We start from the raw sequence: 70,171 nt of genomic DNA, 5'->3' as shown, positions 1-70,171 counted from the left end.
GTCGGGGCATGTGTGGGAGGCAACCAATTGATGTGTCTCTCTCATGTCAATGTTTCTTTCTCTCTCTCTCCCCTTTTCCTCCCTCCCTTCTACTCTCTCTAAAAATCAATGGAAAAAATATCCTTGGGTGAGGATTAAAAAAAAAAAAAAAGACTGCATAGACATTTTGGGGCAAGGAGGGTTATAACAGAGACCCCCTACTGACCAGCTGAGAGTGATTTTCTTGGTGAGAAAACTGCTCCAGGGTTCAGAGTAGCGAGGCAGAGAGCTGTGGCGGAGCAGTCTGTTTTGCTCTGTTGGGCACTGTCATTGAGATGCCTGCCCCCGACCCCTGGACCAGGTTAGTCAGTAGTGTTGTTGGCCAACTTGGGGGAAAGAAACCACCTGGAGATATGAGTAGGAGAGACATTTTAGTCCCACCCATATCCGTAGGCAGGAAATGTTTCTTGAAGTCCGATTACCATGAGGAAAGGGGAGAACATGCCGGTGACAAAAAAACCACAGGTACAATAAGAGCTGCTGGCAGAAACCCCCAGACCCAGCCTTCCCATGTGCTTTGGGAAGCAATGCCTGATCGTCAATCAGCACAGGAACTCGAAGAGCAGAACTTGTTTCCCAGCGCAGAGAGCATGGCCTGGCTTCATAGCAGGGCCCAGCAGCTTGATGGAGAAGGATTATCCGAGGAATTGTGCAGACTGGCCTCACCATCAGCTCCTAGAGCGAATAGAAGCAACTGCGAAAGAGGCTGCTGTTGTCTGTCCCCCAGTTCAGGAGAGCAGAACTGAAACCCAGACCCCACTGACCTGAGTGAACCCGTGGCTCAAGAAGGAGATACAAGACTTCCTCCTAACAGGGGATGCAGGAGCATGAGCAACTAGTGAGGAAAATCAGAAACATATGACCGCAACTGGTTAGCCAAATCACACCTATTGCATTTGAGGGTTCCTTGGAAGACTCCCATCCGTCCCACAGATCTGTTGATTCCCCTGACCTGGGGCCAGCTGCCTTCAAGACAGTAGCTGTGATTGTGTCAAAGATTGACTTATAGAGCTCTGGCCAGTTAGGCTCAGAGGTTACAGCGTCAGCCCGTGGACTGAAGGGTACTGGGTTCAATTCCCAGTCAAGAGCAAGGTTCGATCCCCAGCTCTGGTTGGGGTTGCACAGGAGGCAACCAATTGATGTGTCTCTCTCATATTGATGTTTCTCTCTCTCTCCCTCCTTCCCTTCCATTCTATTTAAAAATCAATGGAAAAATGTCCTCGGGTGAGGATTAACCAAAAAATAAAAAGTTTGACTTATGGAGATGGATGTTGACTATCAGATGTCAGTGCTGGGATGGACTGGGCTTAAAGGAGTCCTTCTGGATACCCCCAAATCCTTGGACAGCACAGAGCAGCTGGCAGAATATTCTGGAGGAAAAAGAAGGCAAATAAATAATTTTTAAATTTGTTGAAACATTATCTCTCTGTGAGACCCAGAATGGATATCAGAAAAGAGAAGTGCATGAGAAATGATTCTTGAGGTCCCTACCTCAGACTGTAAATTTCTAAATTTATGACTCTTGTCCTTGAGGAGGGGACTCAGCGTAGCTGATGTCTCCAACCAAGTCTGAGCGTATGACAGCATCTTTCCTGCTGCCAGCCCAGGTGTCCAGACGCAGGTTATGCAAAAGGTCTCGCAGCCCACAGAGAAAATAAGAGATACCAGCTAGTGTGTTTTTTAGTAATGACATTAATAGCCTCATAGGAAGAATTACGTCCAATTTGGCTGGGGCACATTTCTTAAAAATATGTAAGAATAGCTGTTATTTACAAGGGAGAAATGAAGGAGGCAATAACATGCAGAAATGGGAGTGCCCTGCAGGGTATTCAATTACTTCATGTGGCCAGAGCCTCCAGAGCTCCCAATACTTCTTATTTATTTGTTCTTGTCATATTACACTAGCTAGTGCCTCTAATACAAACATTAAATAGAAGTGGTAAGGGGAGCATCCTTGTCTTCTTCCTGTTATTAAAGAGAAATGTCTATCATGTCTTCATTAAGTGTGATATTTACAGTTAGGTCTTCATAGATATACCTTATGAAAGGTCTAGGACAAAAGTAGGAAAGGAATGCAGAGCATCTATTTTGGTTAAATATTTTGCTCTAGAAAGTACAGGAGGGAAATGTGCTATAGTTAAAGCAGATGCTGAACAAGCTGAGCTGGATGGAGCCCTTGCTGGGCTGAGCTGATGCAGAGCTTCTGGATGGGCTTTGGCTGTAGTCGCTCCATGCTTTCTGCTGCTAGTTAGGCCTAGTCAACAGGAAGAGGGGGAGGCTCCTCTGAAAGAGGAGTGGGTCTGGTCGTTTGAAAGAGTTGCTAAAGGTCTATATCCTGCCCTTAGCAGCCAGTTCAAACCAGAATTTTGCAAGTCAGACAATTCTTTACATGGAAACCTCTCCAGCTCCTAAGACTGACAGGAAGGATCCCCAGCCCAGAAGGGAGGGGAAATTATTACTGGAACAACACTTAAGTGGTTAGGGAAATCCAAATGCCAATCTTCTTGTTCTATTGTCTAGAGGATTGCTCACACCCAGAAAAAACCCACAGTAGCTCAGGCCCTGAGCTGTGCCTGGTGAGGCCTGGACAGAGAGAGGCCCAAGGAAAGTTTATTGTGGCACCTGCTGTGCTTTGTTTTATACCCTTGGGTGAAGGACCAAGAGGCCAGGGGGGAAGGGCAGGCCCTCCGCGCACACAGGATGGAAGCCAGCGAGAGGAGAGGGCTTGTGTGTCTGGTCTGAACTGGGGTGTTCCACCTGGAGAGTCAGGGATCTGACCCTCCCTCTGCCACTTGCCAGATCAGTAAATTGTATCAAGGTTCTTAATCTCTGAATCTCTTCATATACAAAACAGAAACAGTAATTATCTCTTTCAGGGTTGTTACAAAAATACATGAGATAAACTGTCACAAAGTCTAGTGCTGAGAAGCAAAATTATCAACAAATAGAGTGGGCCCACGTCAAAATTCTTATTTTAAGTCATCAATGAGAGAATCAGCAAACACTTCTTTTTGTTGTTGTTGTTTAAAGCTGGTTTTGAAGACTGTTTGAGAATACATAAAGACAGCCAGGAAAGGAATGTCTAAGCAAGACTCTTAAGTGAGATATAAGAGTCTTTTAACATTAAACAGAGTGACAAAAAAACCTAACAGGGATTAACCATCTCTACCAGGCTACTGATAATCATAGTATTCCACCAGGCAGATAAACTGATTTTATTCATTGGGACTCGTTAGTCAAATGTACTGTGCCGACTGTTGACATTTCCCCAAAGTGTCAAATGATGGAAGATTAACAAGTAGCGGGATTTGCTTCTAGTCAGGCGGACTGTAGCATGAGGTCAAAAATGTAAGCGATCACCATTGTGTCTTTTTCCAGGTTTGAGATTGTCCGTTCCCTTCACACTGACACCCAGCAGGAGCCCAGTAAGTACTGGTAGCCTTCTCTCCCCTCTTCAGCCCATATGAATTTAGGCTGAATCCCCCAGGTCAGGAGGCCAGCAGATAGGCTGGTGTCTGAACCCCAACAGCATGGTTCTGGCCCCAGGTGGAGGAATGTATGGGCAAGTCCTTTCCAAGGGAATAAGCTCATTCATTCAGCATCTGGACACCAATTGCCCAATTCCAGATGCTCTCCATGGCTTTAGGATCTTTGTTTTGTTTTGTTTTTTGTGGTACGTGCCCCTAGCAGGAACCAAACCCGGGACTCTCTGGTCCACAGGCCGACGCTCACCCGCTGAGCCAAACTGGCCAGGGCTAGGATCTTTGTTCCAGCCCTGAGGAAGCTGGGTGAAGTCAGGAGCCTGCGGTGGAGACCCAGGTGAAGAAGCAGGAGTTCAGACAACTCATCCTTACAGGTCCCGGAAATCTCAGCGGCCGGATCTGCCTCAATTGGTTAGCCAAGGTCTCCTCTATGGCCCAAATGTTGCATGAGGTTTCCTGCCAAACAACTTGTTTCTTCACTTCCCACCACCTTGTTCTTCTTTTGTAGCTGGGGAAACGGGAAACCACATCAGCTTGCTCTGTCTGACTCTGCCCAGCGGTTTCTGTAATGAGCACAGTGCTGTTTGTAAACCACAGTCTCCAAGCCTGCCTCCTCCCTGAACCTTCCAGTGATGCCCCCTCACGTCCACCTCTGTCTCCAGGTAGCCAGTGCCTGTGGGGTCACCTCCCCACCCACCCATGAGCTCAGGTATCAAGTGTTGATAGCTCAAGGTCAATGCAATTCTTCACAACCAGTGCTTATCACTTACAGTGACACTCCAAAGGGCACTCTGGGTCACCTTCCCATCGTCCCTCGGAGTGGGCTCAGAGTCAGCAGACTCATTGGCAAACAGAACTGATCATGGTAAATCTCCCCCTCCCACATCTCACCCCCCACTTCCCACAGAGTGGGTTCCTCTTCAACCCAGGCTCCCGGGGTCAGAGGCACCCCGCCATCCCAGAGGGGACTGAAGGGTCCTGAGGGTGCTTATGCAGAGGTTCAGAGCCTCCTGCACACAGAAGGACCCCAAGCCATCCTTTCCCTGCCCAGCACAGTGCACCCCCAGCTTCACAGGGCAAGGGGGTGGGGTGTGAGCAGCAGGAGAGAAACTGACGGGCCCTTAGCAACATGTCCCTGCAAAGTCCAACTACCCACAAAACAACAAACAATAATAAATTTTTGCACCTCTCATTACTAGAGTCCAGGAGCAGGACAAGTGTTCTTAACCTCTTAGGGGTCTTTGGACCCTCGAGAATCTGATGGAAGCCACGGAGGAATGTACTTATGCAAACACTCAGAATGATAGGTCCACTTCAGTTCCATTCAGAGGTGCATAATCAACCAAGTTAAAAACCCTGGTTTAACCCTGGCCGGTTTGGCTCAGCGGTTAGAGCGTCGGCCTGCGGTCCTGAGAGACACGGGTTCGGTTCCCGCTAAGGGCGCGTACCTCGGTTGCAGTTTGTCCCCGGCCCTGGTCGGTTGTGCGGGTGGCAGTCACTCGATGTGTCCCTTTCACATCGATGTTTCTCTCTCTCTCTGTTCCTCTCTCTCCCTCCCACTCTACCTGAACAAAAAAATGGAAGAATGTCCTCGGGTGAGGATAGAAAACAAAACAAAACAAAACAAAACCCTGGTTCAGATTCTGGTGACAGTTCCCTGCCCCCTTCTTTATCACCAGCACCACTGCCTCATCACCCAAGGGGGGACAACAGAACATTTCCCAAGGCACAATCGGAAACTCAGCTCGGCCCTTCAACAGGCCCTTCGGTGTGTCATTGATCACGAGGGATTCTCCGCACAGGCAGCACTGACTCACCTGTTCTTTGAGTTGAGTTTTATTAACATACTGGCCTATCTGCCTATTCTTTTATTTTTTAATTGAGTTGGGAGATTAGAAGTCAAGAGAAAAGGAAAGCTTCCAAAATCTGGGCCAAGCGTTATTAGTGTTGGCTACTGTGAGGTTCTAAACACCGCCGCCCTCCCCCCACCCCAGCCCCTGTCACACCACACACACTTCTACAGTCATCTCCCTCATTTCCCAAGAGTCTCATCTAAGACATTTTAGCTGGAAATTAAAATTCAGTGTAGAGAGCGGTAGTTTTCCTCACATCACCCATTTGGAAGATGATTATGGACTTTTTAGAATCCTTAAATCCTACAACCAGTGACTCGGGGCTGGGGCTAGAAGAGACTCATAAATAGTTTAGGGGGACGCAGAGAGGAAACTGGTCAAGTGTAAAAACTGACAGTTCATGAGACATAGGGAGTGGGGGACAACAGAGGTTTGGTTTTTTCCTGTGGGTTTTACAGCCCTCCCTCCACACCCCCCCCCCGGCACCTCATTCCACAAGAGGAAAGCAAGAGACTAAGAGGTATCAACCAGTTTATTATTGTTCAGGGACCAGTCCAGGGGCCCAGCCCCAGGCCCAGCAGCCCTGCTACTCCTTGTGGAAGTCTTCATGGGAAGCCACGCCCACTTTTATCACCAGTACCAGGAATTCCTCGAAGTTGATCGCATTATCTTTATTGATATCCAACTCTTTGAACCAGGTGTCTGCATCCTTTTTCTGTCAAAATTGAAGAGAGAAGCAGAGTGTAAAAATCTCAGGAAGAGTGAAGAATGGCCATTTACCTGGGGCAGGAGGGGGACCGCCGGCCCCGGGGCATCCTCAGAGCCAGGCAGAGAACCAGACCACAACCAGCCCTCCTCACCTTTATGTACTGAGGACACTCGGCCTCCAGCAATCTCTTCAGTTCGTCCCTGTAGAGGGCGTGGACATTTCCTCTGTCCTGGGAGTACTTGTGGTAGATGTCGATGAAGTTGTTCAGGGCGCTCTCCAGTTCCGTCAGCATGATGCCCAAGGATTTGCCCACCTGGAACGGGGAGCACGTGTGGCGTGGTGCCTCTGCCCACGGCTGAGTGAAGACTAAGGGGACACTCAGAAGGGTCCTACCTAACCCAAGTCATGGCTTTGTCTTGGCACCATCCGAATAACTAAACCCAGAGGACAGCTACAGCTAAGATGAGAGGAAATGGAATGATCCGGATAGGAGTGTGGGAGAGGGAGGCGCGTGCACACACGCACGCACACACACACGCACACACGCACACAGTGCCTGGCAATCTCTTCATGCCCTCACCCTCTACCCAAGAAAAGCCCAGCTTAGGAAATGAATGTGCCCTCACCCAAAAGGGCTAGAGGACTGGCACTCTTTTGTCCTGCCTCAGTCTCCTCCCCAGGGGGTCCAGATCTAGGTCCAGACCTCGATGAGCTTCCTCTCCCCTCCCTCGGAGGCTGCTGCGCTCCCCAGCGCCCCTGGGGAAGCCCAGAGTGCAGGGCAGACCCGGGCAGACACACTTACCAGGTCTTCCTGAAACCGTGCTGACAGTTGACAGAGTTCACAGGATGTTGGGGCTGAGTGGCGCTCCCTTTTATAGTGGCTGGGCTTGGCCGGCTGCCCAGGCCTCAGGCCACTCAGAGGCAGCTGCTCCCTCCCAGCATTGCTACAGCCTCAGGTTTCCTAACCAGGTGAATGGGGCAATCACAGCAGAATGAATATTTCTGATGGGAGTGAGGGGAGGAAGGCTTTTTCCGGGCAGTAGTGCCCTGCAGGAGAAAACAGGAAGAGGCCATAGTGAGAACTCCTTCTCCGGGCTGCTGGCCTCCCCCAGCTTGGTGCCCAGGACACCCCTTCTGTTGCAGTTGCTAATCTCATACATGTGGTCGTCTGTGCATCTCTGAATGGAACTGAAGTGAATGCATCAGTTTTTTTTTTTTTTTTATCCTCACCCGAGGACATTTTTCCATTTTTTGTTCAGGTAAAGTGGGAGGGAGAGAGAGGAACAGAGAGAGAGAGAGAAACATCGATGTGAAGGGACACATCGAGTGGCTGCCACCCGCACGACCGACCAGAGCTGGGGACAAACTGCAACCAAGGTACATGCCCTTAGCGGACACCGAACCCGGGTCTCTCAGGACCGCAGGTTGGCGCTCTAACCGCTGAACCAAACCGGCCAGGGCTGCATCAAATTTTTTTTTTTTGATATTAGAGAGAGAAAAGAAGGGAGAGGCAGAGAAGATGGAAATATTGATGAGAGAGAACATTGATTGGCTGCCTTCTGCATGCCTCCCCCTGGGGATCGGGCCCACAACCTGGGCATGTGTCCTGACTGGGAATCAAACCGGCGACATGGGTTGATGGTCAACCACTGAGCCACACCGGCCGGGCAGGATCCACCACTTTGAGTGTTCACATAAGTACATTCCTTCGTGGCTTTCATCAGATTCTCAAGAGGGTCCAAAGACCCGTTAAAGGTTAAGAACACTTGTCCTGCACACTGCTGGTGGGAATGCAGACTGGTGCAGCCACTGCGGAAAACAATATGGTGTTTCCTCAAAAAATTGAAAATGAAACTGCCATTTGACCCAGTGATCCCACTTCTAGGAATATATCCTAAGAAACCTGAAACACTAATCAGGAAGAAGATATGCACCCCTATGTTCATAGCAGCACTATTTACACTAGCTAAGATCTGGAAACAGTCCAAGTGTCCATCAATAAAGGAGTGGATAAAAAAAAGCTGTGGTACATGTACACAATGGAGTACTATGCAGCTATAAGAAACAGAGATCTCTTACCCTTTGAGACGACATGGAGGGACCTGGAGAGTATTATACTAAGTGAAATAAGTCACTCAGAGAAAGAGAAGTACCACATTATCTCACTTGTTTATGGACCATAATGAATAAAATAAGCTGTCGACTAAAAGAGACGCAGAATCATGCAAGTAGAGAACAGACTGACAAACCTTAGACTCTAAGGCTTAGAGGGATGGGAGGGGGGCAGGGAGGGAAGAGAGACACCGAAGAACGTACATGCACATATGCGCAACCAATCGACATGGACACTAGGCTGGGGAAGGCAGGAGGGAGTGGAAGCGGGAGGGAGGGGTCAGTCGGGAAAAAAGGACATCTGTAATACTTTTAACAACAACAATAATAAAAAAAGAACACTTGTCCTGCTGTTGGATTTTAGTGGTGAAAGGTGCAGTAATTCCATTATTGTTTGTTGTTTTGTGAGTGGTTGGACTTGCAGGGACGTGTTGCTAAGGGCCCATCAGTTTCTCTTCTGCTGCTCACACCCCACCCCCTTGCCCTGTGAAGCTGGGGTACACTGTGCCGGGGAGGCAAAGGTTGACTTGGGGTCCCTCTGCGTGCAGGGGGCTCTGAACCTCTGCATGAGCACCCTAGGGACCCTTCAGTCCCCTCGGATGGCGGTGCGCCTCTGACCCCAGGAGCCTGGGCTGACGAGGAGCCCTCTCTGAGGGTGGGATGGGGTCCTTCGAAGAAGCTAGACGTGCTTCCTGTCCAAGAGGAGAGCAGGTGGCCCGCTGCCCGGGACTTCAGGAGGAACAAGCCGCTCCCGAACCCAACAAAATGCCACTCAGGTGAACTGACCTCCAGTGCTCAGATTTGTCACACATATTTCTCTTGCTACAAAGCAGTCACATCCATCTAATCTATTTAGAGCCTCAGAACATGCCTGTCAGGAAGGCGGGGCACAGAACCCACCCAGCGCGGACCAGGAAGCTGAGGGCAGGACGGTGAAGCGGTTCACCCAGAGTTTCCCAGGATAATGACATGTCAGCGGCCAGACCAGATCCCGGAGCCTGACCTGACAAGAATATGACTCTGCTGGGAAAACCCCGCTCCCCTCTCCTTCCTTCACGCACTCGACAGGTGTCTGCCCTGCGCTTCGAGGCTCAGGCCGTCACTGCCTCCTGGGGGAAGCAGATGGGATTAGCCTTGGGCTTCATTATATCAGCAACTTCCTTGCTGTGGAGCCTCTGGCCAACTGCTTACCTCTTTGTGACTTCGGTATCTCAAGTATTAAGAGATTAAAAATAGAGTCTACCTTTAAGCAGACCATAACAGGAAAAGATATTGACAAATCCTGTATCTGACAGGAGTTAATATCCAGTGCTGGTGGGAATGTGAAATGATGCAGTCACTGTGGAAAATAGCATGGCGGTTCCTCAAAAAATTAAAAACACGCCCAGGCCACCATCCCATGCACCAAAGGTCACCGGTTCGATTTCCGGTCAGGGCACAGGCCCGGGTTGGAGGTCCCAGCCCTGGTCAGGGTGCGCATAGGAGGCAACCGGTTTATGTTTCTCTCTCACCTCAATGTTTCTCTGTCCCTCTCTTTCCCTCTCTCTTCCTCTCTCTCTAAAATCAATAAAAACATATTTAAAAATTAAAAACAGAATTATCATATGATCCAGCAATTCCATTTCTGGGTTCATACCCAAAATAAGTGAAAACAGGGTTTCAATCCAGCTGGTGTGGCTCAGTGGTTGCGCACTGACCCATGAACCAAGAGGTCACCAGTTCGATTCCCGGTCACGGCACATGCCCAGGTTGTGGGCCTGATCCCCAATGGGGGACATGCAGGAGGTGGCCCATTTAATTCTCGCAATAATCCTATGAGGTCTGTGCTATCAGATGGGGAAACTGAGGCCCACAGAGAGACACAAGGTTCAGTGCTTCAAATGATTTAGTTGACTTATGACATCTTGTGACATCATCTACTTTCTACCCCTGTCTGGAATGCCTCTTTGCCAGCCGAGTCCTCCTGATCCAGCCCAGGCTCCACCTGCTGGCCACCCCTGTGCACCCCTGAGCTCCTTCCCCACCCCTGTTGACACAGAGTTCATTCTTCTCTCCTCTGAGCTACCCAAATCCCTCTGCATCACAGATTTGCGACACTGATTCATCTGTTTATTGTCTGTCTTTTCTTTGAGACCAGGGGCCCCTTTAGAGCAGAAACCACATCACAATCCCAGGGCCTGGTACATACTAGGTGTTCAGTTAATACTCACTGGGGGTCTAAATGAATGCGAATTGAACACTTGACCTATCCCTTACCCAATGCAGAAATCCCCTCTATCACACCCAGCCACCTTAAATCATTTTTAAAACAGTCAGGATATAAATCCAGTCTAAGTTCCTGGGCAGGAGGTCAGTCAACCTCCTCACAGGAAAATAGGACTCTTTCTGACATATGACACATTCTCGACCAAGGGTCAAGCACTCAGTGCACAGCTTTTATGCACCAGGTCCTCTCCTGCACGACCTGCATGATAGCACCTTACCCCACATGGCACGTCCTATTTTTAGTCCAGTAGCTCACCTGATAACCTTGCAAAGTGGGTGTTACAGGTACAGCTACCCCTCTGTGACAGATGAGGAAACTGAGGCACAGGGAGTTACTCAAGCTCCTTCTTATGGGCAGGTGTTCTGCTCTGTTCGGGTGCTCAGGTGCAAAGAGCAGACATTAGAACAAGCACGCTGGCTTCTCTGAGCTTCTCTTTCGCATTTGCTCACCGGCCCGGGGTGGAGCTCATGCTGAGCTCTCTCTGGGGTGATGGCGAGGCTGATGGAGAAGATACCTTTCTAGACCCTGACCTTCAGGAGATGTCTTTTCTGAAGCCACCCCCTGAGAATGGTCCTTGTGGGACAGCTTCTTCATCCAGAGAGTAGGGAAAACAGTCTCCAGATCCAGTGCCGGAGGCTGAAGGCAGACACGACCCCTGACCCCCTCCCAGGATCGTGTGCTCGTCAGGGGAGCATGCCGACCAGCAAGGCCACGAACTGTCCCCCCAGAGATGCTCCTCCAGACAGACAGGCAGACGGACAGCCTTGGGGTTCAGGGAGAGTGGGAGCCAGGCTGAGCTGCCCTGGTAGAAGAGGGTGTCAGGAGTTGGGTAAACATGTCAGGGGAAGGGCAGACCCTGTAATCAGACTTTGGGACGTGGGGCAACCTAGGGGAGCGGAACCTGGCCCTGTTTACAGGAAAGCGCTCCTGTGTGTGTCCCAATAGACCCGAGAGGCCCGGCGAGGCTGACGAAACCAGGACCATGCAGGCCGGGCTCTGCAGAACCCCCCAGGAAGGGGCAGGAGGAAGAGCGGAGGGCTGGGCTGAGATGCCCATTACCACCGAAAGGCCTCAGGAAGATTCCTCTCTTGTGCCCGGGGAAGGGTGGCCCAGATCTTTGGATATGAGGAAAAGGCCCAAGGGGGCTCCATTCAGGTTCCTGGATTCCTTCCTCCAACACGCTTGACCACCCACTGTGTGCTGACACTGGGCCCCATGGGGAGTCCCGGAGGTGACCAGACACGGTCCCTGGCTTGGTGGAAGACAGGACAGCACCCCACCACGGTGCAGCAGGACACGCACCCACAGGGGAGTTCAGGCCCCTAGAAGGGCAGGGAGGTCCAGAGGGAAACGGGCGGGGGCCAGCTGAGTCCCAAAAGGCAAGTGTTGGCAGACGGGCAAGGGCGAAAGAGATGGCAATGGGGTCCCATAGGAAACAGCAAGGCAGAGTCCCCTCAGAGCCTGACTGATGGGAGAAGAAGGCCCCGCTCAGCCGCAGGTGCCGCTGTCCTGTGGCATGCGACCCAGCAGACCCAGCGGGGAGAGAGCCAACCAGGTCTCTTAAAGGACCCCCCGCAGGTATTTGCACGGCGGGCGGAGGGCATCGTTCTTTTAAAACTCATTGTTTCCACCACATTAAGTTCCCAGGTGAGTCTCAGGAAGGAGCCCACCAGGATGAGCCCTAGCAGGGCCTGTGGCAGAGGAGACCCTCCCAGAGAGAGTCTGCATCAGATTCCCGAGCTGGGGGGGAAAGGGGGGGTAGTCAACACAGACACAGGGCAGGGCAGGTCTCAGCTGGGAGGGGTCAGGGCCCAGGAGAGGGCTCGGGCCCGTGAGTCATGAGCAGCCCTAAGTCGGAAGAACACCCACGTCTATCGTCATTTCTCATTGGTAAAGCCAGGCCAGCCCTTCTTCCCTCCAGGAAGTCTTCCCTGACAGTCACTCAAGTCCCTCTCATCCTCCCCCAGCAGGCCGGCCTGTTGGCTTCACCCTTGTCCTGTCTCTGACTCAGCCTGCACCCACCGCACAGTCTACCCTCCCTGACACCACCCCCCCCACGTCAATTCCAGCATCACTGGCCCAGGCGCTCGGCCTCTGTCCACTAGTTCCTAAGGGCTCTCGTCCCGAGACAGACCTTCCAAACCAGGGTCCACGTCGAGTGTGTCTCTGCCCTGCTGCCCCGTCCCTTTGTGTATGTGCAGTGACGAGGGATCAAAACATCATGCAGAGGGTCAGCTCCCCAAGAGAGAAGACTCCCCCCAGACAGAAGGCTGAAAGCAGAGGCTGTCTCCCCTCAGATGGGGCTCCTGGGGGCAGGGGCCGTGTCTCCCCTCAGATGGGGCTCCTGGGGGCAGGGGCCGTGTCTCCCCCTTAGATGGGGCTCCTGGGGGCAGGGGCCGTGTCTCCCCTCAGATGGTGCTCCTGGGGGCAGGGGCCGTGTCTCCCCTCAGATGGTGCTCCTGGGGGCAGGGGCCATGTCTCCCCTCAGATGGGGCTCCTGGGGGCAGGGGCCGTGTCTCCCCTCAGATGGTGCTCCTGGGGGCAGGAGCCGTGTCTCCCCTCAGATGGGGCTCCTGGGGGCAGGGGCCGTGTCTCCCCCTCAGATGGGGTTCCTGGGGGCAGGGGCCGTGTTGCCCCCTCAGATGGGGCTCCTGGGGGCAGGGGCCGTGTCTCCCCTCAGATGGGGCTCCTGGGGGCAGGGGCTGTGTCTCCCCCTCAGATGGGGCTCCTGGGGGCAGGGGCTCTGTCTCTCACCCAAAAAGATGATCCCTTACTTGGGGATCCTCCTGGACCCATTGCTGACACCCTAACCATGAACAGAGCAACACCAGAAACAGCTGTGAAGTAGCTTTATTCTCTCCCTCTGGTGTCCTTCGCACACACGGCAAACGCGTGGGCACACAGAGCGGGCACACAGACAGCTGTCCCGTGTCCTCGGCGGGCGGGGCCCTGTGGGAGGCCGCTGGGCGCCCCCTAGTAGAGGCTGTGCTGGCTGCAGTAGTGGGCGCACAGCCGCCGGTGGTACTGCAGGTGGTAGTCCCTCAGCAGCCTGCCCAGGATGTACAGGAACTCGTCAAAGCTGATCTGGTTGTCCTTGTCCTTGTCCGCTGCCCGGAACAGCTCGGTGAGGAAGTACGGCTCCTTCCGGCCCTGGGGAGTGGGCAGAGGGTCAGCCAGCACCCGGGCACTGGGCCCTGGGCCCTGAGCAGATGTGAGGCTGTCTGCCTCCCGCTGGAGCTGAGGGTGGGCCGCCTCCAGGGCTGGCAGGAAACAGCTCCTCACTCACTCAGGGCCAGGACCGTGGGCTGCAGAATCAGGCAGAAGCGGCAGAGGGGTGCCGGGCACCTGGGCCTGGGCTGCAGACAGCTGTGCAGGCGGGTCACTGCTTGCTGGCTGGCTGAGGGCTCCAGAACCTGAGCAGGGCTGGCACCCCGCCCTCTGCTGGTGGCTTTGTAAGTCTCTCTCCAGCTGAACTAGAAGCTCGGCTGCACGGACAGCCCAGCCTGGGGTCTTCACACAGGGAGCTGCCCAAGGCAGAGCCCACCTGCCCCTGAGCACCCAGCGGTGTCAGATTTCTGCATGGTGTGCCACCTGCCCAGAAGTGTTTATGACAATTGACCTGTGTCCTAAGGAAAGCGCAGAATGAGGGAAAGGCCCATGCCACGGCCCTGGAACTGTCTGGATGTCCCAGAGCAGGTGGCCCTGAGGGCTAAGGACTGGGGGTGGCATGGGGGGGCATTTGAGGCGGAAGGCACAGCAGGAAGGGAGTCAGCTGTCAGCGTGCGTGGAGGAGACAGGACAGGCGGAGACGAGGTGAGCCCGCAGCAAGGGCAGGGGAGCAGGCGTCAGCGGGCCTGGACTGAGGTGGGGCCCAGTGTGCAGAACCTCAAAAAGCCTGGGGAAGGAAGTCCTTGTAACTGTAAGCCTGTGGGCCTGGAGGGCAGCCCCAGCCCTGGGGGCAAATCGACACCCTCTGTCTTCATGTAACCGACTCCTCCACAGAGCTGGCTGACCGAGAACCTGGAGGCGTCCGGCCCTGGGCAGACTCTTCCAGGCTTCCCTCACTCAGCCACCTGGCCCAGGTGTGCCCAGGTGTCTGCCCCGGGGGGCCCCATACCCAGGCGAGTGGCAGGGCCTGGCAGTCCGTACACAGCCCCATGATATAGGCAAGTGGCCCTGGAAGGGAAAAGGTCCCTGGAAACAGGGGGCCAATCGCAATGACCCCAGTTCCCCTCAGGGCCCCCTGTGCCTGCACTCCAACAAACCCAGGGCGAGACTCTTCTGATGTTCCCCACGTGTAGGCACGGGAGACAGGCGGGACCCTGGGGTGTTTCTCCCCGAATGCAAAGGCCTGAGTCAGGGCCCTGCAGTCCCCTGCAGTCGACTGTCCAGAGAGCCCCGGGCGTGGCACCCAGGGCAGACAACGGCTGGATTTGCCGTCCCCAGGGAGCCCGCGATCACGCGGCTGGACCGATGGCCGAGGGGAATTGCAGACCTGAGCAGGGTGTCCGGGCCGCCTAGATCCTAGCCTGGGCCCCCAGGCTGGTCTGAGACTGTCAGCCTGGGGACAAAATGGGGACAGGAAGCTACCTTTACTACCCTGCCCATACCTACTCCCTCCCGGGTTCCCTTAACACAACTGTCCCCCCAAGCATAGGGGTGGGGGCAGGAGGCGGGTGCTGGACACCAGGAGAAGGGGCTGGGTTCAAAGGGCAGGCGGGGGCAGTTTCGATGACTAAAAGGCCCACAGGCAGAGGGAAGGTTTCGGACCTGTTCTCACAGGAAGCGAAACAAGCAGAGCAACAGAGGCTTGGGGTCAGGATGCAGTTCAGGGACGAGGATGCCTGGGCTGCAGCGGCGCCAGGCAGGGAAACTCCGGAGACAAAGCTGGCCAAGGCCCAGCCCCCTCTGGCCACCATCGGTCTCGGCACTCCCCTCCCCTACGTTTACATGCTCCCGGGAGATGGCTCCCAGGACCCGAGCCCTCGCTCGAACCCCAAAGCCACCCTCGCCTGCACCCCACCTGACCCGGGCCCCACGCACCAGGCTCTCCATGAAGCGGGGCACACTGTCCAGGAGCAGGGCCTTCAGCTGCTCCAGGGTCAGGGTCTCCGCGTCCCCTCCGCGGGCCGCGTACTGGTGGTAGCTGCGGATGATTTGGAGGAGGGACTCCTCCACCGGCGTGTTCGACATGGCAGCCGGGCCTCTGCTGGCAGAGGGACAGGAGCCAACTCTGGAGATGTGGAGATGCAGCAGCTGGGGGCCGAGGAGAATCTGGGAGAAGAGAGCAGCACCCCCTCTGGGCCAGCCCCCGGCAGGGGCCCTTCCTCCAAGCATCTTCTGCCGCTTCTTGTCTACCCACCTTGTCTCGGGGCCCCTCCCTGCACCCCCTGTGGTCCCTGCAAAATTCACTCCGCATCCTTGCCCTGCTAGAGGCTTTGCTGTGAACTCTCAAGACAGGTCTCCGTCCCTTCCCTGTCCCTTCCCTGAAACTAGGGGCTTCTGAGGGCAGGGGCTGTGTGCCCCCCACCAACCCTGCCCTCAGCTTAGCAGTCACCAGAAGTCAAGAATGAATAGAAACTAGATTCTTCAAAGCAAGACAGTGTTTCCAATGAGGGGAAAAAAGTTAAACCCCTTGAGAAGGCAAGATTCCCACTACCATAGACTATTTTATTAAATGGTTGATTTATTATAATAATGATACCGCCCAGAGCCTGTGATGTGGTTTCCCGGCCCGGCTAACCCCGCAGACGGCACAGGGATTTCCGCGCGAGCCTCCAAAGGGGTCCCCGAGCCGGCTTCCCGGCCCTCCTGGCCCTGTGCGCTGTGTTGGCCAGAGCTGGGGCAGCAGGGGCACCCAGCGCCTCTCCGGGTCACCCCGCAACACCATCCCGGCGCTCTGCCAGCCGTGAAGGACTGATGAGCGACCCCCGCTCCCCACCTGCTGTGGAGATGAGGTCCCCATTTTCAGGGGCAGGACTGTCAGGGTAGCATCCTGTGCAGAGTCTCACGACAACTGCTGTTCCCACCACTGTGGAACCGCCAGGCGCTGGGCGAAGCCCTTTACACACAGTATCCCGTGTGATCAATGACAGGAGGAAGGCGTCATTACCCTCACTTTCCTGAGGAGGAAATGAAACCCAGAGAGGTTAAGTAAATTCCCCAGGATCACACAGCTGATCCATGTGGACCCGGATTCAGACCAATGTCTTTGGAAATGACCCCAAAGATGTGCTTTTAATTTGGGCTCTAAATCCCTTTGGGCCACAGCCAGCTGTTGGGACATCCATCTACACTGCACACACTCTCCAAGACAGGTGAGCAGCCCACCTCTGCTTTCGTGGCTCTGCACAGACCCGACACAGCCCGCCCACCCTCACAACGCTCTTGGAAGAGGTGCTGACCTGCTGCTGTTGGCAAGGGCCACTCCCGATGCAATCCTGGCCTCTGGGTCAGCCCAGAGCCTCCCCAGCACGCAGGCAGGAGGCAGGGTGTGAGCAGGTCCCGGCCACCAAGTCCCACATCCTGCCCATCCTCGGTGCCTCCAATTATGGCAGCTCCTCACGGGTCCCTCCGCAGCACAACTGAACCTTAACTGCATTCCTGAGATGACATCACATGGCACCTGCTTCCTAAAATTAACTCTTCCGGTGTCAGGGACCCACCTTCCCTCAGAGCCTGATCGGAAGCACCCCAGATCCACACAAGGTCACAGGTTCTCCGTCTCCCTGCCTCCCAGCTCATCCTCCTGGCTCCGGGGCCTGGGTGGGGTCAGACAAACAACTTCAACATCATCCTTGGATATCCTCCCCCAGTGAGTGAACCCCCAAATCCATTCATCAAACAAATACGTCTTTAAATTTTTTTTATAATCCTCACCTGAGGATATTTTCCCATTTATCTTCAGATGGAGTGGGAGGGAGGAGAGAGAGAGAGAGGGAGAGAGAGAGAGAAATATCAATGTGAGAGAGACACATCGACTGGTTGCCTCCTGCACGACTCTGCCCAGGGTCGGGGACCAAACCGCAACCAAAGTCTGTGCCCTTGACTGGGAATCAAACCCACGAATCTTTGATCCGTAGGCTGACATTCTAACCTCTGAGCCAAATCTACCAGGGCGACAAATATGTTTTGAGGACCTACAGTCTGCCAGGACTCTGCAGGCAATATGAGTAAGACACGCGGCCAGCTCACAGGGTGGGGACGAGCAGAGGGGACAGTCACACACTGTGAACACTACTTAGTGGCACGAACAGGGTGCCCGGGGCACCCAGGGAGGAATCCTGCCTGGAGAGCTGAGGAAGACTTCCTCAGGGCAGCGTTTTAGGGGGGTCTTGAAGAAAAGCTGTGGTTGCAGGGAGAAGCATGGAGGACCAGCACTCCAGGCAGGGAGCAGCGTGGTCAAAGGCTGGGTGGTATGAAAGTGGGTGGCCTGCCAGGGGGAAGGTGCCCACGGGGCTGAGGAGGCCAGGAGAAATGGGCTGGAGAGGAGGGTGGAGACAAATGCAAAGGGTCCCGTGTGCCGAGCTAGCGCTGCAACTTTCTCCTAGCACAGGATTTTGAATGGTTTGGGTGATGGGTGGGAGGTGAGAGGCAAGTCGTAGGAACAGCTTTAGTATGAGGAAAAATCGACTGCCCCGTGGAAGTGACCCTACTCTAAAAGAAGCCAAGTGTGTAGGCTTGGCCTCCATACAGGTACCACCTCGGCCTCTGAGTGGCAGGTGAACTGCCTTCCCCCATCTCCAGCTTTCTGTTAGCCTGCTCCTTCCGCCTCTTCCCGGCATCTCTCTCGGGAGGGGCCACAAGGCAGGTGAGTAACTCCCCCAGAAGGGGGCGCCAAAGGACAGGTTATGGAACCAGAGATTGTCTCCACATCCCCAAAGGTTTGCAAGAAATAGGTAAATACGGAAGCCAAACTTTGCCTAGTTTACAGGGTGAGCCTTTATCTAACCAACATAATGATTTCCTCAGTGAATAAGTGGTTTATCAGTACACTAAAAAAAATGGCTCAAGTTTCTGAAAGGTAAAACAACTTGGCACAGCCAAGCTAGAATCACAGAGAATGTATTGACAAGACCAGTGCCTTCAGGGTGGTATGGCCGTGGACTTGAACACCTTAGAGTCAGCCGTCATTCCCCTGGGAAATTATCCCAAGAAAGCAATTAAACAGCAGTAAATCTGGTGAAAAGATAATAAATAAGTAAATGTCTACCACAGCAGTATACATAGCCAAATAATAGAAATAAAAACCTAGAAACTACTTAGTTAAGGAATTTGGTATGCCAATATAACCTCAGACAATTGCTAGATAATAATCTGTCACTCAAAAAAAATTCCAATTTTGATGCATAGCTTGTTGGGGGAGTGGGTCATATTGCACCCTTCATCCTGCCTTTTTTTTTTTTTTTTTTTTTAATCTGGGACAAAAACGATCCCCACACACCATCCCAAGACATGACGATGATCTATCTCCTTTCACAACTGTGTTGTAACTAGTCTTTAATTAATACTACGCTGCGGAGATCTACTCACGTACTAAATCAATGCTAGCCTGACTTTTAATGAGTGCATAGTGATCATTTATTTGCATATGTCAACATTTGTTTTACTAATCCGTTGCTAATAGCCATTTAAATCACTTGGGGTTCATAGAACTGAAGATCGACTCTTTTTAATACTGACACGGTTTCCAAGTGCTGCCCTATGTGCTACATGCTGAGGAAACGATAGAAATGAATCCACCCCCCCCCCCACCCCGCCTGGGCCACAGCTGTTCGCTGCCAACCCCTTTCCCCCACCCCCCAGCCAGTTAACTGCAGCTGCAACACCTCCCACAACCACTTGAGAATGTTCTGGAACTAGAGAGGGGTCGTGATGTGGTGTGATGGTTGTAAAGAATTGGGAACGTCCTTAATGCTGCTGGCATGTACATTTGGAAGAATCATAGACTTAAATTATATTTTATTTAAATGGAACTGTATTAACATTTTATTGGATTTTATTTAAAATACATTTTATTTTAACTGAATATTACAAAAACGTCAGTAAAATGCTAAGTATATGTAAGATGAAAGCGGCACCTCCACGGGGCGCCCTCTCTGCCGGGGCGCCCTCCCCCGCCGCGGCGCCCACGCAGCTCCGGCCTGGTCCACAGGCCCGCAGGAGCGCGGGCAGCCGTTCTGCCCTTGAGGTCCCGAGCCAGCTGTGCCCGGAGCCTGCTCTGGCTCTGGAGAGGCTGCTGGGGTTGGCCTCGCCTCCGGAGGTCTTGTCCTTTTGCCCTGACACCCTCTAGTGGATGTCCTGGAACCCTCCTGCCTTCTCCCCTCCGCGGACTGCCTTCTGAGGCCAGGGGTGCAGCAGCCACCGCAACCCTAACTGACCAGTAGGGAGCCCTGCCCTGATTTCCTACCTGCCCCCCAGGGGCGCCCGTGACAACAAATCCTGTGTGTGGCCTGGGCTTTGACTGGCAGGTGCAAGGACATCGGTGGCGATGGCTCTGCCCTGAGACGGCTTCACAGAAGTGACCACTGAGCTGCCAGAGGGCTGGGAGCGGTGGACAGGGTGCCCACGGACACAGGCTCCTCCTCAGACAAGGACTGGCCAAATGCCCTTCGAGGCTGCCAAGTGCTCACCCTCTCCCCTGTGCCATCTCTGTCTGTAGTGGTTACACCGGCACAGCCTTTTCCGGAGCCCCTGAGAAGGCCTGGGTGCAGCAGGACCCCAACATCGAGGACACGGAGCTGGGTCATCCCTGGCTCTGCATTCTGACCAGTCTGTGATTCTGGGCAGAACATGGACCTTTCAGCACCTCCCACTTCTCCACTCAGTGGCTCCCCATGATCCTCACCTCCTGATGGACACATCCTCATGTAGTGTGGGTGTGTGACCTTCCCTTAAGTGTGGATTCCATTAGTCACTCCACAGAAGACGGCAAAGTGATCCAAGGTCACTTCCAAGATTTGGTTACAAAAGTCAGTGCCACCCTGGCCAGTTTGGCTCAGCAGTTAGAGCATTGGCCCACGGACCAAAGAGTCCCAGGTTCGATTCTGGAAAAGAGCATGTAGCTCGGTGGCAGTTCGGTCCCCAGCCACAGTTGGGGTCATGTGGGAGGCAACCAATCAATGTGCCTCTTGATGTGTCTCTCTCACATTGATGTCTCTCTCTCTCTTACTCTATCTGAAAAATCAATGGAAAAATATCCTTGGATGAGGATTAAAAAGTACTTGCTCACTCTGACCTGTGTTTTCTGTCTCTGTCTCTCTCCCAGACCCTTCACTCTGGGGACTCAGCCCCACGTGAACTCAGGGAGAAAAACAGGCATGGAGTGAGGCCTTCAGTCCAAGCTGAACCTGCCAAGACCCCCAAGGGCTCGGCTCCTGCCTCAGCTGAGACCACAGCCCCAGTCCTGAGATTCACCGTGGAAGTACTCAGCTGCGCCCTGCTGAATTTCTGGTCCAAGAAACTGACATAATAAATGCTTGCTGGTTGTCACTAAGTGTGTGGTAATGTTGTCACACAGCAATAGGTCACTGATACAGTTGTCCCTGCCCCAGGCCCGGCCCTAACCCACTCCCTCCCTCCCCATCTCCACCAGGCTGCCTCCAGCCACACCGACCTCCTTTCTAACCTCCTCTCTGTCCAGACTCCTCCTGCCTTCAAGTGTCTGCAGTTGTGCCTTCTACCAGGAAAAATGTACCTGAGTATTAGGGAGCGAAGAGAGGAGTCATCCACGTGGACAGACACCTCACCCTACGAGCTTCCTGCAGGTGGGAAGAGGGGATTTTGGAGACAGTTGCCTGATTCCTTTCTGAAGAACGCGGCCTGACTGAGGAGCTACAGGAGACTGAGGAGGTAGGGGTGACACAGCTGGGTGACGGAACCTCACCGAGGGGTGCTGCCCTGGGTATACCGGGGTGCTGAGCGGCCTCCTGGCACCATGGGGAGACCCTCTGCGGGGAGAGCCAGCGTGTGCTCAGGCAGCCCCGTGCCCTGCTCGGTTCGGAAATGCTCAGCTCCCACCACCTTTTGTGATCTCCAAGAGCCTAAGGGTAATGCCAGCCCCTTCCATGACAGACACAGGGAACTGTCACTACCACACTCAGAATGAGCTCTCCACTCACCCCTTAGTGCCCGCTCCTCCCTGCTCCTTCCGTCCTGTCTTCTCACCTGGGGCCAAGAGGTTGCTGGGCTCCAGGACCAGCTGGAGCTCCTCATACCTGGAACACCCACCGCACATGGGGTTCCCCCGACACCCAGCTCCCAGCATCCAGCAAACCATTATGAGGACCAGCTCAGCAGACAGGGGGGCTCTCTCTCACCTCAACAGGACACCACACAGGCTAAAACACACCAGATGCACAGGGACAGGACACAGCCCAAAAGCCCAGGACACAGAACAAGCGATCAGCCCTCTGGGCACTACTGAGTGTCCCGTTCATAGTGACAAGGGCCCTTGATCCCCAACACCCTCCATAGAACCCCTATTTCAGTGGTGCCATCTCCCCTATGCCCTCGGGGTCAGGCTGGGCAGGAGCAGTGGGCGAGAGGCTCGTGTCCACACCTCGGCTCCTGCTCACTGCAGGTCCTCGCTCCCCAGATGCTGACCCACGCTTGAGGAGGACAGCACGGCTGGCCCAGCAGAATGCTGTGTGCTGCTCCCCTCTGGGACCCGGCGTGGGCTGCACCAGGGAGCAGGGGCAGTGGGGACAAAGGCCCTGCTGAGAGAGGGGCTCGGGTATGCTGCAGGCCAGAGGGAGGGCACCCCTGGCACATCCTGGGTGACTCCCCTGTGGAGAGGTCACCATCACAGTCACCACCGAGTGACAGTTTTAACACCATAGGTAGCCAAAGAAAAGCAGGAAATAAGCTGTATCTGGGAGAAAAAGACACTTTATTGTTTGAGGGTTTTCTGGAGAATCCGGGCTGGGCTGGGCTCACTGGCTTCCCCCGGAACAGGGAGGTGCCCCGTGGCTCTGGTTGTGGTAGTCCGTGGCTATGTCCCCCAACAAGGACAGGAACTCGGAAAACTCAATCTTCTTATCCATATTCTTGTCTTTTTTCTCAAAGATATGGGACAAGTAATCTTTGCCCTTTTTATCCTGTGGGAAAGGACACGAAACAAGACACATTCAGTCTCAAAAGTGTTGTGGGTGGAAGAGGAGGGGGAGGAGGCAGAGAGGGAGAGAACACCTGGGGCGCAGGGGCTTGGCCGGCGGGGGTCAGTGGAGGGCACGTGGGGGGTGGGGCACTAGCATCACCCTGCAGGTCCCTGAGGGAATTCCTGGGCCACATGTCTCCATGACGGGGAGCCCTGGCCGTGCTGAGTGGGCTCCGCGTGGAACAGAACGGAGCAGTGGGCTGGTCCGGGTGGCAGCCCAGACCTCACCGCCCACCCCCGTCAAGGGCCCCAGCCCCTCAGTCCTACTCAGGGCCTCCAAATACTGCGACTCTGACCCTTCACCGAACCCTCCTCTCTGTCTGCTGCTCGGCTTCCCGAGTCTCCCGTGCTCAGGGGCCTCCTTGCTCACCCAGCCTCTGTCACCCAGTGACCTGTCTTTTTGTCGTCAGTTCAGTACATCCTAATCTCAGATTAAATCAGGCCTGCGAATGACGTTCTCATTGTAAGGAAAGGCGGTAAATTTTATCAGAGACAGAATTTCTGTCACCTTCCTTTGGATCTCAGAGACCCTCATGGAGGCTTCTAGAGGCAGGGCCTGCCCCTGTGGGCTTCAGCCTCCTGGACGGAGTGTGACAAGTGGGAGGGACCCATTCTTTGCTCTCCTGTTGGACCCCTAATAACTACCACGGGCTCCATGCGTCGTCACACACTCCGCCACTGTGAGCATCTCCCACGTCCTGTATGAGCCAGGACAGAGCGTCCTCCTAGGCCCTCACGCAGATGAGAACACTGAGGACGAGCGAACGGCAGAGACTCCCCCGGGGTCCCGCAAAGGGTCCTCAGCCAGGCCAGGGCCCACACAGCCCTGAGAGGCCACCCGACTCACACAGGCCGCGAGGAAGGTGGGGAAATTCTCCTTCAGCATCTTCAGCAGGCCCGGCTTGTCAATGGTGTCATCGGGTTTGGTGTATCTGTGGAACAGGTCGATCATGCCCATCACGGACTTCTCAACTTCAGTGTGGCTCATCTTGGTTTTCGAAGAATCTGCCAGAGAGAAAGAAGGGACCTGTGTTAGCCTTGCCCCCAGCGGAGGGTCTCTAGATCAGGACAAGGGGCTGCGGACTGAGGATCCAGGAAATGAGGCTCAGGAGGAGCAGAGGGAGCTGTGTCACCCCTGGGAGGTGGGAGGAGATGCTCACAGGAGGCTGTGGCCAAGGCTGGGACCTGGGCCCATGCAGCTGAGGGTCCAGAGGAGAGGCAGGAAAACACAGAAGCCCACTGTGGACAGGACACCAGGAGGTGAAGCAGAGAGGGTAGGAGTCAACCGCATGGAAAAGGACTGAAGTCTTAGCTGGGACCCGAGCCAAACACAGCATTTGGACAGCACCACTCTTCAAAGACCATCAGAGCCATCTCCTCTAGTGTCCATGTCAGGGTTAGAGTCACAGGGACAAACTAACTTCCCTGCTAGTCTGGTCTGTGCACGGGGAACAAGACCCCCAGGGACCATCATGAGTGAAAACAAGCTCTAAATGCAATGGGCCCTGGAGGCTCCCTGAGGTGAGTCTGAGCCGAGACACAGCCCTGTCCTGAGCCCCGGCAGAGGTTTCCCTGGACCATTCCCACCAGTGGGAAAGGGGCCTGGGGACCGGCCTTGGCATCATATTTGACATAAACAGAAATACCCAAAGCTGATACCTCCACCGACAGCCTGGATCCCAAACACAGAATGGGGACAGTGCCGCCCGCACATCGCACACTGTCCAAAGCCCCAGTCAGTGTGCAAGGCTCACACGTGTGGGCATCTAACACAAGCTACCATTGCTCCTGATCTGGGAGAAAGGTCCTTGCTGTCATGCCGCTAAGTGGAACCACGCAAGGCCTCTGTCCACTGGCCAAGGCCAGAGCTGAGCCCTGTGCGCAGAATATCAGCGTCATTCCCTCAGCTCGGGGGGACTGAAACCTTTGGGCGGCGCGTCCCCGATCCACGCAGGGCAGGTCTCCCCACAGAGCACGGGGAGCGGGCATCCCAGGCCTGGGTTTAGGAGAACCTTTAAGATTTGGGTAGGGACCCCCACTCTCCCCAAGCCTGGGGTGCACAGTGGGTGTTCACCAACCCAGGGCCTGAGTCGGTGAGTCCAGATCTAAGAAGACAAGGAGCAGAGGAGGGTCGTGAACTCAGCTCCCACCAGGGATGTTTCCACAGAGTAGACACAGCGGAGACAGAGGCGCAATGGGGAGCATCCGTCCAGACATCCTGTAGCAGATGAGGACCTCAGGACCTCAGTGGGGTGAAGTCACAGCCCCATTACAGGCTGAGCCCCACTAATCTGCACCCAGGCTCCTGCATCCTCTCCCACCACGGGTTCCCTGCTCCTGCAGACACAGAACACGCTGGCCCTGAGCACCCTTCCTGGCCAAGGGTCAGGGGCAGACTCACCGGAGCTGACGAAGTGTCACTGAGAAGGATGCGTGTGCTGTGTGTGCATCTAGGCAAAGCCTGGTCCCTTTATAAGGCTCAGCCTGGCTCCTCCCAGGGCTTGGAGCCCTGAGGCCATGTTTCTGTCTGCTTCCTGGAACATTGTGGCACTCAGGTGGGTGGGACACACCTATGAGTGTGTGCTCAGCACTTCCCTGTGAGATCCCAGGTGACTCTCAAGGGACAGCACCTAGAGCCTTCTTCTGTCCCTAGGTTCATCTGGGGCTGGGTTGTGGGGCACAGTGTGGTGTGTCATAACAAAACAGGCCCTTTGGAAGAGAAAACTGAGTTTCTGAACATAAAGAGGATGGGGCAGGATGATCTGTGTTCATTCATCACCCAGTCCATCCACGAGTTTGTTCTGACATCGAATAAAACTCTCTCAGCCATTAGTAAGTCCTTACCTGTGCCAGGCTCTCCATACCCGCCGTACTGACACTCCTGCCAAACCTCAGAACCTTATGAGACAGTGCTGTTAGCCTCACGTGGGGGACAGGGAATTGAGGGATTACGAGGTAAGAAGTTCCCATGTGTCCGAGGCTAATGGAAAGTAAGGTCAAGATATGATCCCTGAAAAGCCTGATTCAAAACCTCACTCCCAACCCCACTAGTAAACACCTGGGGTCACTGCAGGGCCTGGGCCTTGGGGAGGGAGGCAGGGTCCCCTCACTCCCATCTTCACAGTGGGTCCCACTGGAGCGCTAAGAAGCAGGGAGGTGACAGACCAGGGAGCACAGAGAGAGTCGGGGCTCAGCAGGTCACCTGCAGGTGAGGGGGACAGCAGCTCAGGGCGCCGAGACCTGACTTCAGCCCACAGTCTTGACTTCACTTTGCAGCTCCAGGGGCCGCCTGGGCCCACCATGACAACCACTCTAGACTCAGGGATGGTGACCGCCATGTAGTGAGCCACAGGTGGTTGGGCAAAGTTGCCTCCACACCCATGATGATGACTTCTTGTAAGTTACTCAGGGATGTTCCTTCTTCCTCTATGCAAAACAGGTTGCTTAGGAGTCAGTGGCCATGCCCTGGGGTCTGCTGTGTCCCAACTTGCTGTGGAAAATGTCATTCAGGTGCAGGAACCAGGAGCTTGCCGGGTAGGATGAGGCCAGGGGGCCTCTGGGGAACTGCCCTGCTGACTCACTGATAAGATCTTGTTCCTGTTCTCTGCTCCCCTCGGAACATCCTCCCACAGATTGAGCGGAGGGGTCAGGCATCGGGCATCTGGGAGCAGACCCCCAGCTGAGCCCCGATCTGGCCCTGCCAGTGCATTGGGCCCCCGTGCTGCAGCCTGGCCTTCCTGTCCCCACACCAGAGCCCTCTGACTCACTCATTCACTTCATTCTCTGCCCCACTAAAGCCTCCCGGGAGGGCCCACAGGAAACCTGAGTGGGGTGTGCCTTCAGGCAGGGGAACTGAGACATCAGTCCCACCGAAGCCCTGGGGGAGCTTTTGAAGTTGAACATTGTCAAAATACTTATAATTAGTTTTTAATTGTTATATTAAGTTTTCTTTGTTCAATCTTGGCCCCAGTTTCAGAGTCTGAGCTATTTAAAATCCTCAGCTTCCTGAATCTAAACATCATGGATCTGTGGCAAGGACTCTGTGTTATTTTATTTATTACTTATATTCCTGAAATCTCCATTACCGTTCAAGTCACTCCAAAAAGCAATATATATTTTCAATTAATTTTTATGCATGCTCACAAATATAAGCAATTATTTTGGTTCATGTTCCATCTTTGTTCTTTTTTTACTAAAGTCAATCAGTCAGAAAAGCACAATGAACTACAATGTATAATCCAATGAATTATCTCTAACACCTGTGACTGTCGCCCAGGGTGATGAACAGAACTTGCTGCCACTGCCACCGGCCACTGCCCCTGCCACCGGCCACTGCCCCCTGTCTTCTCTACGACCATCTCTGGACGTCATAACAAGGCTCGCTCTCTGCTTCATTTTACCACCTAAGTGTATATTCTTGAACACTGCAGTTTGGCTGGCTTTTAAGTTTTACTTGATGGGAAACATATTCTATATATTTTTCTGTGTCTACCTTATTTTGCTCAGTATTGAATTTATAAACTATCTCCATGTTGTACTGTGTTTATTGTTGTATAGCATTTCTTTGTATGCATGTGATATAATTTTCTATAATTCTGCCTCAGATATTACATACTCTTCATTTTCTTATCTTCCTTTTGGATAGTTTCCAGTTCAGGGGACCGGGGATTTTGACCTCTGACCTCGTGTTCCTCCAGGGATCAGCCACAGTATCCGGTGAGGTATGAGGAAAGGGTCCATGGCAGGCCTAGTTGTGTAAGTTTTGGGTGTTTATGAAATGAGAAGGTGATGAACCCAGGTACCAGAAACCAACTTTGAACAGCCGTTTGTTGTCAGAGACATCAGTGTTTACAACTATTGTGACTAACACCCAAGTCACACCCAGCATCTCCTTTATCGCTCACCATCTCCTGAAAGGTTATGGAAATCTTCCATCCCTGAACCAAAAGTCCTTTGACAACTTGGACTGTACATCCAGGTCAGTGGCTTGGAACTGTCTCTCAAACATTTACTGTTTATCCTGAGCCACTCTTTCATTTATCCCAGTGGACTCTGGACCTCAGCTGACCTTGGCTGTTTTGAGCTGAGACCTGGGCCATTTATTTAATGTACACAATTTATTTATTTATTTTCTTTATGGAGGTTAGAGAGAGAGGGAGACAAAAACATTGATTGGCCACTTCCTGCATGTCCCCCACTGGGGACCAGGTCTACACCCTGGGCATGTGACCTGACTGGGAATCGAACCGGCGACCTCTTGGTGCATGCCCAGCTGAGCCCAGATCTGGCCCTGCCAGTGCATTGCCCCCCGGTGCTGCAGCCTGGCCTTTCTGTCCCCAGCACCAGACTCCTCTGACTCACTCATTCACTTCATTCTCAGCCCTACTAAAGCCTCCCGGGAGGGCCCACAGGAAACCTGAGTGGGGTGTGCCTTCAGGCAGGGGAACTGAGACATCATTGCCACCGAAGCCCTGGAGGCTTTGAATTTTTAACTATGTCAAAATACTCAGAATTATTTTTAAGTTTTCCTTAAAATTACATTTAAGTTTTCGTTTGTTCAGTATTGGCCTCCGTGACATAATCTTAGTTATTTTTAACCCTCTGCTTGTGGAATATAAACATCATAGATCTGTTGCAAGTTCTCTCTGTTATTTTATTTATTTACTTATTTTCCTGAAATCTCCATTACCATTCAAGTCCCCTCAAAATGTAATATATGTTTTCTGTTTATTTTTATGCATGCTCACAAATGTAAAAATTATTTTGCCTCATGTTCTATGTTCTTTATTTGCTATAGATCAGTCATACAGAAAAGTACAATAAACTACAATGTGCAATCCAATGAATTCTCTCTAACACCTGTGACTGTCGCCCAGGGTGATGAACAAAACATTGCTGCCAATCCCACCCGCCACTGCCCCCTGTCTCTCATCTCTATAACCATCTTCTGAACTTTACGATATGGCTCTCTCTCTGTTTCATTTTACCACCTAAGTATATGTTCCTGAACACTGCAGTTTTGCTGGCTTTCAAATTTCACTTGATGGGAAACATATTTCATATATTCTTCTGTGTCTGCCTATTTTGCTCAGTATTAAGGGTATAAACTCTTTTGATTACAATGGTTTTGTAGTATAGTTTGATATTCAGTATTGTGATATCTCCAACTTTGTTCTTCTTCTTCAAGGTTACTGCAGCTATTCAGGGTCTTTTTTGGTTCCATATAAGAAGGTTCCATATAAATTTTTGGAATATTTGTTCCAGATCTGTAAAATATGCCATTGGTATTTTAATAAGGATTGCGTTAAATATATAGATTGCTTCGGGTGGACATTTTAATGATGCTAATTATTCCAATCCTTTAACACGGTATATCCTTCCACTCATTTGTATCTTCCTGTATTTCTTTTTTCAATGTCCTATAGTTTTTTGAGTACAGATCTTTTACCTCCTGGTTAAGTTTATTCCTAAGTATCTTATTTTCTGTTGTTGCAATAGTAAATGAACTCTTTCTGAGACTTCATTATTCGTGTCTGAAAATGCAATAGATTCTGGATGTTAATTTTGTATCCTACTACTTTGCCGAATACATTTGTTAGGTCTAGTAGTTTTGAGTGGAGTCTATGTACAATATCATGTTACTTGCGAATAATGACAGTTTTACTTCTTCCTTTCCAATTTGGATGCTTTTTATTTTTACTTCTTGTCTGATTACTGTGGCTAGGACTTCCAGCATTATGTTGATTACGGTGGTGCAAGTGGGCATCACATCCTGTTCCTGATCTTAAGGGAAACACTTTTAGTTTTCACCCATTGAATATGATGTTGGCTGTAGGTGTGTCACACATGGGCTTTATTATGTTGAGGTATGTTTCTTCTATTCCCACTTTGCTGAGAGTTTTTATTTTAAATGGATGCTGGATTTTGTCAAATACTTTTTCTGTGTCTATAGGTGTGATCATGTAATATGTATTTTTCTTTTGTTTATGTAACGTATCACACATTGATTTGCTGATATTGTACTAGCCTTGCATCCCCAAAATAAATCCCTCACGTGGTCATGGTGTATTGCTGGGTGCAATTTGCTAATATTTTGTTGAAGATTTTAGCGTCCATGTTCATCAGGGATATTGCCCTGTAAATTTTCTTTCTTTGTAGTGTCTTTATCTGGTTTAGGAATTAGGATAATGCTGGCCTCATGAAAAGAGGTTGGAAGTGTTCCTTACTCTTGAATTTTTTGGAATAGTTTGAGGGGGATAGGTGTTCTTCTTTGAATGTTTGGTAAAAATCCCCTGTGAATCCAACCAGTCCAAGACTTTTGTTTGCTGGGAGTTTTTGTTTGTTTGTATTTTACTGGTTCAGTTTTATTAGTTTCTGTTGGTCTATTCAGATTTTCTGATTCTACCTGATTGAGTTTTGGAAGATTATAAGTTTCTAGGAAGATTATAAGTGTCCAATTTGTTGGTAGAGTGTTGTTCATAGTATTTTCTTACAATCCTTTGTATTTCTGTGGTGTCAGTTGTTACTTCACCTCTTTTGTTTCTGATTTTATCTGAGTTCTCTCTCTTTGTTTCTTGATGAGTCTGGCTAAAGCTTCATTAATCTTATTTACCTTTTCAAAGAACCTGTTCTTGGTTTCATTGATCTTTTTGTATTGTTTTTTAAGTTTTGATGCCATTTATTTTCCACTCTGATCTTTATTATTATCTTCCTTCTACTTACTCTAGACTTTTTTTGTTTTCTCTCTTTAGTGCATTTAGTTGTTGGGTTAGATAGTTTATTAGAGATTTTTCTCATTTCTTGAGGTAGGCCTGCAATGCTATGAACCTCCCTCTTGGGACTGCTTTCATGGTGTCCCATAGATTTTGGTTTGTTTTGTGTTCATTTTCATTTATTTTTAGGAAGTTTTTTATTTCTTCCCTGATCTCATTGGTAACTCATTCATTGTTTAATGTCATGCTATTTAGCCTCCATAATTTTTAATGTTTTTGAGTGTTTTTATTATAATTTATTTCTTGTTTCATGCCACTGTGATCTGAGAAGATGCTTAACATGATTTAAATCTTCCTAAATCAGGAAGATTGGTTTAGTGGATTGAACGTCCTTCCATGGACTGAGAAGTCTTGGTTCTATTCCCATCAGGGCACATGCCCATGTTCCTGGCTCGATTCCTAGTAGGGGGCATGCAGGATGTAGCCAATTGATGAATCTCTCTCACATTGATGTGTCTATCATTCTTCCTACCTTCCTCTCTATCCAAAAAAAAAAAAATCAATAAAAACATATTAAAAATAAAATAGTGGCTTTTAACCTTGTACTAGTAAATGGTTCCTTTCAAAAAAAATAAAAATGAAAAAATAAATCTTTCTAAACTTGTAGAGATTTCCCTTGTGTCCTAACAGGTGGTCTATCTTTGAGAATGTCCCACGTGCATTTGAGAAAATTGTATGTTCTGCAACTTTGGGGTGAAATGTTCTGCAAATGTCAAGTCCATCTGATCTAGTGTGTCATTTAAGGTTGCTGTTTCCTAGCTGAATTTTTTGTCTGAAAGATCTATCCAGGGATGTCAGGGGGTGTTAAAGTCCCCTACTATAATTGTATTGCTGTCTATGTCTCCCTTAAAGTCCTCCGAGAGTTTTTTTGTCTTTGTTTTGATATATTTGAGTGCTCCTAGATTGGGTACATATATATTTACCATGGTTATATTCTCTTGTTGGAACGATCCCTTTAGTATTATGTAACAACCTTCTTTGTCTCTTGTTATGGCCTGTTTTGAAGTCTATTTTTTCATATATAAGTATTGCTACCTTGCTTTTTGTTTGTTTGTTTCAATTTGCATGAAAATTTTTGGGGGGATGGAAGTTCTCTTAAATAAATTCTTCAAAATAAATCAATGACTGCTTTTCAAAGATATCCTGGAATTTCAAGAGGTACTAAAGAATTCTGAGTTCACAGGAGCTGCCATATCTCTTACTCAGATATCAAAGTGAACTGCTGGGAATTTGTTTGAGGCACTGGCCTTGGATTTCTCATACCATCCTCCTCCTTGTGCCCTTTTGGCCCAAACCAGTTGACTGTCCTCTAAAGGAGTCTCTTCTTTTTGCCCTGAAGTAGTGAGACTTGAAGTTCTTTTCTGCTTATAGCATGTCCCCTTTTCATAAAGCCACTGTTCCAGTAATTCCTCTTGTGTTTGGCCTCTTGCTCAGCTCTGCAGTTAGAGAAAGGACACTCCCATACTGAGGCTGAGTAAGGAGTCCTCAGGCTGGTGGCACAAAAAAACAGAAACAAAGGATTTCTATGAATCAAATGAGAAAGAAGGTAGACACAGGCCGCATGAATGCTATTTTTTTTTTGGCTAGGAATTAGAGGAGGTTCCTTTGACTTGTGGGGCTTGATAGTAACATTGAGAGAAGGGACACTTTTTTAAAAATCCTCACCCAAGGATATTCTTCCATTAATTTCTAGACAGAGTGGGAATAAGGAAGAAAGAGAGAGAGAGAGAGAGAGAGAGAGAGAGAGAGAGAGAAACATTGATGTGAGAAAGACACATTAATTGGCTGCCTCCCTCATGACCCTGAGCAGGGAAAAAAACTGCAACCCAGGTATGTACCTCCCTCCTGGAATCAAAACCTTGACCCTTTGGTCTGGGGGCTGATGCTCCAACCACTGAGCCAAACCAGCCAGGGCAAGGGAAGGGACACTTCTTGAAGACCATCTGTGCCCAGTACCAGGATCCCAGGCATGGGTTGAAGCATGGCAAGGCCAGCTCTCCCTGTACCCTTCTGTCAGAAAATCAGAGTCCCAGAAGCCTGGCCCAGCCTTACTCAGTTTCACTGGGCAGAACTGGTGGGACATATGTTTACTCTTGGTTGCAAGAGACACAGGGAAAGCAGGGACAGGACTCTCAGAGTGGCTTAGACCCAACACGACACACGTGCTGGCACTGAGCACTCTAACTCCCAAGTAAAACTGGTTTCTGTTAATTCAGAAGATGGGTTGGGGACTCGGTCAGACATAGTTGGTGCCTGTCTTCTTTGGTTATACAGTGTGTCATTGTACATCTCCATCACCTACAGTTTCTATTTTATTCATTGTTGTCTTTACTTCTAATGTGTGAGCATTGAGAGGAGATAAATATTTAATCAAATTTTCCTGCCATATGTTCATCATCAAGCACAGTGAGTGGTGCTCAGTAGATTCTCCTTAGAGTTTGTGAACTTAACCCCACTGGTGTGGCTCAGTGTTGGGCATTGACCCATGCACCAAGAGGTCGCCTGTTCAATTCCCAGTCAAGGCACATGCCCAGGGTGTAGACCTGGTCCCCAGTGGGGGACATGCAGGAGGTGGACAATTGGTGTTCTCTCTCATCAATGTTTTTGTCTCCCTCTCTCTCTAACATCAATAAAGAAAATAAATAAATAAATTGTGTACATTAAATAAATGGCCCAGGTCTCGGCTCAAAACAGCCAAGGTCAGCTGAGGTCCAGAGTCCATTGGGATAAATGAAAGAGTGGCTCAGGATAAACAGTAAATGTTTGAGAGACAGTTCCAAGCCACTGACCTGGATGTACAGTCCAAGTTGTCAAAGGACTTTTGGTTCAGGGATGGAAGATTTCCATAACCTTTCAGGAGATGGTGAGCGATAAAGGAGATGCTGGGTGTGACTTGGGTGTTAGTCACAATAGTTGTAAACACTGATGTCTCTGACAACAAACGGCTGTTCAAAGTTGGTTTCTGGTACCTGGGTTCATCACCTTCTCATTTCATAAACACCCAAAACTTACACAACTAGGCCTGCCATGGACCCTTTCCTCATACCTCACCAGATACTGTGGCTGATCCCTGGAGGAACACGAGGTCAGAGGTCAAAACCCCCGGTCACCTGAACTGGAAACTATCCAAAAGGAAGATAAGAAAATGAAGAGTATGTAATATCTGAGGCAGAATTATAGAAAATTACATCACATGCATACAAAGAAATGCTATACAACAATAAACACAGTACAACATGGAGATAGTTTATAAATTCAATACTGAGCAAAATAAGGCAGACACAGAAGAATATATAGAATATGTTTCCCACCAAGTAAAACTTAAAAGCCAGCCAAACTGCAGTGTTCAAGAATATACACTTAGGTGGTAAAATGAAACAGGGAGCGAGCCTTGTTATGACGTCCAGAGATGGTCATAGAGAGGACAGGGGGCAGTGGCCGGTGGCAGTGGCAGCAACTTTTGTTCATCCCCCTGGGCAACAGTCACAGGTGTTAGAGATATTCATTGGATTATACATTGTAGTTCATTGTGCTTCTCTGTATGATTGACTTTAGTAAATAAAGAACAAAGATAGAACATGAAACAAAATAATTACTTATATTCGTGAGCATGCATAAAAATTAATTGAAAATATATATTCCTTTTTTGAGTGACTGGAACGGTAATGGAGATTTCAGGAATATAAGTAATAAATAAAATAACACAGAGTCCTTGCCACAGATCCATGATGTTTAGATTCAGGAAGCTGAGGATTTTAAATAGCTCAGACTCTGAAACTGGGGCCAAGATTGAACAAAGAAAACTTAATATAACAATTAAAAACTAATTATAAGTATTTTGACAATGTTCAAACTTCAAAAGCTCCTCCAGGGCTTCGGTGGGACTGATGTCTCAGTTCCCCTGCCTGAAGGCACACCCCACTCAGGTTTCCTGTGGGCCCTCCCGGGGGGCTTTAGTGGGGCTGAGAATGAAGTGAATGAGCGAGTCAGAGGGCTCTGGTGTGGGGACAGGAAGGCCAGGCTGCAGCACGGGGGCCAATGCACTGGCAGGGCCAGATCGGGGCTCAGCTGGGGGTCTGCTCCCAGATGCCCGATGCCTGACCCCTCCCCTCAATCTGTGGGAGGATGTTCCTAGGGGAGCAGAGAACAGGAATAAGATCTTATCAGTGAGTCAGCAGGGCAGTTCCCCAGAGGCCCCCTGGCCTCATCCTGACCGGCAAGCTCCTGGTTCCTGCACCTGAATGACATTTTCCACAGCAAGTTGGGACACAGCAGACCCCAGGGCATGGCCACTGACTCCTAAGCAACCTGTTTTGCATCGAGGAAGAAGGAACATCCCTGAGTAACTTACAAGAAGTCATCATCATGGGTGTGGAGGCAACTTTGCCCAACCACCTGTGGCTCACTTCATGGCGGTCACCATCCCTGAGTCTAGAGTGGTTCTCATGGTGGGCCCAGGCGGCCCCTGGAGCTGCAAAGTGAAGTCAAGACTGTGGGCTGAAGTCAGGTCTCGGCGCCCTGAGCTGCTGTCCCCTCACCTGCAGGTGACCTGCTGAGCCCCGACTCTCTCTGTGCTCCCTGGTCTGTCACCTCCCTGCTTCTTAGCGCTCCAGTGAGGACCCAATGTGAAGATGGGAGTGAGGGGACCCTGCCTCCCTCCCCAAGGCCCAGGCCCTGCAGTGACCCCAGGAGTTTACTAGTGGGGTTGGGAGTGAGGTTTTGAATCAGGCTTTTCAGGGATCATATCTCCACCTTATTTTCCATTAGCCTCAGACACATGGGAATTCTTACCTCGTAATCCCTCAATTCCCTGCCCCCCACGTGAGGCTAACAGCACCGTCTCATAAGGTTCTGAGGTTTGGCAGGAGTGTCAGTACGGTGGGTATGGAGAGCCTGGCACAGGTAAGGACTTACTAATGGCTGAGACAGTTTTATTCGATGTCAGAACAAACTCGTGGAAGGACTGGGTGATGAATGAACACAGACCATCCTGCCCCATCCTCTTTATGTTCAGAAACTCAGTTTTCTCTTCCAAAGGGCCTGTTTTGTTATGACACACCACACTGTGCCCCACAACTCAGCCCCAGATGCACCTAGGGACAGAAGAAGGCTCTAGGTGTTGTCCCTTGACAGTCACCTGGGATCTCACAGGGAAGTGCTGAGCACACACTCATAGGTGTGTCCCACCCACCTGAGTGCCACAATGTTCCAGGAAGCAGACAGAAACATGGCCTCAGGGCTCCAAGCCCTGGGAGGAGCCAGGCTGAGCCTTATAAAGGGACCAGGCTTTGCCTAGATGCACACACAGCACACGCATCCTTCTCAGTGACACTTCGTCAGCTCCGGTGAGTCTGCCCCTGACCCTTGGCCAGGAAGGGTGCTCAGGGCCAGCGTGTTCTGTGTCTGCAGGAGCAGGGAACCCGTGGTGGGAGAGGATGCAGGAGCCTGGGTGCAGATTAGTGGGGCTCAGCCTGTAATGGGGCTGTGACTTCACCCCACTGAGGTCCTGAGGTCCTCATCCGCTACAGGATGTCTGGACGGATGCTCCCCATTGCGCCTCTGTCTCCGCTGTGTCTAGTCTGTGGAAACATCCCTGGTGGGAGCTGAGTTCACGACCCTCCTCTGCTCCTTATCTTCTTTGATGTGGACTCACAGACTCAGGCCCTGGGTTGGTGAACACCCACTGTGCACCCCAGCCTTGAGGAGAGTGTGGGTCCCTACCCAAATCTTAAAGGTTCTCCTAAACCCAGGCCTGGAATGCCTGTACCCCGTGCTCTGTGGGGAAGACCTGCCCTGCGTGGATCAGGGACGCGCCGCCCAAAGGTTTCAGTCCCCCCGAGCTGAGGGAATGACGCTGATATTCTGCGCACAGGGCTCAGCTCTGGCCTTGGCCAGTGGACAGAGGCCTTGCGTGGTTCCACTTAGCGGCATGACAGCAAGGACCTTTCTCCCAGATCAGGAGCAATGGTAGCTTGTGTTAGATGCCTACACGTGTGAGCCTTGCACACTGACTGGGGCTTTGGCCAGTGTGCGATGTGCGGGCGGCACTGTCCCCGTTCTGTGTTTGGGATCCAGGCTGTCGGTGGAGGTATCAGCTTTGGGTATTTCTGTTTATGTCAAATATGATGCCAAGGCCGGTCCCCAGGCCCCTTTCCCACTGGTGGGAATGGTCCAGGGAAACCTCTGCCGGGGCTCAGGACAGGGCTGTGTCTCGGCTCAGACTCACCTCAGGGAGCCTCCAGGGCCCATTGCATTTAGAGCTTGTTTTCACTCATGCTCCCTGGGGGTCTTGTTCCAAGTGCACAGACCAGACTAGCAGGGAAGTTAGTTTGTCCCTGTGACTCTAACCCTGACATGGACACTGGAGGAGATGGCTCCGATGCTCTTTGAAGAGTGGTGCTGTCCAAATGCTGTGTTTGGCTCGGGTCCCAGCTAAGACTTTAGTCCTTTTCCATGTGGTTGACTCCTACCCTCTCTGCTTCACCTCCTGGTGTCCTGTCCACAGTGGGCTTCTGTGTTTTCCTGCCTCTCCTCTGGACCCTCAGCTGCCTGGGCCCAGGTCCCAGCCTTGGCCACAGCCTCCTGTGAGCATCTCCTCCCACCTCCCAGGGGTGACACAGCTCCCTCTGCTCCTCCTGAGCCTCATTTCCTGGATCCTCAGTCCGCAGCCCCTTGTCCTGATCTAGAGACCCTCCGCTGGGGGCAAGGCTAACAAAGGTCACTTCTTTCTCTCTGGCAGATTCTTCAAAAACCAAGATGAGCCACACTGAAGTTGAGAAGTCCGTGATGGGCATGATCGACCTGTTCCACAGATACACCAAACCCGATGACACCATTGACAAGCCGGGCCTGCTGAAGATGCTGAAGGAGAATTTCCCCACCTTCCTCGCGGCCTGTGTGAGTCGGGTGGGCTCTCAGGGCTGCGTGGGCCCTGGCCTGGCTGAGGACCCTTTGCTGGCCCCGGGGGAATCTCTGCCGTCCGCTCGTCCTCAGTGTTCTCATCTGCGTGAGGGCCTAGGAGGACGTTCTGTCCTGGCTCATACAGGACGTGGGAGATGCTAACAGTGGCGGAGTGTGTGACGACGCATGGAGCCCGTGGTAGTTATTAGGGGCCCAACAGGAGACTAAAGAATGGGTCCCTCCCACTTGTCACACTCCGTCCAGGACACTGAAGCCCACAGGGGCAGGCTCTGCCTCTAGAAGCCTCCGTGAGGGTCTCTGAGATCCAAAGGAAGGTGACTGAATTCTATCGCTGATAAAATTTACCGCCTTTCCTTACAATGAGAACATCATTCGCAGGCCTGATTTAATCTGAGATTAGGATGTACTGAACTGACGACAAAAAGACTGGTCACTGGGTGACAGAGGCTGGGTGAGCAAGGAGGCCCCTGAGCATGGAGACTCGGGAAGCCGAGCAGCAGACAGAGAGGAGGGTTCGGTGAAGGGTCAGAGTCGCAGTATTTGGAGGCCCTGAGTAGGACTGAGGGGCTGGGGCCCTTGACGGGGGCGGGCGGTGAGGTCTGGGCTGCCACCCGGACCAGCCCACTGCTCCGTTCTGCTCCACGCGGGGCCCACTCAGCACGGCCAGGGCTCCCCGTCATGGAGACATGTGGCCCAGGAATTCCCTCAGGGACCTGCAGGGTGATGCTAGTGCCCCACCCCCCACGTGCCCTCCACTGACCCCCCCGGCCAAGCCCTGCGCCCCAGGGGTTCTCTCCCTCTCTGCCTCCTCCCCCTCCTCTTCCACCCACAACACTTTTGAGACTGAATGTGTCTTGTTTTGTGTCTTTTCCCACAGGATAAAAAGGGCAAAGATTACTTGTCCAATATCTTTGAGAAAAAAGACAAGAATATGGATAAGAAGATTGAGTTTTCCGAGTTCCTGTCCTTGTTGGGGGACATAGCCACGGACTACCACAACCAGAGCCACGGGGCACCTCCCTGTTCCGGGGGAAGCCAGTGAGCCCAGCCCAGCCCGGATTCTCCAGAAAACCCTCAAAACAATAAAGTGTTTTTTTCTCCCTTATACAGTTTGTTTCCTGGTTTTCTTTGGCTACTTATGGTGTCAAAACTGCCACTCGGTGGTGACTGTGATGGTGACCTCTCCACGGGGGAGTCACCCAGGATGTGCCAGGGGTGCCCTCCCTCTGGCCTGCAGCATACCCGAGCCCCTCTCTCAGCAGGGCCTTGTCCCCACTGCCCCTGCTCCCTGGTGCAGCCCACGCCGGGTCCCAGAGGGGAGCAGCACACAGCATTCTGCTGGGCCAGCCGTGCTGTCCTCCTCAAGCGTGGATCAGCATCTGGGGAGCGAGGACCTGCAGTGAGCAGGAGCCGAGGTGTGGACACGGAGCCTCTCGCCCACTGCTCCTGCCCAGCCTGACCCCGAGGGCATAGGGGAGATGGCACCACAGAAATAGGGGTTCTATGGAGGGCGTTGGGGATCAAGGGCAGTTGTCACTATGAACGGGACACTCAGCAGTGCCCAGAGGGCTGGATCACTTGTTCTGCGTCCTGGGCTTTTGGGCTGTGTCCTGTCCCTGTGCATCTGGTGTGTTTTAGCCTGTGTGGTGTCCTATTGAGGTGAGAGAGAGCCCCCCTGTGTACTGGGCTGGTCCTCATAATGGTTTGCTGAATGCTGGGAGCTGGGTGTCCGGGGAACCCCATGTGCGGTGGGTGTTCCAGGTATGAGGAGCTCCAGCTGGTCCTGGAGTCCAGCAACCTCTTGGCCCCAGGTGAGAAGACAGGACGGAAGGAGCAGGGAGGAGCGGGCACTAAGGGGTGAGGGGAGAGCTCATTCTGAGTGTGGTAGTGACCGTTCCCTGTGTCTGTCCTGGAAGGGGCTGGCATTACCCTTAGGCTCTTGGAGATCACAAAAGGTGGTGGGAGCTGAGGATTTCCGAACCGAGCATGGCACGGGGCTGCCTGAGCACACGCTGGCTCTCCCCGCAGAGGGTCTCCCCATGGTGCTAGGAGGCCGCTCAGCACCCCGGTATACCCAGGGCAGCACCCCTCCGTGAGGCTCCGTCACCCAGCTGTGTCACCCCTACCTCCTCAGTCTCCTGTAGCTCCTCAGTCAGGCCACATTCTTCAGAAAGGAATCAGGCAACTGTCTCCAAAATCCCCTCTTCCCACCTGCAGGAAACTCGTAGGGTGAGGTGTCTGTCCACGTGGATGACTCCTCTCTCCTCCTCTCACCATTTCACTACCACCTCAGTTCGGAGACCATCCCTCCCTGCCTTCAGGTACACCCCCTCCTGCCTGGACTGCAGCTGGGCAGCATTTAGGACGTGTTGGAGCTCTTCCCTCCTGCTTCTCACTCTGGTTATACTGTCCTTCCCTCCCTCCCTCCTCATTCCACCGGCTCTCAGCTCAGAGACCTGCTGCCCTGGACCTTTCCCTTGTCTGCTGTCAGAACCCTGCTCTGTCTCTGTGCAGCCTGCACCCCGTGATCTGCCAGAGCAACTGCTCTCCACCCCCCAGGGTCTCTGGGTGACTCTCCTGCGGGCCACACCCTCCCTGCAGCCCTCCCAGCCTGAAAGGCTCCTCCGCTTGTCCTCTCTCCTTCTGCACCCCTACTGCCGGTCCCTGCTAGGAACCATCACGCCAGGGCTCCGGCTGCTGTCTGACTTCCTCTGCTCAGCCATCCCTGGACCCGTCCTGGGAACCTAGCTCCTGGTGGGCCCAGTACTTGCAGCCGCACCCCAACACGCCTGTCTGTTTCCTGACTCAGTTCAATTGTTCTAATTCCTCCCTCTGCCTGAAATGTCTCTCAATGCCTCACCTACCCGGTTAATAGAAATGTCAACCTCTCTTTAGTGATTCTTTTGTAGACATGATCTCATTCATTCTTTTTTTTTTTTATCCTCACCCGAGGATATTTTTCCATTTTTGTACAGATAGAGTGGGAGGGAGAGAGAGGAAGGGAGAGAGAGAGAAACATCGACGTGAAGGGACACATCGAGTGGCTGCCACCCGCACGACCAACCAGGGCCGGGGACAAACGGCAACCGAAGTACGTGCCCTTAGCGGGAACCGAACCCGGGTCTCTCTGGACCGCAATTCCGACGCTCTAACCGCTGAGCCAAACTGGCCAGGGCTCTTTAGTGATTCTGATTGGAAGTGGACACAATACTTCTCCACAGAAAAATGTCCTCTTCCTTCTTTATGCTGTCACCCTGAGCCCACTAGTATTATAGGAACCTCATCATGTCATTGTCCGCATATGTCTGTATTCCATCCACAGTCTGTAATATTGTCCTGTAATATTTTTTGACATTTTTTGTTTTTTATTCAGACAGAGTGGGGGAGAGAGAGAGAGACTTGAAACATTGACATGAAAGGGACACATCGAGTGGCAGCCACCTGCACCACCCAACCAGGGCCAGGGACAAACTGCAACCAAAGTGTGGGAACTGAACCCAGGTTTCTCTGGACTACAGGCCAATGCTCTAACTGCTGAGCCAAACTGGCCAGGGCACATGTTCAATAATTTTTATGATGTATTGCTGGATTTGATTTGCTGGTATTTTGTTAAAGATTTTGGCATCTATGTTAAAGATTTTGGCATCCAAACACTGTAGCATCACTGATCTCTAGTACCTAACAGTTCCAGCACATAATACTTACTTTAAAATCGTTTTTTGTTAAAATACATTTGTTCAAATTCTGAACAAATTAACAGAAATAAAAAATGTAAAAACCACCTGGCCCGTGTGGTTCAGTGGTTGAGCGTTGACCCATGCACCAAGAGGTAACAGGTTCGATTCCTGGTCAGGGCACATGCTGAGGTTGTGGGCCGGATCCCCAGTGGGGGGCATGCAGGAGGCGGCCCATCGATGTTCTCTCTCATTGATATTTCTATCTCTCTCTCCCTCTCCCTTCCTCTCTCTCTCTCTAAAATCAATAAAGAAAAAAATTGTTTTTAATGTAAAAACCTCCAGTTTTGAGGTCAGCTGTGAAACTTAGGACCTGGAAAGTGGGGCCAGGTTAAAAGGTGTAACTTGACCTAGTAAACAGCTGCTGTTGAGACCGCAGTCCTGATCTTCCACAATAAGGAGACGCCCCAGGCAAGGCGGGTGGCTGCACCTCCCAGCATCGCTGGTACGTACACGTCTCCTGACCAGCACCGTGGCCTCTAAGGTAGACCCTCGCTCCCTTTATTGCTGCAGACTTCACTTCATCTCACAGTGCTGCCCTCGGTTGCCATGGTACATTACACATCAGGATGACGTGGGTAGATAAATGCTCACTCACCTTCTGGTCCGGTTTAGGAATCATCCTAAAGAGAGCTTTGTGTATGATCCCTGGTGGGCTCATGTCCTCGGTGCTTATGGTACTCGTGTCAACTGTAGGACTATCACACTCAGGATTTTTAAAATACCTGTGTCAACCCAGAGAGGGGATCTCCTTGAGGGCAGGGACCATGTGTCTGGTCCAAAGTTTATACCCATTTGTCCTGAGACGTTGTAGCTTGTGCCCTGGCAGAGCCGTAGACGGGTGTCAGTCCTTCCTCTCCAGGGCGGTCGGAGCGGGCAGAGGACTGACGGACAGGGAGAAGCCGGCCACATGCACAGCCCCGTTCAGCAGCGGGGCTCCTGGGAGACAGAAGGGCCTCAGGAAAGGCCCAGCTGACCGCGTGCTCAGGGTCCGAGGCTGAGGGGCTCTGACGCCCGAGGCGATGCGGCAGCGGTGCCGGGAAGAGCAGAGGGGGCACCCGGGGCCTGGAGCGCTCCCCCTCGGTGCTCTGCATGAACTGGGGGGGTGGTCGGGATGCTGTTGAGTGTGCGTGGAGCCGGGTGGAGTTCCGGTCCCGTGTGCAGGCTGCAGTCAGTGTTTAGGAACCACTTGCTGTTTGTTAAACCCTACGGCATTCTTCAAAGTGGAAGTGGGGGGTGGTGCTTAAGACCACGCTTTGCCCACGTGCTGCTGGGAGATGAAGTCAAATGAAATGTGGATCTTAGGAACAGCCCTGACATAGAGCCTCCCTGCACGAATGCACGGCCCTCAATTCAACCCAGAGTCCCACTGTCCTGAGTCTCGAGAATGTCACATCCTTAGAGCCAGATGGCCCTTCAGAGACAACCTATTCCCAACCCATAACTTACAGTAACACAACGGGGCCCAGAAAAGACAGACTTGCTCAGCGCTGTGAAGGTTGTCAGCGACAGGGGTGACCGCAAGCAGGTTCCCTGGTTCTCAGTGGACACTCGTGCTGTTCCCGTCCCCGGGGATTGCTAGGCTGCCTCCCAAAGTTAGCTGGCAGCTAGGCTGCCGTCCACTCTTTTACCCCTTTACAAATGTCTGCCCCCTTTGTATAAGACTTGGATGCCAGCAATACTTCATGGTAATTATTCCCAAGAATGGAAGCATTTTTGGTCAAAAGAAAGTATGTATGGATCTTCTCACTTTTGCAGCTTGACAAATGGCTCTGAACTGATTCAAGAGTGGGCTTCTATTTTTAGACTGCTAGTAATCAACACTGCTTGTGAAATGCACAGCAAGCTGATTAAGGTCGTCAAATTTTCTTTAATAAATATAAGGTGATACATGAATAGCAAAGAAATACAAACTATCTTTGATGTGGTGGGAACCTCTGATTTCCTTTCCAACAAGTTGGGCCTTCTCCCAGCCTGATGTCATCATGTAAACTGGCCCCTTTCTGAAACAAACAAACAAACAAAAACAAACAAAAAACAGTTTGGCATAAGTATCAAAAGCCTTTTAAAAAGTCCTTATCTCTGAGTAAGCAAGTAATTCTCGTTTTCAGACATTTTTGCCCGAGGATGTAGAGGTACACAGAGTACACAGCACACTCTGATGCTGGAGAATGGTTACCACGAGTTACAGTGAAGAACCGGAACAAGCCCGAGTGAAAATCGTAAGGAAAGACGTTACGACTCCTCTCTACACCGTTATGCCAGGCACCGCAGGCACACGAGCACGGGACTGGGGCAGTGCCCAGCGCGGCCAGGGAAGGCAAACAGCGCTCTGTGGCTGGAGTACACGTGGCGGGCAGCCAGCCCGGCCTCGTGGCTTTGTGTCCCGTGGCTTTGAGGCGTTCGGCATTTACCCTACAGGTCATCAGGAGCCAGTGGCAAATAAATAGGGTCAAAATCTTTGCAGCTGCTCCCAGAGGAGGTAGAGTCTGCCTTACCACGCCTTAGACCTCTGCTGGCCTGTGACTGGCTTTCGGCAATAGAGTACAGCAGAAGTGGAAGTGTGTCCATTCTGGACCCCAGGCCTCACCGTCCTCACAGCTGCTGCCTTGTCCCTCTGAGACCGCTGCCTTGAGATCCCCTGTGAGGTGGCCGCCCTGCCCTGGTGGAGGATGAGAGAGGTCATGTAACGGAGAAATATTTATTTATTTATTTATTTATTTATTTATTTATTCATTTATTTTTATTTTTGTTGTTGCTGTTAATCCTCACCTAAGGATATTTTTCCATTGATTTTTAGATAGAGTGGGGGCGGGGGGGAAGCATCAATGTGAGAGACACACATCATTTAGTTGCTTCCAGAATGACCCCAACCAGGGCCGGGGATAGAACCTGCAACCCAGGTAGGTGCCCTTGACTGAGAATCAAACCTGTGACCCTTTGGTCCGAGGGCCAACACTCTAACCACATCGTTCTGATGTGTAAAAGATGATATGTTATAGAAACAAGTAAGCCTGAATATATTCACCTAGCTATATCCAAACCTAAGTGTTTAAAAGGCAGAATATTTTATTTGGAAAGTTAACATTTCAATGTTATTAATGCTTAGTTTATACTTTAGTGGCAATTAACACTTAAATTTTAAAATGTATAATACATATTACATTACATATAGTCATGTTCTATAATGCATATTTATAAACAATAATTTTGTTTTGTCTTATAACAATATAAAATTTGGTTTACTGACAGAAATAATACATTTAAATTCTTACATGTTTTTCACTTTAATTTCTAAGTTGTTACTGATTTCTAAAGGCAAAGAAAAATTGAAGATCCCTTTTCTAAAACACAAATAAACTTAAATCATGCATCTTAGCTTTAAGAGATCATTCTAAAGCAACTAACCTTTATAATATCTCTATTTTATTGTTATTAACATTCAGGTTTCTAACATAACATTTAACTGAACTTGATAGCTTAAAACTTAGCAGATATAGAAATTGTAGCCCTCTTGTGACCATGAGGGAAAAGCCAAGGGACAACCCTGGTATTGATAAGCCAGGTAATCAATGCCAGCTAACTTTGGGAGGCACAGATACATAATTATGTACAGATACATAATTTCCTATTTATTGGTTGGGTGTTATTACCTGAAGCTGAAAAACACCTGTTACACACGCAGCTGGAGACTTCCAGGACAGTGGGTACACGGGTCTGGAGCAGAGCTGGCTGGACGACTGGGGCACTTTCGGGGTCACCAGCAACAGATGGCAAATATGTTCAAAGAAGAGAATGAGGTAACCCAGGAAAGGCAAGAAATGCAGAGGGTCAAAGTCAGAACTCTTAGAAACACCAATTTTTAAAAGTTGGACAGGGAAAAAGGAGGAGATTGGAATGAAGTGTCCAAAGATGTAGACAGAAGAATATCAGGGAGCTGGTATCACAGAACCCAAGGGTGGAGAGCTCTCAAAGAAGAGAAGCTAGTACCTAGGAAGGAGGTGCTAAGAAGAGCTTTCTTCTTCTGGTTACCTCCTATTTCTCCTTTACAAATCTCAAGTTATGCCGAACCTTTTGGGAACTCCTACGTGTTGAGTATGCACGTGTCCTACCACGGCACTCCTGTGGTGCTGTAATTGCTTGTCTAATGTCTATCTCTGTCTCTCTTTCCGTCCTCCACCACAGATTGTAATTTATCTCTGAATGGGCAGGGATGGTGCCTGTCTTATTCATATTTGCATCTTCAATGCCTGGCGCAATAGCAGGCTCTTGAAAGACTCTATAAGATTAGGGGTCACCACTGTAGAAAGATCTAAGGAAGAGGGGACCCAGGGGAAAAAAAACAGCCATGCATATCGGATGAAACACTATTATTATAGGATGTTAATTGCTTAGTGATAAAAGACTATGTGAGCCCAGCCCCTGTGGCTCAGTAGTTGAATGTCAACCCATGCAACAAGAGGTCACCAGTTCGATTCCTGGTCAGGGCACATGCCCAGGTTGTGGGTCCAATCCCCAGTCGGGGGCATGCAGGAGGCAGCCAATCAATGTTCTCTCTCAACAATGTTTCTATCTCTATCTCCCTCTCCCTTCCTCTTTCTATGACCAATAAAAAAACAAAACAAAAAAAAAAAAAAACACATTTTTTTAAATACTTATGAAAAAAAAAAAAACTATGTGAAAAGGGGAGATTGCAGGTGTTGATGGAGGTGGGTCATAGCTCTGGTGAGAAAAGGTTTGGAATGATGTTGGTACAGACCTAAAAGACGAGTACAACTAAATATAGGCAATGATGACCAGCTGTTCAAAGGTCAAAATTTCTCAGATATAAGAACAAAGTAGGAGGGATCACAATACCAGATTTCAGGTTATACTACAAAGCCATTTTAATCAAAACAGCCTGGTACTGGCAGAAGACAGGCATATAGATTGATGGAATAGAACAGAGAACCCAGAAATGGACCCAAGTCATTATGATCAATTAATATTTAACAGAGGTGGTAAAAGTATACGGTGGGATAAAGACAACCTCTTCAGTAAATGGCGTTGGGAAAATTGGACAGTTACATGCAAAAAAATGAAGTTAGACCACCAGCTTACACTATACACAAGAATAAACTCAAAATGAATAAAAGACTTAAATGTGACTCGTGAATCCATAAAAATCTTAGGCAACAAAATTTCAGACATCATACGCAGCAGAATTTTCATTGATATATCACCTAAGGCAAGAGAAACAAAGGAAAAAATGAACACATGGGACTACATCAAACTAAAAAGCTTCTGCACAGCAAAAAAAACAACCATCAAAATGGAAAGGGAACCCACTATGTGGGAGAGCATAATTGCCAATGATACATCAGATAAGGGGTTAACTTCCAAAATATATAGAGTGCTCATACAACTCAATGAAAGAAAGACAACCCAGTTAAAAAATAGGCAGAGGACCTAAATAGACACCTCTCCAAACAGGACATACAAATGGCCAAGAGACATATAAAAAAATGTTCAATGTCACTAATCATCAGAGAGATGCAAATTAAAGCAACAATGAGGTATCACCTCACACCTGTCAGAATGGTCGCCATCAACACATCATCAAACAACAGATGCTGGTGAGTGTGTGGAGAAAAGGGGACTCTAGTACACTGCTGGTGGGAATGCAGACTGGTGCAGCCACTGTGGAAAACAATATGGTGTTACCTCAAAAAATTAAAAATGGAACTTCCATTTGATCCAGTGACCCCACTTCTAAGAGTATACCCTAAGATGCCTGAAACACCAATCAGAAAGAATATATATACCCCCATGTTTGTAGCTGCACTATTTACAATAGCTAAGATCTGGAAACAGCCCAAATGTCCATCAGTAGACGAATGGATAAAAAATCTGTGGTACATATACACAATGGAGTACTACGCAGCATTATTTACAATCACTAATATCTGGAAACAGCCCATGTCCATCTATTGTATCCAATAGATGAGTGGATAAAAAAGCTGTGGTACATATACACAACAGAGTACTATGCAGCTGTAATAAAGAACTATCTCTTATCCTTTGAGATGACATGGAAGGACCTGGAGAGTATTATCCTAAGCTAAACAAGTCAATTAGAGAAAGACAAATATCACATGATCTCACTTATTTGTGGTATCTAATGAACAAAACAAGGCAGTGAACAAAATAAACCCAGAGACACAGAAATAAGGTATAGATTGACAAACCTCAGAAGAGAGTGGTGGGGCGGGGAGAGAGAAACCACAGAACGTACATGTATGTATGTGTAACCAATGGACAGAGACAACAATGCTGGGGCAGGTTGGAGGGCGAGATCGAGAGGAGAGTGTCAATGGGGAAAAAGGAGAAACATCTGTAACAAAAATAAATTAATTATAAAAATCTCAAAAATATTTTCTCAGATATCTCTTGTTGGGTGGAGTTAATCCCTAATAGGCTCCTGATGATGGAATCAGAACTCCCTGAGTGTTGCATGCATATTTAATACTCCTTTTCTACTGCCTTGATACATGGACAGTTTGGCTGAAGAAAAAAGCATTGCCCCACAATACCTTGTTATTGTTTTAAAAAAAATATTATCCTGCTTGTATATTCTGCTGAGATGTAGAATGTAAATAGCATTCCCCTCCCCTGTATGTGGCTTCTTTCGGGGGCAGGGGGAGGTCTGATGCCTTAGAATTTTCTTTTTCTCATTTTTTAAAATCTATTAGTCTAAGAGGATGAGTCTTCAAGTTGACCATTCCAGTTCTAATTTTCGCAGGTTCTAGACTTTCTCTTCGAACCTTTCTCAATATCTGTTATTCATTGCTGTTCTTTTTGATATTTCATTGCTTTATTCAGTGTCTTGTCTAATTTTAGACAAATAAAGGATGGGGCAAACGTAGGGTTACAGTTCCTTGAATGGAAAACAATGCAATAATTAATAAATAATAATACAAGAATAAACTCTGTTTTACCTACTGAACAACCATAAACGTATTTTCATCCAGGTCTCCCCTGCGTTGCCTCAAAAACTGTGCTTCCCCAAGACTGTCACCTCTGGTCCTCTGCACTGCCAAACCCTTTCCTTCAATTCCCCAGTCGCCAGAGCTGTGGTTGACCAAGGCTCAGTCATGCTCTGTGTGTGTCACATTCTTTCCGTTGATAATTTTACCCGTGTTCCCTCCTGAGTAGGTCCTCCATGCTGTCCTATCCTCTAACGGCATGGTCTTTGCTAATTGCTCTGTTGCTGTTTCCCAGACCTTGCTGAATACAAATCAACTAGAGTTCACAGTCTTCTCTGACCTGTGGTTGCTCATGAGTGGGGGTTCTGATTCTGTTAATCCCTAGCCCTTTGAAATATGTGTTGAGAGATTCAGCTGCCATTATCCTAGGTGACTTGTGCTTTTGATCATCCTTTTCCAGATGTGGAATTTTAATAGCGCAAAAAGGTAGACAGAACCAGAATTATATAACAGACTATCCCTATTTTCATTGGCCAGCTTCAACAAATATCAGCTCATAGCCGATTTGTTTTAATACAATGCCACCCAATTAACTTTTCCTACATTATTTAAAGCAAATTCCAGATACTGTCTCCTGCTTCATCTGTAATTATATCAGTATATTTCCCTAAAGGGCTCTTTTTGAAAGTATTATCAAATATTATTGTAATTATTCATAAATTAATGTAGACTATTTACTGGCATAAAATAGTGTTCAAATTTCCCACTGTTTTAAGTTGGTTTCTTTGAATCAGGATCCAAATAAAATCCACAAACTATGATCACTGAATATGTCTTTAAATCTCTTACAAAATGCAGCTTCCTATTTCCTTCCTTCCATCCCTGACTTGCTCCTGCCTACCCACCATCCCTCCTTCCTCTTTCCATGACTCTTGCTCTTTCTCCCTTTCTCTCTCTCTTTTTCTCTTCTTCTATATTTTTTTCTCATTCATTTGTTAAAGAAACTGAGTTGTTTGTTCCGCAGCATTCCCACGATCTGAATTTATACCAGGTTTAAGCCATTCCTCTGTCCTGCGTACCCCCTCTCCACTGGCTCTGGGGCACCTCTGTCTAATAGAAAGAAAGGGCACGCCTCATCTGTAGTGTAAAAATTTCTAGTAGCCACATTGACATCTAAAATGTTTAAGCACACAACAATACAAAAATAATCTTACACGTTGCTACTTACTGGTACACATAAAGGGAACTATGATTCTACCGAAGTTGTAAAATTGTATCTAAGAGAAAAATATTTATATGGCTTCTTCAGCTTTCAAGTTTACTTTTAAATGAGTTTTAGGTTAAATATCATTAAAAGTCAGTCCCTCAGTCCCAGTAACCATATTCCAAATATTCAATAGCCACATGTATGTAGTGGCTACGGTAGTGAGCTGGCAGATCTAAAGGCTGATCCGATTTCTGTTTGATAAGTTGGCAAGCCCACCGCACATGTGGTGTGTTCTTCCATCAGGAGGCACAGCACGTCCTGTGCAATTCTGCTAATGATGTTTGCAGCCCTTTATGTTCAAGGCCTAGATCCATTCACTGATTATGTGGAGCAAAGTGCTGACATTCCATTGTTATGTATTATTACCTAGAACACTTGTATAAAGAGAAACTTCCTCTAAACTTCCCCTACTTAGTTACTTAGTGGTACTGTTTGTAAAGAGAACTGTAGCTTAATGATCTGGTCCCTTAGCATCCTCTGTGGTGACCGATTAATTTCTTTTCTTTATATTTGTCTTTATTTCTTATCCTGTGTTAATATGAACTCAAGGATTCAAATACATTGAAGTATTTCAATTTCATTGCAATATGTCCTTACTGATGGCCCCACTATTCTCTCTTTCAAGTTGGCTCCTTAATCTTTTTTTTTTTTTTTTTTGTGGTACGTGCCCCTAGCAGGAACCGAACCCAGGACTCTCTGGTCCGCAGGCCGATACTCAACTGCTGAGCCAAACTGGCCAGGGCTCCTTAATCTTTTTTATAAGACCCTACTAGTCTTTGAGAGCTCTCTTGATATCAGTTTAAGGTGATCCTGTCTCATCTTGAAGATTGACTGGCCCTGACCTGGACTCAGCCATTTCTTTGAGAATCTATGCTTTCTTTTTGTGGGAAACAACAGTCCCAAATAAAAATGTATATTGCAGGGTTATTCATTGCAATCGGTTTATTTCTAGGCCTTTCTGATGGACAGAGCTAGGAAATACTCATTATTTATATATATTCATGTATTCACTCACATATATTCACAAACACTGCCAATTTAAATTCAGAACTATGGGGTGTTTTTTGTTTTTTCCCGTGGGTGTGTGTCTATCTTTCATCTGACTCTCCTTTCTCTTACACCAAGTAGTTTTGTTTTTATTTTTTAATTAATTAATTAATGTATTTTTAATCCTCCCCTGAGGATATTTTTCCATTCATCTTCAGACAGAGTGGGAGGAGGAGAGAGAGAGAAACATCGATGTGAGAGGGACACATCTATTGGTTGCCTCCTGCATGACACTAACCAAGGCCAGGGACCAAACCGCAGGTACAAGTTGCGAGCCCTTGACCAGAATCGAACCCATAAGTCTTTGGTCCATGGGCCAACGCTCTAAACCACTCAGCCAAACCAGCCAGGACGAAGCAGTTTTGTTTTTAAAGACAATGGGCTGTGGCCAGTGTGTCTCAGTTAACTGGGCAGCATCCAGAGAACTGAAAGGTTGCTGGTTCGATTCCCAGTCAGTGCACATGCCCAGGTTTCTGGGCTGGATCCCCAGTAGGGGGCGTGCAGGAGGAAGCCAATCAATGTTAGGATGTTTCTCTCTTCTCCCTTCCTCTCTCTCTAAAAATCAATAAACCATTCAAAATAAATAAATAAAGACACTGGGAGTAATAGAATTAGAATATTCCACAGTGCCTCGTTTGCTTTTTCTCACATTGTATAAGCAAAAGAATAAAGATTATAGCAACCACTTACGACAATTGAGAATAGCTATTTTGGTTTTGTTACTGGCTTGGAATAGAGACATATTATTTTTAAGTTTCTTGGAATAGTTCTAATCTATGTGGTTGTTGTACAAAAGGGATACATGCATAGGTTCATTTGTCACATTGTGTTTTTAATGTTTAAAGGCAAAATTCTTAAAAATTTTATTTACTTTCATGATTACATAAAAATAAACATGGTTTGCACCTCAAATCTAATTAAACAAGGTATATTCATGATAGTCTAGCCTTACTATAAGATCTGCAAGTGTTTCGAAGGCCTGGGCAGAGGTGGGTCTGGGACCCTGGTCTCCACAGATGCTGGAAATCCTGGCCAGAGTTGGGTACAAAAGGATGAGATTTCCTGGTGTCAATTTCAAAGCTTAGCCTACCTGAGGATTTAGTGTCCAATGGAGACTTAGGAGCTAGACCTACTAAATAAAATCTGAATAAAGTAGAATAGAATAAATTAAAATTCAGATTAAGATAGACCATTTAAATAAAACACAGGACCTGGACAGTTTGGCTCAGCAATTAGAGCATGGGCCTGAGGACCGAAGGGTTTCTGGTTCCACTCCTGGTCAAGAGTACGTACCTGAGTTTCAGGTTTGATCCTGGCTCCCAGTGGGGTCCAGCAGAAGGCAGCCAATTGATGTCTCTCTCTCTCTCTCTCTCTCTCGCTCTCTCTCTCTCCCTCCCTCCCTTCCACTCTACCTAAAAAAATCACTGGAAAAATATCCTCGCGTGAGGATTAACCAATAAATAAAACACAGGACTGCCAACTTAGGTCTCCAACTCCAGACCCCCAAACTAAGACCCAATCACCAGCGACAGCGCTGCCACGTCCCAGTGTCTCACGCCTCCCATTTACTCATAAAGGGGCAATCGGGTAGTGACGCCACGTTGTGTGCAGACCCCATGGGCCAGGACTCGGTGGACGCTGCCCCTATTTTGTACCGCCGATGCTCAGGGTGGCACTGCCTGGTTGCCTGGCCCCTTTGTGGGCTGTCTGGGGCCTCCAACTCCCAGCGACAGGCAAAACCGAAGGAGTCCCAGCCTCAATCACCTGCTCTCGTTGCCCTGTGGTGTGGACCGCGCCACTCTGTGGACCAGGTGTCTGGAGGAAGCGAGAGTGTGGGACATGGGAACACGAAGCGGGGGGTGTGCAACAGGCGGCAGCAGGAGCTCTGCCCAAGGGGTGTCCTTCCCTGGCCTGAAACAGGACCCAAGGGGTCAAGGGGAGGTGGGAGAACCCATCTAAGAAGTAATAAAATGGCCCTTGTTCTAAGAGGAAGGGCTAGGAAGTAAATAGAAGGAATACTACCAGGTAACAGGGTAGGTAAATTTTTAACATTATGGAAAAGGCCAATTAATAGTAGGAAAGTCGTTGTGTTACAGTACAATCCAATCAATATCACACTGTAATCTCACACACACTCAGACCTGGAACCAGAGAGAACAATTCTAAAAATATTTTTTTCCTAGGGTTTTTGTCTTCACCTTCCAAATTTTTAATGGCATCTATGAAGGTGGCTGTGGCCAATTCAGGTCTGGCAGCAGAGCCAAAGAGATACTCCTGGGCAACCCACCCAAGTCTCAGACTGTGCCATTTAAAGCCATTTCCGAAGTGTGCTTTCCATCCCTGCATTTTCTGGCCTGGATTTTACTAGACGGTCATGGTCACAGGCTTCTGTCCATAGCTTTAGAGCAGCCCTGGCAGGAACCGAAGGGGCCCGGTTTGCCCAGAGAATACCATAGAGACCCCCTTTGCCGAGAGGACACTGGAGAGGCGCTGAGACCAAAGGGTTTGCGCACAAAGAGCGCGTGGGTCTAGCGCAACGGAGCAGAGAGGAGGCCGGGTGGGCAGAGCTGTTCTACGCCTTCCGGTGCATTCGAGGCGCTGTCGTCGGACAGGAGCCCAGAGCACTGACCGCGGGCGCCATCAGTCCCAGAGTGGCGGCGTCCACACTGCTTGGCGGCCAGGGGTCCCTTGGGCTCAGACGCACCTAAGCCGCCGGCTCCTGTGGCTGACCCTGCAGAGCAGAGGCGTCAGCGGGGTGGACTGCTGAGGACCACAGGGGAGCCCCTTGGGCCAGTGCAGAGGTGGGGAAGTAGACCGACTCCGCTCATCTCCCGCTGAGAGCCACTCAAGAGCCAGTTCCCAAGAAGTTTAACTCTGACAACGTCTGTCATCCAATCGAAGAATGATAGGATGAGCAGAGGCAGGAAAACGTGACCCACAATGGGGAGAATAATTAGTGTATTGAAACGGAACCATAACTGACTCGTTAATATTAGCAGAAAAGTTGAACACCCAGCACGACCAGGATTGTGGGGCGCCAAGGGCTGAATCTCGGGGGTCCTGGAGGACTCCTAGTTCTTGGCGCATTGGGGAGTCGTCCTCTCCTGGTCCTGTGCGCAGAGCTGGCTCCTTGTGGACAGGGATCTGGACACTCGGTTTCCGTCTTTCAACTACCGTTCTTAGAGGCCTCTGGACATCTCCCAGTTTGGGACAAGGACTGTTGCAGATGGATCAACTTCGGGGTCTCGGATGTCCTAGTGGAGGACCGCCCCGCCCTTTCCCAATCTGTGTGCTACATACCTCCGAAGCCTCCAGGTCCCCAACCTGTTCTGACTCCTCAGCAGCCGCCTGTTGCTACCCGGACCTGTCGGTTCGCCCAGGTCCTCAGAGGGTGCTCAGGAGCACTGGGTGATCATGGAAGGCTTGGAATATGACTCGACCGAGAAGACTGTTTAGTCGGCCAGGCCCGAGCTGGCTTCTTCTTCTTCTGAACTACATTTCCCTGCCGGCTCGGGCTTCCTCATATCCAGCTGGCGTTGGCGGGCCCGTGGTGAGTTCGAGGGGGTTCAGACCCACGCGAAAGGTCGGTGTGTTCCGGGCGGCCTAGCTCACTGGTTTGTGGCGTATTCGATCAGACCAGAGGGCAAGGACTCCGCAGAAGTGGACGCTGGGGACCCGGAGCGGGGCTGGGTCTGCCTGGAGCCTTAAAGTGGGTGTCTGATGGGCATGTCCGGGCTGCTTGCCCACGCTTGTAAAGGACACCGAAGAGATGGGGCTCGCGAGGCTGCGCGTGCAGTCCGGGGAAGGAGGCATCTGCTGCGCGCCTGCACCGCGTGGATGCGGTTTCAGGCTGGCGGTGTCGGGAGGTCAGGGGTATCCCGCAGCTGCGTGGGTCCTGCTGGGCGGAAAGTCCGCGCGATACTCCCCTGGCTTGGACTGTGAGCTTGCGGGAACGCGAGTCCAGAACAGGAGAAAGCTGCTGTGCATCATGCCACTGGCCTTGCGGTTCAAACCTGTGGCCACTGTCTTCTCTCAAAGGGAGTGGGAATGCCTTCGCTCTGCTCGGAAGGATTTGTACCAAGATACCCTGTTGGAGAATTGTGACAACCTGAACGCACTGGGCTGGGAGTCCAGAAGAGAAATCCAGAACTTACCTTCAAAGGAGGGCAATTATAAAATGAAATCATTGCAACCAGAGATAACAAAAAGACCTATAAGCTCTAAGCTTGTGTGCCCTAGGATCAGAGATAATAGTGAAATCAAATGCTGTTGGAGAAACAACACGGAACGTTTCAGACCAGCGGTAATAACCTGATGAAGGTCTGCTTCCTTTCAGTGCGCCGTTCATAGAGTGCCTTACATCAGTCCTACTGGAGTGAAATCGTGAATACAACGAACGCAAGGAAACTTTCAGGTACCAATCATACCACCTTCAACATGAAACAGTCATGATAAGAGGGAAAGCTTTAAATGTGGAGAATGTGGGAAGGCTTTAATAGTAGGTCAGACTTGATTAAACCTCAGAGAATTCATGAAAGAAAGAAAAGTAATGAAAATAAGAAATGTGCCTTTATTCATGCCTCTGAATTACTAAGCCTCAGGGCATTCGTACTGGTGAAAAAGCTCATCAATGTAAGGAATGTGGGAAAGCCTTTCACTCTAGCTACAACTTATTAAACACCAAAGGATCATATTGGTGAGAAACCCTGTAAATGTAAGGGGTGTGAGAAAGACTTTCCATCTGCCTCATAGCTCAATTTCCATTAGAGAATTCATACAACTGAGAAATACTATGGATGTAAGGACTGTGGGAAAGTCTTCACCCGCCCCTCACGCTTTTTGGACGTCAGAGAATCCATACTGGTGAGAAACCTTATATATGTAAGGAATGTGGTAAAGCTTTTTGTTATGACACACAACTTAGTCTTCATCAAATAATTCCTATTGGTGAGAAACCTCATAAATGGAAGGAATATGAGAAGGTTTTTATTTGAAGGTCAGAACTTACTCATCAGGAGAGAAGTCATAATGGTGAAAAACCCTATGAGTGTAAGGAATGTAGGAAGGCCTTTGGTCATGGCTCAGAATTTAGCTGACACCAGAAAATTACTGGCGAGAAGCTCTGTGAATGTAAGCAGTGTGAGAAGGCCTTTATTCTTGGCTCACACCTTAGTCAACATCAAAACATTCACACAGGATGGAGGAATGAATGAAGACATGTGGGAATGTTCAGAATGTCATTGACATCTGAAGTTCATACTAGGAAAACAGAAACAAACAAAACCCCCTGTGATTATAAGGGATGTGGGAAAGCATTTGAAGATAACGTAATATCAGAGTTCATACTGTGGATGTAAAGTCTTATTTAAGGGCCAAAATTTTTCGAGAATTTGTTACTGATGAGAAACCTTATAAATTTCAGGAATTGGGAAGGTTTATTTGTGTTTCAGAATTCATTTGATATCAGAGTTCCGTTGGTAAAAACGTGTAAAACTCCATGATGTAAGGCAAGTGGGAAGGCTTAGGATGGCAGCAAATGTGTCAGAGACATTAATCATTCAAACCCTGCTCAACATCAGGGTCACTAGCACTTAGGGGAAATCAGAGAATTTAGAATATAAATGGCATATATATGGGACACCAATTTGCTTTAGTTAACAAGGTATTCATCTGATAATTCATACTTCAGGAAGGCTATATTAATATTAAAATTGTAGCAAATAGCCTTCCCCAATATAACTCATTTTTTACAGGACAAATTACTTAATTATGTCTAAATGTTCTCATTTATAATTTAGTAATATTAGCACCATATTTCTTAGTAGCATCATGAAGATTAGACAATTACATTATATCCTATAGAACAGTGTCTGGATTGTATTGAAAGTGTGTTAGATAAGAGCTGCTTGTATTATTACTTGTTTATTTTCATAATTGTGTATTATCAGAGATTATACGAGAGGAAGGCTTTTTGGCTTCAGTGACTATATAAACATCTTACATCACGTCTTTCTTTTTTAAATGTTGTGATTCCTTCTGGAGAAAAATTAAAACTGAAACTTTTATTCATAGCTTGCCTTTTTGTCCCATCAGGGAATTCATAATGTAAAGAACCCCAGTAGAGTAAAAGTGGGTAGCTGTGAGGTCAGGGTGAAGACCTGTATGATACATTAAAATCTTTCAAAGAAAATGACATAGGCCACACCCTCTGACTTCTGTTCTGGAGAATTAGAAAATAACAAACCCTTAGTCAAAATCCATTTTTTCTATAAGAAAATATAAAAGATACCTGTACATTGCCCTGGTCGGTGTTGCTCAGTGGTTAGAGTGTCGGCCCACAGACCAAAGGGCATCGGGGGTCAAGGGCACGCGTATCTGGGTTTCAGGGGCGTAAGAGGCAACCCATTAATGTCTCTCTCATATGGATGTTTCTCCCCCCCCACCCCCCACCCCATTTCAGGCTTTCTAAAAATCAATGGAAAAATATCCTCAGGTGAGAATTAATAAAAAATAAAATAAAAGATACCTGTATAAATAATGTTTATGTTAAAAAGGAAATCAAGGCAAATTATCATTAGTAATGAATGACAAAGAGATGACTACATGTTGAAATTTTTAGGATACAGCAAAGCAGCACTCTGAGGAAAATTAAATTCTTTCAATATGTGTAGAAAACAGGAAAAATTAAGGCCGTTCTCACTTCACTGTACTTGACACACTGCCTGCTCCTAGCAGGTTCCCAGTAAACACTGTTGATCAAAGCGAGAGAGTGAATGAGTAAGCATTTGACTCGAGTATGTTGAAAAGGTTTAACAAAATAAGTGTAGAGCCCTGGCTGGTTTGGCTCAGCAGTTAGAGCATCGGCCCACCGTCCAGAGAGACCGGGGTTTGGTTCCTGCTGAAGGTTCTTATCTTGGTTGCAGTTTGGTTGAAGTTTGTCCCGGGCCCTGGTTGGAGTAATGCAAAAATGTCCTTGGGTGAGGATGAAAAAATAAAAACAACAAATAACAAATAAGTGCAGAGCTTAAAAAAAAAAAAAAAAAAAAACCCTTGAAAACATTTTTTGAAATGAAAAACATTGTCCTTTAAAAGGAAAAAAAAATAACAATGAGAGAGGATATGTAACTACACAAGTGGAGGAGATTAAAGAAATAAGGCAATATTATTGTGGCTGATACTTGGTTGCTGATTCATTGGTATTAACTATTCTCCTTTTGCCAGGATTACCTGCTACCCACAAGTCTAAATCCCAGGTGTTTGCTCACTTAGCTTGCTTTGCATCTGGGCACATGTATAACAGTCCTGGCCATAGATGAGCGGAGCAAAAGTCTGCAAGTGAGCTTCAGTTAAATTTTCTTTCCTAACAAAATAGGAGGAAATGGTCCTGTTATCTACAGAATGCATGTCTATATGTCTGTGTGATACCTGGAATTGGGGCCATTTTGCAACCAAAGGGGCGAGAAGCTGAAATTGGCACAGAGGATAGATTGGAATTACCTGTGTCCTTGGCGTTGTTGAGCTAATGAAGCAATTCAGAACTGCCCTGTTCTTGGGCTTGTGTGAAATAAGAAACGTTGTGCATACCTGTTATAAGTTTATGCTCAGCTTTTTATAATATATCTGAGTCCTGGGGAAAATATTTTAATAAATATATATACACATATATTTATTCAACTTTATTTAGTAAGATGAAACAATGTTTATATTCCTCTTTTTATAGTATAACTGAAATTGTGGAAAAGCATTGTTTTCTTAAACATATACATACGTACCTTGGACATATTACAGGTTTGGTTTCAGACCAACACAATATAGTGAGGATGGCATTAAAGTGAGTCATCATCTTTTTGCTTTTGGAGAATCTTGTCTTCAGTTTGTAAAAACTACATCTGTGACATGCAGCAAAGCAAACCACAATATGCCCATTTGTGTATATACAAATTCTACTGTGACTTGGGAAGATGTAGGAGATGTGTGTCTACAGAGTACATTTATATTCAGTTTTGTGCAGTGTGTCTGTTTATATTCAGCTTTTTACAATTGTCTGAATTCCTAGCAAAGTATAATTTCCCTGAATAAAGTAAAAACCAAGAAAAAAACTGATTGAAAAACTACACCATGTTATTCCTCTAGTACCAGAGTATCTTACAGATAAAATCTTCTAGGTCTTCAATATACAGAGTCACAATTATGAGGCTAGCATAACCCTTTGACCAAATTTGGATACGGACAGCATCCAAATCTAAATGAGCTATAAAAAATAATCCATTGTAGTCATGGTATATGAATATTCCAATTAAAATACCAAGTCAAATATAATAGCGTATTAGAAAATAAAATGGGATTTTTAAAATCTAGAATAAAATGACCTGATCTGTCCAATTGTTTAACAATGTAATGTGTAAATATAGTGCTTACACATTGAAAACTAGACACTAAAATAGCAAACAAGAAACTATTACTGCATGTGCATATCCAGCTGTGAAATTACTGCATTTGTCCACTTAAACATATCTCATGATCATTAGACATTCTCAACATTTGGAATCATCCAGTGGATTCCACTTTTGCACCACACCTTAGAAAATAATACATATTTTAAATAAGTTTAATGTAAACATGTATTATGTGGTAAATTAAATCAGTCATAGCTAAATATCAGGCCCATTAGTGAACAATTTATAACAAAATTTCAACCTCTTTTTTTTTTTTGTACATGCCCTAGCGGGAACTGAACTTGGGACTCTCTGGTCCGCAGGCCAACACTCCAACCGCTGAGCCAACTGGCCGGGGGTCAATCTTTCTTTTTAAAGGGAGGATTACTAAATTGTATCTCCATTGGCATATTTATTTCATAAGTCTGTTCTTAAAAGTTGTACATATTATCTTAAGAGAAGGTGTGCCCTTTTGAAGAACTGAAGAATTACTAGTGCCAGGTAAAATCAGGCATGATCAGATAGTAATCAAACAGAATAATACTGGCATAGAAACAGACATATAGATCAATGGAACAAAATAGATAGCCCAGAAATAAACTCGCACCTGTATTGTCAATTTATATTTGATAAACGAGGCAAGAACATACAATGGGATAAAGACAGTTTATTCAATAAATAGTGTTGGAAAAATTGGACAGATACATGCAAAAAGAAATGAAACTAGACCACCTTCTTACATTATATACAAGAATAAACTCAAAGTGGATTAAACACCTAAATATAAGACTCAAAACCATGAAATTCCTAGAAGGAAACATGGAAACATAGGCAGGAAATTCTCTGACATTTCTCTTAGAGAATTTTTTCTGATATGTCTCCTCAGGCAAGGCAAACAAGGAAAAAATTAGCAAATGGAGCTACATGAAACTAAAAAGCTTCTGCACAGAAAAACACATTAAAATGAAATGACAACTACTAACTGGAAGAAGATATTTACCAATGATACATCTGATAAGGGGTTAATATCCAAAATTTATAAAGAACTCCTACAACTCAACATAAAAAAAATAACAACAGGGCAATTAAGAGATAGGCAGAGGATCTGAATAGATCCTCTCCAAACAGGACATACAAATGGCCAATAAACATGAAAAAAATGTCAACTTCACTAATCATCAGAGAAATACAAATTAAAATCTCAATGAGTTACCACCTCAGACCTATCAGAGTTACTATCATGAATAAATCCACAAACAACTAGTGTTGGAGGAAAGGTAGGAATGAAGATTGGTGCAGCCACTATGAAAAACAGGGTCCTCAAAATTTTTAAAAGAACTGCCTTATGACCCAGCAATTCCACTTCTGGGTATATATTCAAGGAAACCCAAAACACTAATTTGGAAAAATATATGCACCCTATGTTTATTGCATGCAGCCTTATTTACAATAGCCAAGATATGGAAGCAACCCAAGTGCCATCAATAAGTGAATTGATAAAACAGCTGTGGTATGTACATATAACGGAATATTACTTGGCTATAAAAAATCTTACCATTAGTGACATCATAGATGGACCTAGTGGGTATCATGCTAAGTGAAGTAAGTCAGCCAGAGAAAGACAACTACAATATGATTTCACTTATGTGTGGAATATAAAGAACAAAATAAATAAACAAACAATTGAAACAAACTCACAGACACAGAGAACAGATTGATGGTTGCCAGAGGGGAGGGGGGTTGGTGAATGGGTGAAAAAGGTGAAGGGATTAAGAAGTACAATTGGTATTTACAAAATAATCATGGGAATGTGAAGTAAAGCATAGGGAATATAGTCAATAATATTATAATGATTATGTATGCTGCTAGGTAGGTACTGGAAATATCGAGGTGGGGGAGGGAGGCACTTTGTAAAGTATATGACTGTCTAACCACTATGCTATACACCTGAAATGAATACAAAATAATAATGAATTAATAATAAATGTAAACTATAATTAAAAAATAAAATTTTAAAAAATATATTAGCCAGGAGAATTTTAATACAATTATTATGACTATTAATATATCCAAAGGGTTAATTAGAAACTTGAAAATATAAGAATACCCAGAGTCAAACTTAGAAATTGAAACAATATCTAGATAATAAACTCACTACATGGAATTAATAAAAGATTAGACATTGCAGAAAAAGGATTAGGGAACATAGAGCCATGAATAATTGAAAATATCCAAAATGAAACAGAATACAAATTTTTCTAAAATCAGTGAGTGACAGGGAACTTTAAAAGCCCTACTATATGAGTAACTGGAGTCCTGAAAATACTGGGAAAGAACAGACAATTTTTGAAGAAATAACGAGAGAAAACTTTCCGATCACGATAAAAATTATAAACTCACCTATCCAAAGAGCCAAATGAACACAATGAATAAGCATGAGAAACAAAGAAAACCACATTTGATCACCTCATAATTAAATTGCTCAAATCCACTGAAAGTAAAAATCTCCAAAGCTGCCAGAGAAAAGAGACATGGTACATACAGAAAACAAAAATAAAGATTATGTCGGATTTCTCATCAGAAACAGTGCAAGTGAGAAGACTGTGGAGCAGCAGCTGTAAGAGACCGAGGGCTGGAAAGTCTAAGTGGAATTCTATGTCTTCACTCTCCCACATCGTTCAAAAATGAAGGTAAATGATGACATCTACAGACACACACATGCTGAAAGACTATCTCCAGCAAACTCACACCACAAGCAATGTGAAGAGAGTCTTCCACGAAGGACACTGATACCAGATGGAAATCTGGGTGTGCATGAGGGATGAAGGACAACAGAAATGGTACCTGTATGAGAAAATGTATAAGATGTAAGATGTCTTCCTTATTCTTTACATCTCTTTAAAAACGTGGGACAGATAAAGCAACAGTAGTAACAGTGGATTGTGGGGTTTACGGCCTATGTCCAGCGCAATGGGTGACAACAACCGCATAAGGGCAGGCAGTGGGGAAATGGGAAGAGGTGAGCTACCACTTTAAGGAACACTGTGGGAAGTTCCAGATGTGTACTATAGAGCCAAAAACAGTCTCTGGAATAGCAAAAGAAAGAGTAATAGGTAATAAGTCAATAAAAGGAGAGAAAATGTACTCCTATAGGAGGCATGTAAACATTGTGATAGAGCAATTGCTTTTCTGGGACTCTATAGAAATGCTTAAACAAGCGGCCAGAGATGTGTACAAGAATGATGAGCACAGCATTATTTGTAACCCCATAATGACAGAAACAATTTAATTAGAAAAGTATATTAAAAATATGCAAAACATTTCAACATTCCCCTTTCCCCAATTCTGATGGTAAGATTTGAGCTGACTTCCTCCTGTTGTGCAGGAAACAGGAGGCCTCCCTCCGGAGATGATGGAAAGAGAGGGTGCAAAGAAGAATGAGCAGCAATGGCTTGGCTTTTGCTTCCGAAGAATAACAAATACGTCCCTGGGTGGGCTCGAACCACCAACCTTTCGGTTAACAGCCGAACGCGCTAACCGATTGCGCCACAGAGACCTACAGGAAACAGGCCTTCAAGGTATAGGAGAGCTAGTGCTCAGTCGCCGCTAGGTGGAGCGACTCCCCTCTCGCTGGACAGAGGGCCAGATTCTAAAACCTCAGAAAACCGGGCAGATGGAGTCCATGCTGGGTGTTGGTGGCGCTTGAAACCCGCGCATCGAGCGCTTCTTAAGGCAGTGGGGCAGCCTAATAGTCTCACCCGCCGTGCTCCACTCCCGCTTCAGGTGCCAGAGCCCCAGGGACGCCGGGACCGCGACCCCCTGGGCCTGAGCCACGTGGAGGGGCCCAGGGGAAGCTGAGCGGCCCGTGAGCCTTAACGATGACTCTTCCCGTTTGCTCCGTCCGCACCCGACAGCCGGCGCCGCTGGCGCTCCCGGGGCTCCACTCCGCAGAGGTGGGTGGTTGGGAGCTGGAAAGAGAGGTTGGGGTGAGGTGGAGTCAAAAGGAGCAAACTCTGGAAAGTTACTCCGACATTACACATTTTCAATTTGCCCTGTCACTCACTGATTTAAAAAAGTGGACTGTTTCACTTTGGATATTTTCAGTTGTTCATGGCTTTATGTTCCCTAATCTTTTTTTCTGCAATGTCTAATCTCCTATTAATTACATTTGGTGAATTTTTTACTTCAGACGATATTGCATCCATCTCTAAAGTTTGACTCTGGACATTTCCTATGTTTCACGTTTCTCATTAACTCTTTGGACATATGTAACAAACAGTCACAATAACTGTATTAAAGTCCTCTCTGCTAATTTTAACATGTCAGTTATGTTTGGGTTTCAACACAGATTATTCTCCTCATTGTGGGTCATGTTGCCCTGCCTCTGCATGCCTGGCATTCTTTGATTGGGTGCCAGACATTGTCATAGTTTACCTTCTTGGGAACTGGCTATTTTGGTAGTCCTATAACTCTTATGAAGTTTTGTTCTGGGGTCCAGTTAAGTGACTTGTCAACAATTTGATCCCTTTGGAGCTTGCTTTTATGAGTTTTTAGGTGGGTCACTCTCAGGCTGCTTATTCCCACACCTGCTTAGACCTTCCTGAGTGTTCTTCACAATGGTCCATGAATTATGAGTAGTCCTGTCTGGCTTGTGGGAGTATGATTTCCTACCCTGTGTGAGCACCAGGCACTGAACCTTCTGATCTTTACAGAGGTTTTTTTCCCCTTGGCCTCAGGCATGTCCTTCACAAGTATGTCCTGATCAGTACTCTGCTGGATACTTGAAAGAGACTCTTTTCATATGCCTGGATTTTCTCTCTGTCTATCTCTCTCATCACTGTGAGGCAGGATGGTAAGAAATTAGGAAAAAATTCCTTGGCAAGTAGAATGGGGAAACTGAGACAGATAACTGATTCAAACTGGCCTCATCCAGCTCCCTGACTCACTTGCTTTCTTCTCCCTTGCAGGTCCACTCCCTTAAGCATTAAACCTTCAGGACAATGAGGTTCTGATCAGCATCAAATAAGATTAAGAACAAAGTCTCTAGTTTGTTGACCATAGGGACAGAGTTTTGTTCAAACTAGAGATAATATATAGACCTCAGTTGTGTTTTGGCTCCAGACCCCAGAAAAGTAGCAAAACCAGGTGACACTATATGGTGGCTGGTATCAGGACCAGATGCAATGACCAATGAATGACCCCCTATCCTAGCACCAACCAATCAGTAGAGACCATGACCTTGACCCTATACACTCATTCTGATGAATCAGCATATTAAATGGACACACCTAGAAAGCTGATGAATATTCTATTGAGATCCTCCCCTGAGATCCCCCTTAAAATGTCTGCTTTTATAATACAGATAAAAACCCTTAAGACAAAGGACCCAGTGTGCACTGGCTCTAAAGAGCATACCCATGCCTGCTTTCTTTACCTGCATTTATTTTCCTTCTCCTATGTTCTGAGTGCTCTTCTTTTGCCTCTGTAACTTGTTTACTGAGTCCATGCAGCCCATCTGGCTCACTTCTGCCTCTGTGACTTTCTCTCTGAAAGACCATGGCATCTCTTTGAGCAACCCGCTTGAATCTTCTCCTTGCGTGTACTTTCATTTTGCATGCTAAATAAACTTCCTCTTCTGCTACAGTTTTTGCTCTGAATTCTTTCTTTGCCAAACTCAAGAACTGAGAACCCACATCACCACTAACAACTGGGCCTTTGTTCCATGAACTCTAGCTCCCTTGCTTTGCACAGTTACTCAGCTTCATCTCCACAATCCCAGGAGTTGGCTTCAAAATCCATCCTCATTTCCACCCTGGAAACTCTCTGAAAGCAGTAAGCTGGCCAACAGTAGCACTCACCTTGTTTGTTTCTCATCTCTCAGGGTTGCTATCTTTTGTTGCTTGATTTCAGTGTCTGGAAAACTGATATTTCCTATACTTTGTCCTTTTCTCTTCTTAGTGGGCAGGGGGGAGTGAAGGGTGAGATTTCAGGTGGGAGAGTAAATTTAATTTCTGTCACTTGACTTTTGCTAGAAGCTTAGTGTTCTTACTTTGACTTCAGTGGGAAGTGTGCCAACTTATATTCCAATGTATTTCTCCAACTAGATGAAAGAGCCTCTTTCTTCATGTTCTTACCAGTACAATAAACTTTCTGTACATCTATCTGATATTCTAACAAGGGGAGTGGTGCCCTCCTGACTCAACTAAGCCTTCATGAGGTAAAACAGAAGGACAATATAGACATTATCCAGAAATACCCTATCGTATATGTTGGGCAGCTAAACTTCCAAGATTTCAACAATGTATTGTTTTCTGTAGTGACCAACTTAATCGGGTCCAGAGAAGACTGGCCAGAATAACCACAGATTGCTCCTTTCCAAGCAGTTTATAGACTGGAGGGGAATCTATAAGCTGGTCCCAGACATTTGCTCCTTTTCCCTTTTCTTTTTGAATTGTATTTTTTCCTTCATTGGATACACACAATCTATTGACTAATCTTCCTCTTATTCAAGAGTGCATCAGCATGCCCATAACTGTCTCCATATGATTCCTTGACAGTGTTTGGCTATTTCTGGAAAAATTATCCCACTTGAGACTAATCATTGCAGCCAACAGAATCCTACACCTAGCAATCCTGCATCTTGTACACATCTGGATCCTTAGAGTTATCGGCTCACCTTCCTTGGTTCTTCTGTTGAATCTCATGAGAGGGAATAAAAAGAGCTCTTTGGCTTTTCACACTAAATCTGGTTCTTGGACATTCATTCTCTCTCTCTCTCTCTCTCTCTCTCTCTCTCTATCTCTCTCTCTATCTCTCTCTCCTCCTGCCCCAACCTTGCTTCCTTTTTCTCTTCTGGTATGACTTTGTCTGTCTATCTGTCTCTGTCCCTTACACTCTAGGCTGCCTCTAATCTTACCCACTCTCTTCTCCCCCTTTTCGGCTTTTCAGGACCTTGCATTAGAAAGCCTTCAGCCATTGAGCACTTACTAAGGGTTTACCAGGTAGCAGGCCCTGCTCTGGGAGAAATGCTGCATCATGAGCAAACCCAAGGTCCCTGTCTTGTGAAGCCCACATCTAGAGGCCTCAAAAAGGGCAGGCACTGTGGGCACACAACTGGCTCATGCTGGGAGCTTTCCAGGTGCACCAGCCTGCCTGGGCACCAAGAGTGAGTATACTTTTTTTTTTTTTTTAATACAAGCATGTTAGGAAAACAGCAGGCCTACTGCGGCAGCTCCTTACCTCCTGACACAGACACTGCATGTGTTTTCTACTTCTGAAAGTGACAAGATGGCCACACTTACATCACCTAAATGCACCCATACCTTCCCTTAACCTATTAAGATAGGAAACTTAGGAAGTTCAAAATTAAGATTTTGAAGAGAAAATAAATCAAAGACTTGTACAAACTAGAATACTATGCTGTCGATATTTTCTACATTATTAGAAAATCTGGAAGGCAACAAAAAGTAGTTTTTAAAGTGAAATTATTAAACCGATCTGATGCATACCAGGAGTCAGCTTTAGAAATATGACATGACATAGAACTTTTCTATACTCTTACGTGTCCATTATTAGACTTTTGTGTTTGAAAGTATTTGAGATTCATTCTTTTTTATCAACTTGGTCCCCCGCCCCCTTATTTATACCTAGCACTGACACCACTGATTAAGCTATAGCTGGGCTTTAAAAACCCATTCTTGGACACCACTGGGATAGAAGATGGGTCAGGGCCTCAGACTCCGAGCAGCGTCAGGGATGCCTGTGTCTGCGTGGAGTCAGATTAGGTGTGGGCCAGGAGAAGGCATTACATTTCCTCTCTCAGCCTGGGCGGACAGGAGCTTCGGAGCTTCCAGAGTCAGTGGAGACGGTGTAAAAGAGGTTTCCTGACCCAGAGCTGAATGCAACTGTGCAAGGCTCGCATCCCAGCCCTTGGCCGTCTGCGCATCACCCTTCATCTCCCCCGGCCCTGGGCAACGCTTCGGGCTCAGAGGCCAGGCTTGCACAAGGTAACTGGCCTGGGTTGCGTTCCCTCCAGCCTTAGCAGTCTGCGGCAAAGCGCAGGACGAGCTCTTTGGGAACCTCCTTTCCTTAGGAGGAAGTTGCGGACTCGGCTCTCAGCGGGGGATTAACAAAGTCAGTCCGTCTCCGGATCTCCCCGCCAGATTAAGGGGCTCTGCTGAAGACCACACGTGTATTGTGGGCTCTTTTTCGTGCCCCGACCAGCTCAATTTGGGGAGCATAAAACTCCTCGTCAGTGTGTCTTTGGCGCCAGCCCCAGCTGCAGACCGGTTGGTTCTCTTCTGTTGCGTCACACAGATGCAGCCTGTTCCCTAGGTGAGCCGGAGGCGGGGAAAGCCAAGTGCGCTCAGCCGGACGAACTCTTAGACGTACGCCTGTCGGGCTGCAGAGATTTAGGCGCTAGATGGGAAAGTTATGGAGTTCTGGATCTGACCGTGAGCTGAAGGGAGCCTTGTCCCGTGCCCTTGATGGAAGCGGCCCCCAATGTGACACTCAGGAGACAAAGGAGGCCTGGTTCATAGTGGTGAGTGGGTTTTCGGGTAGTAAATGAACTCCACCGTGTTTCTTGGGAATGGAAAATACAGCTGCGTAAGCTCCCGAAGTCCACCTTGCTTCCCGCCTTCCTGATTTTTAAACGTGAAGGTAACTTGCAAGGAAAGGATACCGTTTCCGCTTAGTTTCAAATCCAGGACCTTAAGCGTGTTTGGCCAACGAGATACGCACTACACCAAGGAAACAAGGCCGCTGACAAGGCACAGCGATATGGATGCAAAACAACAACAACCAACCTTGGGACCGGCCACAGCTATTCTGGCCACCACCTTTTTGAAGTAGGGGGGAAGGGCCCTGGAAGCCCCGGCGATCCCTCAGACAAGGAGACTGCAGCCCCAGAGACGCCCTGGCTTGCGGTTCCACGTCTGTCCCCGAAGAGAGGACCCTGGGGACCCCTGGGCTTCGGAATCCCGCACCAAACGCGGGTGTCTGTTCCTGAACTCAGCGCCGGGTGCAGGAGTCGCTCCCGCTTACTGCTCGGCTCGGGGCAGCTGCAGGAGCCGGCGCTTAGGTGCGTCTGAGCCCGGTGCCTCCGCCGTCCAGCCGCGTGGACGCCGCCCCTCCCCGGCTTCGGACCGCATCGCGGGGCCCCTTTTGCGGCGATGGCAGCCGGTGCTCTGGGATCCTAACGACCGGTGCCTCGAATGGACCCAGGAACCGTAGGAACCGCCCTCCCTTCTGCTCGGACGCTCGGGACCTGCGAGCTCTTTCCACGCGGGCCCTTCGGTCTCCGCGCTTCTCCGGTGTCTTTCCGCCGAAAGGGGTCTCCCCGCTCCTGCTGCGGTCGCTCATTCTGTTCGGTTCCATTTAAGTTCAACACTTCGATCACACTTTCACGTTTTATCAGGTACCTTAGCAAAGGCTCACGTCTTCAGGCATTTGTCTGTTTGAAAATTTGGAACATTCAGCACAGGCCCAAACCATGCTTTCTGAATTGAATTACTGAGTTCATCTGAAGATCAGGCCGCCAGGCCCAACATAAACCACAAGGATTTCAGGACCACCACCTGCTGGAGGACCTGCTGGCAGCCCACTCAGATTTCATGATGGGGGATTCCTCCCTCATGGTATTGAGATTCTGTTTTTAGGGCAGTTTTATTTCACCTGTTACAATACTTGAAATTTCTTTTTATTTGCCTTTATGATTTTTCTGCTCAACATGTTTCTTCAAGTGGGAATTTTAATAAGTAGGTAAGGACAGTCTTCAGAGAAAGGTAGTGTCAGAAAAGTTTTCCCGTTTGCCTCAGCAGAAGACCAACAAGCAGAAAGAGTCTTCTGTTACTGACACACCGACTAGGAATAGGAGTGGATTATGTCACCCTCACCATGGACTGGAGGACCAAGTTCCAGGTGAGGCTGACTTCCTGTTAGCTTTTCAGATCAGGAAATTTCATGACATTTTTAAAAAATCCTCACTGGAGGCTACATTTATTGATTTTTGGGGAGAGAGAGAAACATCAATCAATCAGTTGCCTGGCCTACTTGCCCCCACCAGGAATCAAACCCACAACCTTTTGTTGTACTGGAGGATACTCCAACCAACTGAGCCACCTGGCCAGGGCCCTTCACCTTATTCACCTAGTCCCCTAATCCCCCTCCTCTCTGGCAACCACAGTCTGTTCTCTATATCTATGAATCCATTTCTGTTTTGTTTGTTCATTTATTTTGTACTTTAGATTCCACATATAAGTGAAACCATGTGATATTTGTCTTTCTATGACTTGTTTCACTTAACATAATACCCTCTAGGTCCATCCATGATGTCACAAATGGTAAGATTTCATTATTTTTAATGGCCAACTAATATTTCATTGTATATATGTATCACAGCTTTTTGCATTCACAGGTATAACGATGGGCACTTGGGTTGCTTCCATATCTTGGCTATTGAAAATAACACTGCAGTGAACATAGGGGTGCATATATTCTTTCAAATTGGTGTTTTGAGTTCCTTTATATACCCAAAGTAAAATCACTGGGTTCTAAGGCAGTTCCAATTTTAATTTTTTAAGGACCCTCCATACTGTTTTCTACAGTGATTTTACCAATCTCCTTTCCCTCCAACAGTATACATCCTCACCAGCACCTGCTGTTTGTTGACTCATTGATGATAGCCATTTGGACAGGAGTGAGGTGACATTTCATTGTGGTCTTAATTAGCATTTCTCCGATGATTAGTGATGTTGAGCATCTTTTTATATATGTCTATTGTTCATCTGTATGTCCTCTTAGGAGAAGTGTCTATTTAGGTCCTTTGCCCATTTTTCTAATTGGATTGTTTGTGTGTATGTGTGTTGAATTATATAAGATCTCTATAAATTTTGGATATTGACCTCTTATTGGATGTATGATTGATGAATGTGTTCTTTCATTTACCAATGGGTTGTCTTCATTTTGTTGATGGTTCCCTTTGCTGTGCAAAAATTTTTAGTTTGGCCCCGGTTTGGTAGCTCAGTTGGATAGAGCATCTCTTAATACGCACCAAGGTTGTTAATTCGATCTCCCATCAGGACACATACAAGAATTAACCAAGGAATGCATAAATAGGTGGAACAACAAATCTCTCTCTCTCTCTCTCTCTCTCTCTCTCTCTCAACTCACTCAATTCACCTAGTCATGAAAATCTTTCCAGAGGAAAAGACTTCTGAACTGAGACCTGAAGGATGAGAATGAATTTGAGAACAAGAGGGACTTGTGAGAGACCATCCCCTGTGGAAAGAAGCAAGTGCCTGAAAGTGAGGTTGTTCCTGACATGTCAAGTACTAACTGTTGCTGGACTTGAGAACTGGCCAAAGATATTCAGATGATGAGGAGAAAGGAGGGGAGCAGAGAAGAAGCAGA

General features: G+C 48.2%; 4 protein-coding genes and 1 non-coding gene across 5 annotated transcripts; 1 reads left to right on the top strand and 4 right to left on the bottom strand.

Annotated features, from left to right (window-relative positions):
* Positions 1–5,888: 5,888 nt before the first annotated feature.
* S100A8 (S100 calcium binding protein A8) lies at positions 5,889–7,012 on the bottom strand. The gene is made up of 3 exons (XM_036272719.1): positions 6,886–7,012; positions 6,235–6,396; positions 5,889–6,089 (listed from the first exon to the last, which is right to left on the bottom strand). Exons 2-3 carry the CDS (start codon positions 6,373–6,375, stop codon positions 5,961–5,963), a joined length of 270 nt encoding a protein of 89 aa, XP_036128612.1. The 5' UTR covers positions 6,376–6,396; positions 6,886–7,012; the 3' UTR covers positions 5,889–5,960.
* Positions 7,013–13,434: 6,422 nt separating this feature from the next.
* On the bottom strand, positions 13,435–15,654 carry LOC118637668 (protein S100-A15A-like). The gene is made up of 2 exons (XM_036273223.1): positions 15,505–15,654; positions 13,435–13,611 (listed from the first exon to the last, which is right to left on the bottom strand). The coding sequence occupies exons 1-2, from the start codon at positions 15,652–15,654 to the stop codon at positions 13,435–13,437; spliced, it is 327 nt and encodes a 108-aa protein (XP_036129116.1).
* Positions 15,655–22,394: 6,740 nt separating this feature from the next.
* Positions 22,395–25,054, bottom strand: LOC118637972 (protein S100-A7-like). The gene is made up of 3 exons (XM_036273694.1): positions 25,020–25,054; positions 23,466–23,623; positions 22,395–22,559 (listed from the first exon to the last, which is right to left on the bottom strand). Exons 2-3 carry the CDS (start codon positions 23,604–23,606, stop codon positions 22,395–22,397), a joined length of 306 nt encoding a protein of 101 aa, XP_036129587.1. The 5' UTR covers positions 23,607–23,623; positions 25,020–25,054.
* A 12,092-nt stretch (positions 25,055–37,146) lies between these two features.
* LOC118637947 (protein S100-A7-like) lies at positions 37,147–38,353 on the top strand. Its single transcript, XM_036273646.1, has 2 exons — positions 37,147–37,287; positions 38,189–38,353. The coding sequence occupies exons 1-2, from the start codon at positions 37,147–37,149 to the stop codon at positions 38,351–38,353; spliced, it is 306 nt and encodes a 101-aa protein (XP_036129539.1).
* Positions 38,354–62,241: 23,888 nt separating this feature from the next.
* TRNAN-GUU lies at positions 62,242–62,315 on the bottom strand. The gene has a single exon. It is a non-coding gene; the product is annotated as a tRNA-Asn (tRNA).
* Positions 62,316–70,171: the final 7,856 nt, after the last annotated feature.

This window comes from Molossus molossus, unplaced genomic scaffold (assembly GCF_014108415.1).
Source record: "Molossus molossus isolate mMolMol1 unplaced genomic scaffold, mMolMol1.p scaffold_m16_p_20, whole genome shotgun sequence".
Lineage (NCBI taxonomy): Eukaryota > Metazoa > Chordata > Mammalia > Chiroptera > Molossidae > Molossus > Molossus molossus.
The sequence above is the reverse complement of the archived record's forward strand: the minus strand, read 5'-3'. Positions and strand labels throughout refer to the sequence as shown.

What these genes read in the sequence shown, in the direction of transcription:
- LOC118637972 (XM_036273694.1), bottom strand. Translation starts at nt 23,606, where the DNA reads ATGAGCCACACTGAAGTTGAGAAGTCCGTGATGGGCATGATCGACCTG. An exon ending in CCACCTTCCTCGCGGCCTGT is followed by an intron (nt 22,560 to 23,465) that starts GTGAGTCGGGTG and finishes CCTTTCCCACAG; the next exon opens with GATAAAAAGGGCAAAGATTA.
- LOC118637668 (XM_036273223.1), bottom strand. Translation starts at nt 15,654, where the DNA reads ATGTCGAACACGCCGGTGGAGGAGTCCCTCCTCCAAATCATCCGCAGC. An exon ending in CCCGCTTCATGGAGAGCCTG is followed by an intron (nt 13,612 to 15,504) that starts GTGCGTGGGGCC and finishes CCCACTCCCCAG; the next exon opens with GGCCGGAAGGAGCCGTACTT.
- LOC118637947 (XM_036273646.1), top strand. Translation starts at nt 37,147, where the DNA reads ATGAGCCACACTGAAGTTGAGAAGTCCGTGATGGGCATGATCGACCTG. An exon ending in CCACCTTCCTCGCGGCCTGT is followed by an intron (nt 37,288 to 38,188) that starts GTGAGTCGGGTG and finishes CTTTTCCCACAG; the next exon opens with GATAAAAAGGGCAAAGATTA.
- S100A8 (XM_036272719.1), bottom strand. Translation starts at nt 6,375, where the DNA reads ATGCTGACGGAACTGGAGAGCGCCCTGAACAACTTCATCGACATCTAC. An exon ending in AGTGTCCTCAGTACATAAAG is followed by an intron (nt 6,090 to 6,234) that starts GTGAGGAGGGCT and finishes CAATTTTGACAG; the next exon opens with AAAAAGGATGCAGACACCTG.